The following is a 72,089-nucleotide window of genomic DNA, read 5'->3' on the forward strand; positions in this document are numbered from 1 at the left end:
AACATTTCTCAACTAGGTGGCTAATTACCCGATGGTAATGACAATACTTCGTATGATCAAATTTCCCTTCTTCATCTGGGCGTTTACTATTAGGAAGCTCTATAAGCTTTTCGGTTAGAAGGGCATCCAACATTTCTGGGACATCTGAGTCAGGGAATGGATACACCTTCGCTTCCAATTCTTTAAGAGTGGGTTTTCGATTTTCTTTCTCTTGCTAAATATTTGATGTTATTTCTTTCTTGCTTTTTTTCTTCCCAATAACCTTGAGAGGGGCTATTGAGGTTGTTAGAACTTGCATCAGCCTAGACAATTTTGTCTCATTTTCACCATCTTTCTTTTCCCTTTGGAAATCATCCGGGCGATGTTCTCCGAAGGTAGTCAAGCTAAGTTCCATGTCATGGGTGCGGGTGGCCAATTCTTCAAATGTTCGGGGTTTTATTCCCTTGTTGATGTAATGCAAACCCCAAGCATGCCTTAAATACAAGTATCAATATCTAAAGCTTTTGAGAGCTTGTCACGACAATTAAGGTAGAGATTTCTCCACCTGTCGATTTAGTCAACAACTAGTTCATCCTTCTTTTGTCATGTGGTGGTGAGTTTATACATGCTTACAGTATGTCGAGTACTCTAGAAGTGATCCAAGAATTCTCTTTCTAATTGGTCCCATCCATCGATTGACCTAGAAGGGAGGTCGGTGTACCAATCGAATGCATTCCCTCGTAGGGATCACACAAACTGTTTTACCATTAGGTCATCGTAGGTCCCGACATTGTTGCATGTCTTCACAAAGTGTGTAACATGTTGCCTAGGTTACCTTTCTTGTCGAATTATTGAAACTTCGGGGGTTGGTACCCTAACAACATAGGCATATGATCAATGCACTCAATGTATGGCTTAGTATACACCGAGGATGACTGTGGAACACCCCCATACTGAGCATGTATTGTGTCAGCTATCATGTTTGGGAGTTGTTGTACTAAGAGGGAGGCAATCGAAGCATGTTGGGCATCTCGTATATCTGTATGTTCCGGCAACTCTCAGGGAGGGTCTACTTGCGGGGTGAACCCTGGTGGGTGTGAAGGTCCCTAGCTGGATGTTGTTGTTTGCATTTATTCCATTCAGTTCATCAGAGAAGCAATTTGAAGGTCCTTCTCTTCCACCGTCTTTGTTAACTTAGCAATGGTCACAACCATCTCAACAAGTTGTTCTTCAACTGTAGTAGCTCTAGCCATCATGACAGGTGCTACTGAAGTGTAAGAGCAAGTCTATATGTAATTAGATCCTCTGGTCTTGGGAGAGCTGGGATGGGAGCCAGACCTTGATCCAATACTTGATTTTGTGCCCGACATGGGTATTTGTCCACTTGGATGTTCAAGTGGAGTTGTTGAGATCAACTATTTTCTTGGAGCTACCCCTTCCTTAGTAGCTTCCTTCACCATTGGTAGCCTTAAAGGTTCCGTTTTGGTGTTTCAACTTTTTGAAGGGACCCCTAGAGTTGTATAGGGAGAAAGAGGTGCAACCAATTGTAAATTCTTGGACCTCGTCATGAGATGAATGGTTGGCCTCTCGTAGTTGGAGGCTAAAATTGCACTTGATCTGGATGAGCTTTAGCTATATGTGGCATTTTTCTTATTTCCAATGACACTTGAAACAGTTTTCTTTGGAGCTATGTGTCCAAACCGTTTGCAAAAACTAACTTGATGTGCTGACTTGAAAGATGAGAGGAAAGAGATATCCCACCGAGCGCGCCAGAAATTTGTCAACACAAATTTCGCGCTAAATTTGGAGCACCAAAAAAATGCGGACAAATTCAAAGAAATTTATTTTTTTGTTTTGCATAAATGTAAGTGGGATACAAACACTTTTTTTGTTATTTTGCAAAGAAAACCCTTTGATTCTCTTGTTACAAACACAACCCAAACTTGTACTTGTAGCTTGTCACGAACACGATCCGAAAAGTTTGTTGTAGAAAGAACTTGCAACGATCAATTATGCGCATGCAAGATATGAGAATTTTTTTCCTTTCTTTTTAGTTGTATTAATTTGATGAAGCTTTTGATCGCAACAACTCAAAGGCCAGAATCCTTCAACTGACGTTGCATGGAGTTGTAATGGTTTCAGAGCTTCAATGCATGGTTGAGGAACCAAAATTCCGATTCTTCTTCCATTGATTTTGAAGGGACCCCTAGAGTTGTACAAGGAGAAAGAGGTGCAACCAATTGTGAATTCTTGGACCTCGTCATGAGATGAATGCTTGGCCTCTCGTAGTTGGAGGCTAAAATTGCACTTGATCGGAATGGGCTTGAGCTATGTGGCGTTTTTCTTATTTCCAATGACACTTGAAACAGTTTTCTTTGGAGCTATGTGTCTAAACTGTTTGCAAAAACTAACTTGATGTGCTGACTTGAGAGATGAGAATAAAGAGATATCCCACCGAGTGTGGCAGAAATTTGTCGACACAAATTTCGCGCTAAATTTGGAGCACCAAAAAAATGCGGACAAATTCAAAGAAATTTATTTTTTATTTTTTTTTTGTTTTGCAGAAATGTAAGTGGGATACAAACTCTTTTTCTATTATTTTGCAAAGAAAACCCTCTGATTCTCTTGTCATGAACACAACCTAAACTTGTACTTATAGCTTGTCATGGACAAAATCCAAAAAGTTTGTTGTAAAAAGAACTTGCAACGATCAATTATATGCGCACAAGATATGAGAATTTTCTTCCTTTCTTTTTGGTTGTAGTAATTTGATGAAGCTTTTGATCACAGTAACTCAAAGGCCAGAATCCTTTAGCCGACGTTGCATAGAGTTGTAACGGTTTCAGAACTTCAATGCATGGTTGAGGAACCAAAATTTGGATTCTTCTTCCCTTGATTTTGGTGCAACCGTCCCTTCTTTTTCCTTCTTTATTTTCTTTGAAAGAAATAAGAGTAGGTAAAAGATTTGAGAAGCTGAAGTGTGTGCACCTGAGAAAGGACCGAAGGGGAGGTAAATGGGAGTTCCAAGGAGGAGAGCCAAAGGGAGGAGGCTTTTTGTCCTTTCCCCATCTATTTATAATAGATAGATCCGGCCAAGAATTTGAATTCAAATAGTTGGTGTAAATGATACCCGCCCACTAAGATTGCTGATCATTTGTGATCCCCATTTATTAGGGGAATGGATTGGATTTCCTTCCAATTATTTAGAGCCAAGTGACACTTGGCAAAGGAGGTGGGCCTATGAAGAATTCAGTCCATTAGCCATTAGTTCCTTCCATATTCGGTCAATCAAATTCTAGTTGCCTTTTAATTGGGATCTACCAAATCATAATTAAAATTTTGTCAATCTTTCATTTGACAAGTATTTGTGATTTTCTTTCCAATTTCATCTTTGTATAAGACCGGTGCACTTGGAAATCAAGTGATTAAATCACTTCCTTTAATTAGCCTTTTTATTAGACCCTATTAGTATCTCCATGGCCAACACACTGGATCCCACCTAAAAAAATTCCTCTTAGTGGGCCCTACTTAACTTCTTGGGCCAAAAAAAAAAATATTACATTCCACCACTTGTATTAAACTCTAGGTGTAAAGTTATCATATTCTCTTTCTAGAGGCCTAAGTCACACCAAAACTTCATCCACCTTCCCTTTGGCAAAAAAAAAGGGGGGGTTTTGTATTTACAATTAAACATACTAACCAGACCCAAGTATATAAACCCTTATTAAGGGTTGTTTACTTTACTTTTAGCAATAATAAATAATCTTAATTTATAAGATCTTTTAGAATCTAATAGATACATATAATATACAAATTCATGAAATTTAGTTACTAAAAGAATTATTTTATTATTAGAATTTTTATTTATACAAAATTCCTAAAATTAAAAAAAAAAAAAACCATTTTATATATAAATTTGGATTAGTGGAAATTAAAAATTAAGAGACATAGGGACATTCCACAACATGAATCATTTTTCTTGTTAGTTTTAAAAATAAATCAAAATCATCTGGTTTGAAAAACCATGTTCTTAGCTGTGTATATGTTTTTTTTCCAAAACTGGAACAAGAAACACGTTCTTGAATTATAGTTTATAAATACATATTTTTCATTTAGTTACTTAATATCATATTCCATGAGTCATATAATTCCTAAACTTCAAAATTTGTTTTTGTTTTAAAAACCACTGTTTTGATGGTTCTAAAAACATGTGTTGTTTTTTGAAACAAAACCAACTTGTTTTTGCCTTTTAAAACAAAAATATTGTCCAAGAACATGTTTTTGTTTTTGTTTTTTCCTTTTCTTTTTATGGTGTGGCAATATTAAAAACAAGTGAAAAGAAAAACATTCATGTTGAAGAATACCCCCTAGTGAAGGTCAGGGAAGAGGACCAGATCCAAGAAAGACAATTATAAACATGAGAGACTCAGGGGATGTTTGACAACATGGTTGGTTTTGTTACATTGACGTGGTAGTTTTTGTTTTCAAGAAAGAAACCAACCATGTTGTTGAACAACCCCTTAAGCAACCAAAAAAAATCTTGCGATATCACAATGATTTTAAACCCTAACCAACTAGATATGCTATTGGAGACGGGGGGAAGAACTAACCATGGTTTTATGTGACTTATGATCTCTCTCTCTCTCTCTCATAAAATCTAAGTTCCAAAGAGTAAAGCCTAAAATTGGAGCTTTGTTGTGCTCTTGGACTTTAAAAGCGCAAATTTTAAAACTTATCCAAATTTAACTTAACTATTTTTAAGCAAATAAGATCAAACATATTTTATGGGATTTTACTTTCTTACTTTTGTAATTCCAAGTCCCCCTATTTTCTCCATAATTGAAGTTAAACCAAACAAGGAAATATGTGAAGTCTTCTAGAATATTTTCAACATTCTATTTCCAAGCATACCCTATGGTCTAAAAAAATGTAGATGAGACATTTCGGAAAAGAGTGGCTCCAAATAAGGGAATGAAGAAAGAGCATTGGAAATAACTGTGTTTGATTAAAGTGGATCCAAAAATAAAAAGATTTCTTTAGAAATGCTGTTAGAATGTAATACCAATCAAATATAATTTAGCAAAAAAAAAAGGTATTTGTAGCTTTGCAAAGTGTTCCATGTGCAATGAGAAATTTGAATCAGCTATTCATGCAATAAGCATGTAAAAGACACTTGGTTTGGTAGTGTAGGCGATGGACTCCATAGAGGTGGTCGAGCTCCGAGGTCCAGGAATGGTAGTTGAGATTTCTCTAGAGAGATAGAGAGAGAATTTGGTCTCTCCCAAAAATTGTTCTTATGGGTAAAATTCAAAAATTCATTGGCTAGGGATTTTATTTTCTTGTGTTGTGATGTATTGGAGTCTATTAAAAATTTTTCTATCAACTTTAAGTTTGTACATTGATCCGGTAGGTGTTTGGGATCGATGCCATTTTCTTAGAAAACAGTGCCATATCAACACTACATAAAAAATGAGCCGGTTTTTTCTGAAAAATGTTTTCTCAAATCATGCCTTGGAAATCTGGAAAGGTGTGCTTTGAGAAAGTGCCATTTTTTGTGTTTTCCCGTTTTTTCTATTGTTGCTAGAAATAATGTGCTGATGTGGCGTTGAAAAATGCCTATGTGGTAGCAATAACAATGGTACCAAATAGAGCATGCTTATGCAATACCATTTTGTAGCCTATAAGTTGGCAAAAGAGGTCTTTTACTTTGAATTATGAGAAAATGTTTTTTACTTTGAATTCTGTAGCACAAACACCACCCTATCATGTAAGACGAGACTCAAATACATCTTTAATTCCTTTTAGTTGGAATGTTCTATTATTATACATTATTATCAGCTTTTACAAAAAAAGGTGTTGAAGGTTGAGAACATGTTCAAGGAGTTATCATTATTTTTTCTTTGTTATTGTCCAAAATTTTGAAATTTAAAGCTAGTTATGATTATAAAGATGGATGTGTGGCTTTAGAAAAATGAATTTAACCAATCTTAGAATTTGCAAACTTTACATAAGAGATCTCATCAATATTTCTGTAGGGATCAAAACTTGTAGTTGAAGAAGGGGTTTTTTCAAACCCTTGACTTAGGATTAAATCCTATCTTCATTATACCAACCATTGGTTAATCATCTTTAGTGGTGGCAACTAGGATACCAAGTAGGGCTGTCAATGTACTTCAAAAGTCCAAAACCTAAGTTTGAAACTAGTCAATTATTATATATATATATATTGTGTAAGTGGGGTGGTAAAGCTAAGTGTAGTGGTTTCCTTGAAGGATGAAGAAAGGCCAAGGGATATTTGGTAGCAAAGGTAGACAGAGGTAGCAGAGTTGATAGAATCGTGTGTCAATCACGGTTTATTCCCCTTTTTATGAGGGGAGACCCCGAGGCCCTGAAGGGAAGGAGCCAAAAGGGGTTTGATTCCTATTTGGAAAGGGGATCTTTAATTTGATGTCAACTGACAGGAGGACACTACTGGGGGTTCGCCACATGTCGCGTAAGATCTTCCTTGGACAAAGTTTCCTTTCATTCGAGGAATCTCACGACACACGTGTGCTACTTCCCCTTGCGGGTCTCCCGTGTTGACATGGCACGAATGATGTTAGAGCTAGTCTGACATGTTCGCTTGATTGCTCCGTTATCTACTGGATGTCTCATCGTGAGTATCTTTGGCTCATTGCGAATGTGCGGTGGTCCTTAAGTTCATTACAGGTCTGTGATGTCTTTGAGTTTTGTTTGATGCCTTCATCGCAATCTCAGACATGGGGAACCACATTTACTTACAATTAGCCCCCTTGCTTATTTGGTAAGAGTATTCTTATCAATAAGCATTCATGTGACTGGTGCACTTTCTTTTCTTCTTTTATCACATGTTTTGTCATTAGCTAGGACATTATGGTTGAGGTGAGGGGAGGTCATTTTGAGTTTTGTTTCGTTTGAGTGCCAGTTATCTCTTGAGGTTGGGCATCACGTGTAAGTTTTTGTGACTATAGCCATTGGGGCTCTAGTTAGGGTGTTTGGCTTGGTGCTTTCATTTGATAGTATGTTGATTAGGTATCTGAGGTGTAAGTGGATCTTTGTCTATCATTCATCTACTGGGTATTATAGGTGCTTTCTTTTGATAGTAGTCCTTTATTTTGAAGAGGGTGGACATGAAGGACGAATGCCCTGATTTTATAGGTGATAACCCTACATTTTGATGCCTTAAGGGCATCAATTCAGGGGTATTTTTGACCTTAGAATAGTCAAAGTATACAATTTTCCCAATTAAAATCAATTATGTGACCTCTGAGGGTCTTTATGCAAATTATGTAGAAAACTGGAAAGTTTTCTAGGCTGAAGTACAGTTTTTGGGAAGCTGGTGTGAAGACCAGCTGAGAGAGGGGGTGTTTTTGTAAAGAACTGGGAACAGGAGGGCGCCTCCTATCTGCTAAACCCAATTGGCGCCCATCCTATTGTATTACCATTGAGGCATAGGAGTAGAGGGTAGAATTAGAGTAAATCACCAAGATGCACGGCGAATGGTTTAGTCTAAGTAAATCGATGTTTTGTATCCAATAGTATGGTATTTACCATATTTTCCATTTAAGTGTACACTTGTTTATACAACATAATGAAAACACTCCTTTCCTATGTGGGCCATTTTTCCTTCCTGTTACTTTTTGTTGTACTTTTGTTATTCCCATTGGATGGGTAACTTGTTATTTTCTAGGAGTGTGATAAGATCATAGGGTGACTTATTTTTTCTAGGAGTGAGGTAAGATCCTAGGGTAATGACAACGTGTGTGAGTAACGTTTAATGAGTGAAAAATGATTGAGGCACATACATACCCTCATGTCGGTAGTGTATTAGGGTGATGCAGGGTATGTGTGCTTGCGATGAGCATAGATTATTGTTTAACTGCCACGATGGGTGTTTAGTGATACCTCGAGTCCATGTCAAAAATTGGCATGTTGCAGTGGTTTATTATCGGTTTTGAGTATTTGTTGTTCCTTGGTGTGGTAGAGTCATAATCTGGTGGTATGGGTTGATCCCCCCGCTAGTTGAGTCATGATCTATTGTCATTTTTTGTATGGGAAAAATCTTATGGCCTTCGTGCTTATATAAGTTTGTGATGATTGATTGAGCATAATAACATTTTTCTACATGTTGTATGATGTGTATGACCCTGCACTAACGTTCTAATGTCGTCAAAGGCAGATGGTTGCTTGTGGTCTTCGTATCTCGTATGAACTTTGTGATCAAGGTTGCTAGAACCTTCTTGGTCTTTGTTGGGAGATGTGGACTTACGCCTGGGGTTACTAAGGCCTTCCTAAGGTTTCCAGGGGATGTAAGATCACTCTTGAAGTTGCTAGGACCTTTCTAGGGTTGCTAGGGAATGTGAAATCATTCATAGGGTTGCTAGGGTATGTAAGATTGCTCTTGGGGTTATCAGGGTATGTAAGACCGCTCCTGGGGTTGCCAGGGAATGTAAGATCTCTCTTGGGGTTATCAAGGCCTTCTTGGGCTTTTCAGGGCCTGTAAGATCGCTCCTAGGGTTGCTAGGACCTTCTTGGGGTTTCCAAGGAATGTAAGATATTCGTCGATTCAAACATGCCAAATAGGTAGTAAGAAAAGGCAATCGTTATGAGTCATATAATGATTCAATTATTACAATTTTGCAGTAGATGAATGATGAAGTGACATATAACTAGCGGAAGTAAAGTCTAATAATGATTCAATACATACAGATTTAAGAAAGAGAAGATTTCGTTAACAGGTGCATAATAACTCAGTATACACAGGTCAAAAAGAATGGAATAACAATATTATTCATTATACAATTTGAGCTAGTGGCCATTCATTGTTTCATCTTGTTCGTTTGTGTGTTGATCCCATAGTACATAATATCTAGTTGGGTGTGCTTCTTTGATGATATAGGGTCTGACCCAATTAGGTGTGAACTTTTGAGCTGACTTGCCCTATCATACATGTAGGGTTGTCTTCAACACTTTATCCCCTTCCTTAAGCTTTTGGGGTTTGACTGGTTTGTTGAAATTTGATGCCATGATTAGTTTGTATTTAATTTTCCTTTGAAGAGACTTTTCTCTATTATCCTCTACAAATTCCAATCTATTGTAGAGTGTCTGGTTCATTTCTTCCATCCAGAAATGTTTCCCCATTGCATAGGCTACTCTGACCGAAACTACTTGTATTTCTGCCAACAAGACCACCTCTTGTCCAAAGACCAAGGAATAGGGCATCACTTGTGTGCTTTTCCTAAGAAATGTGTGATACGTCCATAATTTTTCAGATAGCTTTTCAATCCAATCTTTTTTATTTTCAACTACCATTTTGCTTTGTATCTTTAGTAGTGTTTTGTTAGTTGCTTTTGTTTGCCCATTTCCCTGTGGGTAGTATATTATTGAGGTTCCCAACCATGCCCCATATTGTCCTAGTAAGTCATGAACTTCTTGGTTTTTTATTGACAACCCATTATTAGTGAAGATTTTCATTGGGACTCCGAACCTGTGGATAACATGCTGCCTCAAAAAGTTGGTCACGTTCTCGGTGTAGATCCGCCTCAGTGGTATGGCTTCTACCCCTGTGAAGTAGTTTGTGGCGACTATATGAAGCAATATCCTATGGAAGGTTCACCTTGCATCTGAATAGTTATGCTGATTGGGCCTTCACTCAACTAAATTTTAGAACCTAGTGTAGCTAGGGCATCTATGTACCTGTTCTTGGCTCTGTTTTGGTGTTCGTAGTTCACCTCTAGGTCCTTAGTCAGATTCTGGATCAAGGTTCTATATGGTATAACTGCTAGCTCTTTCATCATGATGTCTACCCCCATTTGTCCTATTACTAGCTTTGAATCCCCAATCACTTTCACCTTCTTTGCTCCAAAGTCTCTTGTGACTATTAAGCCTAGCACTAGGGCTTCAAATTGCAATATTGTGTGAATAGTGTTGCAGCTTAAAGGAATAGGCTGAAGTTTTGCCAGTGGGGGAGGTTAAGGTGACCCCACGCTTGTGAAAGAATTGGTACTACTACCATTAAAGGTTAGGGTCCGTTCAACATCTTCTACTGTTGTGATGAAGGGGAGGTCACCTAGTATTTCTTCAAAGATAGGGAAGTCATTACTGGATGGGAAAGCTGCCAAGAGATCGACAACAACTTGACACTTGATTGCTTTGGGCTAGGTGTTCTCAATGTTTTAGTTGCTCAGTTGCATCATTCACTTGACTAGTCTCCTGAATAGTGGTATATCAATGGAATATTTGATTGGATCGCTTTTTACTATCAAGGCCACCTTCTAACCTAATATGTAATGCCTAAACTTCTAGGCAGCAAAGACCAACATTTGGCATTATTTTTCCATGTGTGAGTAGTTCTTCTCTGTTGGTTTCAATGTCCTACTGGCATAATAGATGGGGCACTCTACCTTCTCTTCATTTTCCTGTGCTAACAGGCACCCTATGGCTTCTAAGTTGGATGTGATGTATATTGGAACTCTTGACCATTCTTTGGTGGGGACATGGTTGATGCCTTAGCTAGGGCTTGTTTTATTTGGTCAAGTGTATTCTAATGCCACGATAACCATTTGTATTCTACAGATTTCTTGGTGAGCTTAACGAGGGGTGATGCAGCATGTGCTAGGCTAAGGATGAACCTCTTAAGATAAGATATTGTCCCTAGGAATATCTTCAGATGTGGTTTAGTTCTTGGGGGAGGGAGGTCGAGGACTGCTTTCACCTTGCCCTCGTCTAGGTGGATTCCAATATGGTCAACCAAGTAGCCTAAAAACTTTCCTGATTGTGCTCCAAATGCACACTTGAGGGGGGTTGAGTTTTAGGTTGAAGGCCCAACATAGTATGAATACTTTCCTTAGTACCTCGGTGTTGTCCTCTTTTCTCTTGGCTTTCAGGAAAATATCATCCATATAGCATTATATCTCTGTGTATCATATAATGTAAGACACTCATCATGGCTCTCTAGTAGGTGGCTCCAACACTCTTTAGACCGAAGGGTATCATGTTGTAATAGAAGTTTCCTATTGGTGTTTTGAACACTGTGTGGGGTGCATCTCTGGGATTCATTTAGATCTGATTGTAGCCGCTATATGCATCTAAGAAAGAGAACAGTTGGTTCCTGGTTGTGGCATCAATGATGATCTCCATGTTGGGCAGCGGGAATTCATCCTTGGGGTAGGCTTTGTTTAAACCTCCGAAGTCTACACAACACTTAGGGTGTTTAGGAGGGAGAAAGGCGTTACGTACTAACTATAGGAATATTAATGTGGTGAGGTTTGGGTGTGGGTACTAACCTTAGATGACCGTTCTTCTTTTTAACTAGGATGTGTGATGGGCATTATGAAGCCTACTTTCAGGAGTCGTTCGACTTCCTCTTTGATCTTTAGGGCAACTTCTGGTTTGAAGACTCGATGTGGTTGTTTCATTGGTTTGGACTTGGGGTTGGTGTTAAGCGAATGTTTGACTAATGTCGGATCTATCCCAAGCATCTGGTCATACGACCAGGAAAAAACATCCTGAAACTTTGTCAATCACAGAGGGAGAAAGGGGTTCAGTAAGACATCTAGTAGGATTTCTAGTTTTGCGATTGAGATATAAGTTTAGTACCTTTCAATAGACCTCTCAAGCTTGTCTTTTCTTCCTAGCTTAGTGTAGCTAATATGTATAATGACCTCTTCTCTCTTTCTCCAGTGGCCATGTCAACCTCTTCTAATGGTTTCTCCACTATGTTGTTTGAATCTTGCATGTGCTTAGGGGGCATGTGGATTTCATCGTAGTACTCTATTATTTCTTTGGGTTGATCCTATCATAGCTAGGAAATCAATTGCCTAATTATGGTTGTTTATTTTCAGTGAGGGTGAGTGTTGTATTATGTACCTTTTGTATTGTTATATTCTGTTGCAGTGAGTTATGTTCTATTTGTGATGTGAGCATCGTAGTATCATTGTATGGCAATTCCAGTAATGTGTTTCTGACAAAATGGCTCTGGGCATAGGAATATGATGTATTCATTAATGGGAAAATGAGATTACAAGGGTTATTTAACATAATACATAAGCAAACTAATAATAAATCATACCTTTGGAATGGCGTTCTTTGCGATAGGAGGACCAGCTTCTTCAAACTCTTCGATGATCGTGCAGTAACTTTTCCCATTTTTGTCGATCACTTTTACACATCTGAATCACTTCTTTTGTTCTGCTGCCATCGGAGGTCCACTCAGATGTTCTGGTAGTTTCAGTGCTTCAACTTTGGCCACCCGGGTCTCTCCATCTTTAGCAAACTCAGTGTAGTATATTGCGTCCTATAGGTGGGCTTTTGATTTCTTGAACGAGGCGCGAGTAACTGGTATATTTGGCTTTGATAAACTGGTGGTAAGTGGATGGGACCAATGCTAAGCCATGCATCAGTGGGCGTCCGAGTAACGCATGGTAGGAAGTTTTTCCAAACAATACTTGAAACTCCTATTCTATGGAGAATGGATCGATGGATACTAGTAACATGAAGCAACCCTCTATGACAGACACGTTCCATTGAAATTGATGACTTCTATGGGCAAGCCTTTGACGGCGTCATGGGGTATACTCATCAATCGCAAGGTGTAAATAGAAATTATGTTCATAGAGCTTCCTTGGTCAATTAAGGACCATTGCATCTCATAGCCCCCTATTTTGGCCCTTATTTATAAGGGGCGGTTATGACATGGATCCGTCACTAGCATGTCTTCAGTGTGAACTCTACCTTCAGTTTGTCCATGTGATGTCGTTCTAGGGGCTTTCTGAATGCTTCCGCGAATGCTCTGATGGTGAGTCTCCGAATCGTGTTGCTTGCTCCTTGTTTGCTAAAAAACTATTGAAGCTCAATAGATTGTTTGAATCGCTGGATTAACATGTCACCATCCCCACAGGCTGGCACCCCAACATTTATGCTACCCCCTTGTGAATGTGTTGGGAGGGGATTGGTTTCTACCGACGTGGGCTACCTCTTGACGTAGTTATCTAGCCTGACCTTTTGTAAGAAGATCCATCACAGGGTAAAGTAGTCCATGAAGTCATGGTTCGACGATTAATGAAAGTTACACCAGCAGGATTCGAGTCTTTCCTTCTCGAGGTCGATTTTGGTCAATGGTTGTGGCAAGTTGATGACGTGGTCTTCCACCAGCTTGTTCATGATCATGATCACTTAACTTTTAGTGTAGGGGAATATTGGTGGGGGCAATGGGAGTGAGTTGTTTTGCCAATTATTGTTGCAATAATTCGACACTTGATTAGGCCCTTTTGTGTCGTGAGGCTTGCGGTCTACCGTGTATGCTTCTGGCCTAGTATAGGGTGGTCTTTGTGTGGCAGTAGTCATTCCAGGGGCAGTTACTGTACGCTTTGTCCTCTCAGCGTACTTCCAGAGTTGACTGAAGATCTTGACTACCACATTTTCAATGCCTATTCTGTAAGCAAGATGCATCCCGTGTATGCATTGCTCTACAAAACCCTTCTCGGTCATGTGTTCCTCAAAGATCGAATGGGTCAGTTTCTGGAATTGCATAACGTAAGCTAGGAGGTCCTCCTTAGTGTATTGCTCTATGTTGTGAAGGTCGGCCATGGTCAACCTCTATTCCAAGGTGAACCATTTGGACAAAAATTTCTTTGTGAGCTCCGCCCACGAGTCAATGTTTCTTGCCGTCAGGTTGACAAACCAGGAGTAAGTGGGTCTGGTCAAAGATTTGGATAATTCCTAGACCTTCAAACTTGTTGATGTGCTCCTACAGGCTTCCTTTATGTCCGTAATACTAGGGCCATTGCTGTGGAGGGATGTAGTTAGCCGGTATGGTCTATATAGGATGCGGTTGGAATAAGGCTTTTGTAGGGTAAGGGCCACCTATGTTTTGTTTTGGCTTTCCTCTATTAGGCCCTGGACATATTCCTTGATCTCCAACCGGTTGACGGGTGTATTGGTCACTACTAGGTTGCGCACTGTTGTTTGTGTTTGTTCGACGGTAGAATGTTGGGTTCTCTAGGCTACAGTAGGTATAGACGGGTGGTCGGTTTCAAGTGAGTACCGCTTAGCCAAAGCCATGGGTTGGTGTAGGTGGGTCGCGGGTTTGTAGGTGCGAAGGGAGCGTGTTTAGGGGTTCTCGACCTCTGCAACAACAGCTGTAGGGTGCTTCTAATCTCAGCTTGCAACTACTCCATCCAGTTGAAGCAGGACTCGATGTTGTAGACCTTGTGGGATAGGATGGCGATATTTGCCTACTCTATCATTTCTTGAGCATCATGATCTTCGAGCTCAATGTTGGAGTTATCAGGGTTCTCATGTTACTCCTCTTGGATGGGGGAAATATTGATTCTTCGGTTAGCCATTCTCCGTGATCAAGGACAAGAACTAGAGATTCTAATGTAAGTGGGGTGGTAAGGCTAAGTGTGGTGGCCTCTAATAGATTGACAAATTGCATGTGATTTTGCTTGTTTTCATTGGGTTTTTGGTTAATAATTGTGTAATCTGAGGTAGTTTTGATGATAATTGTGTTAATGTTGTTTATTTGAAGGCTTGAATCAAATTGGAGCTAAAAAGGGAGGATTTGAAGCATAATTTGGAGTTTAATATGATGGAAAGAATGAAGGACAAAAAGGGTTGCGTAGTTGCTGAAAAGAGTCTCACAATAGTTACAACGTGGACGCATTGTAATGGCTGAAGAGTGCTGAAGTTGCCTGCTGATCAGAATCGCGCATCAGTTACAATGCGGGCACGTCGTAAGGAAGCTACAAGTCTAAATTCCTGCGAGAGAAGAAACGATATGTTGATGATTTCTGAATCTTTTATTATCTTTTTGGATTAGGAAATAACTATTAAGTGTCCTAATCATGTGGGCAACTCTTTTAGAAGTGTTTTATTTGTTTTTCAACTTTAGAGATTGTTTTTTTTAGGGAAGCTCCTAAACTTTAGGAAACTTCTCCTTATGAGTAGGAATAGGTCTCTTTTGCTGAAGAAGATATACGTACGTTTCATATGCACAGCCACCCAACTACTTCTCTCTCTCTTTTCAATACAATTTCATCTTTTTCTTTATTTTCTCTTTATTCCCCTTTAATTTCCTAAAGAAAATTTAGCGACGGAGATGACAACCATGAGTGGCTGAGCTTCTCTTTTCTGATTCAAGGGGAATTTTTTGTTCAATTGTGTCACCATGAGGTTATGTGCTTAATTTAAATTTTTGCCTTTAATTCAACTATTCGTTTATTCTTGTGCATATTTTTATGGAAGTTGATGTTGATTAATCTGACAAATTAATTAATATTGATCTTTATATGGCTATCCATGATTCGGTGATCCGTAATTGTCACGAATAGTGGTACAAGTAGTAATTAGGTCAATATCTTTGTGGGTCAATTGTTCGTGACAACCTTTGACCAATGTGTTGGCATGTTTTAACCTAAAGGGAATCAACGGAACAAAATTTAATAATTGCAGCTATCTCAATTATTTTTATTTTGGTTTAACTGTTTTCATAGAATTTATTGCTATCATTAATTGATATGGAACACTATCGTGCCCAGTCGGTTAATGATAAGTGTTGATTGAATGTTGGGTTTGGTCAACTAAATTGGGAAGGTATAAGGTTTATTACGACTATCCTAAAAAATCTAAAAGTTAAATGCTTGAATTGCAAGATTGCTATTTTTAGCCTATGATCGGTGATCAATTGACTCAAATTGAACCCTTGGATCAGAGTTTGGTAAGACTGAAATTTTCCTTGTTAATTGTTATTTGCTATTTTGTGTTAATTTTTATTTTATATTAGAAATTTAATTATTTGAAATTCCCACTCTTTAAATTGTGCATTTGGCTGAGAATTAATTACTGGCTCCCTATGGGATTCAACCTGGTACCACTGTTACTACAATTTTATTCGTAGGGTGGGACTAGAATTAAATTTGAGGGCTTCGACAACCCGTCAGCCTCCTCGAAGGACAAAGAAAGGCCAAGGGATATTGGGTAGAAAAGGTAGAAAGCGGGAGCAGAGTAGATAGAATCATGTGTCAATCATAATTTATTCCCCTTTTTATAAGGGGAGACCTCGAGGCTCAGAAGGGAAGGAGCCAAAAGGGGTTTGATTCCTATTTGGAAAGGGTTCTTTGATTCGATGCAGGCTGTTAGGACACTGTTGGGGGTTTGCCACATGCCACGCGAGGTCTTCCTAGGACAAAATTTCCTTTCGCCTGAGGATTCTCACAACACACGTGCACTACTTTCCCTTGCGGGTCTCTCGTGTTGACGTGGCGTGAATGACATCAGAGCTAGTCTGGCGTGTTCGCTTGATTGTTGTCATCTGTTAGATGTCTCATTGTGAGTAACTTTGGCTCATTGTGAATGCACGGTGGTCCTTAAGTCCATCACTGGTCCGTGGTGGATTTGAGCTCATCACAAGTCTATGATGACTTATGACTTCATCGTAGGCCCTTGGTGGCTCCCCGTGTCACCATGATTGCTTATGTGATTTTGGTTTGATGCTTTCGTTGCAATCTCAGACATGGGGAACCACATGTACTTACAAGTTGAAAAGTAATTAAGTTTTTTTAAATATTTTTTCTTTATCTGGATGACGATAAATTGGATTCTGATTAAATCTGAGTTTGACTAGATTAAAGACCTAATTTCAAGTAAACCATTGCATGAGCCTACACTCCCTTAGGCTTTGTTAGAGGTGTAAATCTGGTCGTGCCGCTCGTGGTCCGACACGGTCTGACATGACAGACTATAGGTCATGTTGGGCCTAAGGTTTCAAGTCTATGGGCCGGCACGACCGAGTAGGCTGTGTCACTTGTGGTGTGCCGATACGGCCCAGCCCACTATAGCACGACCCATATATATTTATACTATATGTATAATATAATATGTGTATATTATATATGATAATTACATGATAATTTTATTTTCAATTTTATTATATTATTTCATTTTATCATTGCATATATATACAATTGTATACATCAAAATTCGTATAAAATAAAAATTTAAGATATTTTTTTAATTTGTGTTAAATTTTTCATTTTTTTCAAATTTTTTAAAAAACATGGCTTGGCCTAATTGGCCATGGGGATTACATCATCTTGCTTCCTACCTCATTAACCCTCCTACCTCAATTTTCTTTCATATAAGAGGAGAAGCACATCAGTTTACTTCTTATTTTCCCTTCTCATGAACAAATAAGGCCAAGACAATTAAAAGTAAACAAGAAAATGCACTTAACATAGGTGCCATTTGGCAAGTCTTTTTTGAAAGATCTTCTAGCAGACTTGACAACCAAAAGACGATGTGAGCTTTTGCATTAAGATCTTAACAGCCTAAATCGCTTGGTTAAGGCGTGTCTTTCCGCATGTATTTCTGCATGAAGATGCGATGAAAAATGTTTGAAAATCTCTGTTTGGAGCTTCCCAAAAATAGCCCAAAACAGGCTTCACGCTTCTTTTCAAGGTGGCATCTTTTGGTGACTAGATCTTTTCCCAACCAAATGATAAAAAACCCAAATGTGGATTGTCGGGCTTTTAAACAGTTGGCAGCCTGCACGTTAAGACACACACAATAGGGTTGTATTTTCATTCCCATGCATTTACACTAGTATAAATGAAAACTATGAGGCTTTATTTTTTTGATAAAAATACATGGAATTTGCAAAATAAGAATATAACAATAAGCTAATATAGAGCCCACGTACGACTGTGAATGGGCAAGATTAGCCTACTATCAACAAATATGGTTTAAGCATTAAAAAGACTAAAACCAATCCCATTATTTTGGTTTTAGGTTGTGTTTGGAAGTTCTTTTTCTTTTTTTAGTAGTTAGCTAGCCATTATCTATTTTTGTTGAAAAAAGCTTCCTTCAAACCTAAAAAAGCTAAATAAAGTTTTTTTCATCTGATTTTTCAAATGGGATGTTTTAATGCAAAAGCTCATTGGAGCTGGATCTCCTAGCCACAAAATTCTACAGTTGTACAATGGGAACATCTTTTGCATTTACATGTTACCATGAGATCGGATTCGGTGCTTACACTTCTCTCATAGCCTTTTATAATTGTACATTGGGAATATCTCCATACTTTTATGCTTTTTTTCATGGGGAAAGATTCCCATTGCAAGGATACAATGGATTGTGCAAATAGTGTGAACATGGTCTTGTGATGACCAAAGCTGATTTCTATTCCATTCCTGAGGAGACGTTCCCAATGTACATCTGTAGTGTCCTATTGGTAGGAGATCGAGATTCGGTTTGTTATGCCTTACACAATAATATTGAATTGTAAGTAACTTACTAAACACCTTTTTCTTTTGTAAAAACATGCTAAATATCATCTCTCTCTCTTTGTGTATATATATAAAAGAGTGAATGCCTATTTTTTCTGGAATTTTCATTAGATATTTTCTACCCCTTATCTAAGCAGCATACAATGGGCATAAAGAGGACATATATGTCCTTTACTCTCACTCCAAAAACTCTCATTTAGAACAGTTAAGAAACTACCCACTTATAGTTGTTCAAAAACTACCCATCAATTGTAAATAGTTTTGTCTTGGAGATATTATCACATGCAAATGCACGTGCATATTTACTATATATATATAAACTCTCTCTTTCTCCCACACAAAAACGTTCCCAGTAGCCAAAATAATCTCTTCTCCCAAACTACCTCCCCCCTATCCCCCACTTTCTCATAAACTATTTCTAATTCCTATTTATCTTCTAAATTATCTCAAACTCATATTTATCTCCTAATTTAGTAGAGAGTTTCTCTCTTAACTTATCTCTAATTCGTCTTTATCCTCTCCCCCACTTTTTATTTATACCTATCTAAAGAAAGCTTGAATTAAAAATTTTATGAATTATTTCAATATTCTAACAAAATTATATAATAACTTTAGAATATTTACTAAAAACCAAAAAAATAAATAAATCTAATAGATTTAATAATATTCATATTATTAATAATTTTATATTTTCATAAAATTCATGATGAAATTATGTACTAACAATATAAATTATGATCTTTTGGATTATTCAATTTAAATGTTATGTAAATAATAAAAATTTAACATTAAAAACTAAAATACTATTTAAATATTTTAATAACAAAATAGTAAAAATAAATAAATAATTAAATAAAATTCAAATAAAAAAATTTAAACATTTTACATATTATTTAAATATTTAAATAACTAAATATTTTAAACAACGAAATATTTAATATAACTAGAAAAGTATATATTTTAGATTTTCAATAGTTAAAATAACAAAATTATGTAATAAATTAAAAAATTCTTAAAACAAGAAAATAATTATAACACAATATTTAAATAAATAATAATTTAATATTTTACAAAATTAATAATGAAATTATGTAATAATAGTAAAAATTATAATTTTATAGATTATTAAATTCAATAAATAATTAACATTTTAAAATTTAAATAATTGTATTATTTAAATAATTAAATAATATTATAAATAAAAATTTCACTTATATCAATTGATAACTTGATAGAATAGCTTTCAAAAAATTAATATTTATTAATAATAATTTTAAACTCTTAGTCTATATTTGTTATATATCTTAAAATTAATATTTATTGTATTTTAGTAATTATTTATTGTTTTTGTCATAAATATATTTTCAATAATTATGTATAAATTTAGTTTTTGTTTTATTATTTAACAAAACAAAAATAAATTTATTGTACTTATTGTATTTATTGTATATTTTTATAATTTATTGATTAATATTTGTTTGAGATTAGACTATTAATTTAGCTAAAATTAGGAGTGTTCACAGGTTGGTTTGGTTTGGTTATAGGTTGTTTGAACAACCAAATCAACCTGGTTAAGTTGGGGAGTTGGTCACCCAAAATTGACTAACCATTTGTGAAAACTAGCCCACTCAGGTTGATCGGTTTGAGTTAATTTTTATTTTGGTTAATCGGTTCAAAAGATTTGAACTTAAAAAATTAAATTTAAATTAAATAAATACAATAGAATTATTAAAAAATAAATTCAAAAATAGAATTTATTGTATAAAACATTTTAGACTAAGAAATATGGGAATTTTCCCACTTTTCCATATTAAAAAAATTATATTTAAAATATAAAAATATTAATATATATCTATGGTCATGTCATTCGATTTTGGTCAATGGCCAAAGCGAAACTGGTGCAACCTTGGGAATTATTGAACCAAAGCTAGATGGAAATACTAGAAACCGACCATCGTGGGTTGAATTGATCGGGTTGGTCAATTTCATCAGTTTTATGAACAATCCTAGCTGAAATTAATTATTGTTATTTTTGTATTGTAAAAAAATTCTTAAAAGTAGTATATAAAATATAAATAATTATTAATTATTTAAAAAATAAAAATATAAAACAATTATATACTCTCATGTGTTTCTATTATTTAGCTTTTCCTTAATAATATAAAACAATTATATACCATCAAGGGTCAAATTGATTAGGCCCTCTTGTGCCGCGAGGCTTGGAATCTACCATGTACGCTTTTGGCCTAGTATAGGGTGGCCTTTGTATGGCAGTAGTCACTCCGGGGACGGCCATTGTGCGCTTTGTCCTCTCAGCGCACTTCCAGAGTTGACTAAAGATCTCGACATCCACATTTTCAATGCCAATTCTATAGGCGGGGTGCATCCCTTGTATGCATTGATCTACAAAACCCTTCTCGGTTGTGTGTTCCTCAAAGATCGAATGGGTCAATTTCTAGAATTGCATAACATAAGCTAGGAGGTCCTCCCCAATGCGTTGCTCTATTTTGCGAAGGTCGGCCATGGTCAGCCTCCGTTCCAAGGTGAACTATTTGGACAAAATTTCTTTGTGAGCTCCACCCACAAGTTAATGTTTCATGCTGTCAGGTTGACGAACCAGGAGTAAGTCGGTCTAATAAGAGATTTGGAGAATTCCTAGACCTTTAAGTCTCCATCCAAAGTGAACGCACCTAGCGCATCTTCAAACTTATTGACGTGCTCCTACAGGCTTCCTTTATGTCCGTCATATTGGGGCCATTGCTGTGGAGAGGATGTAGTTAGCCAGGTAAGGTTTATATAGGATGTCGTTGGAATAAGGCTTTTATAGGGTAAGGGCCACCTGTGTTTTGTTCTGGCTTTCCTCTTTTAGGCCCTAGACATATTCCCTGATCTCTAGCTAGCTGATAGGTGTATTGATCATTATTGGGTTGTGCACTACTGTCTGTGATTGTTCGGCAACAGAACGCTGGGTTCTTTGGGCTATAGTAGGTATAGATGGGCGGTTGGTTTCATGTGAGTGCCGCTCAACTGAAGCCATGGGACAACTAGGAGCGGTTGGTGCAGGTGGGTCTGTAGGGGAAAAGGGAGGGTGTTCGGGGGTTCCCAACCCCTGTAACAGCAATTGCAGGGTGCTTCTCATCTCAGCTTGCAACTGCTCCATCGGGTTGAAGCGAGACTCGACGATGTAGACCTTGTGGGATAGGATGGTGATATCTGCCTACTCCACTATTTCTTGAGCATCCTAATCTTTGAGTTCTATGTTGGAGTTATCAGGGTTCTCATGTTGCTCCTCTGGGATGGGGGAAAGATTGATTCTTTGGGCAGCCATTCTCCATGATCAATGTCAAGAACTAGAGATTATAATGTAAGTGGGGCGATAAGGCTAAGTGTGGTGGTCTCCTCGAAGGACAAAGAAAGGCCGAGGGATATTGGGTAGCAAAGGTAGATAGAAGTAGCATAGTTGATATAATTGTGTGTCAATCACGGTTTATTCCCCTTTTTATAAGGGGAGACCTCGAGGCTGAGGGATATTTGATGTCGGCTGTCAAGAGGACACTGTTGGGGGTTCGCCATGCATCGCGTGAGATCTTCCTAGGACAAAGTTTCCTTTCGTCCAAGGATTCTCATAGCATATGTGCGCTACTTCCCCTTACGGGTCTCCCGTGTTGACTTGGCATGAATGATATCAGAGCCAGTTTGACGTGTTCGCTTGATTGCTCCATCATCTGTTGGATGTCTCATCACAAGTAATTTTGGCTCGTTGCAAACACGCAGTGGTCCTTAAGTCCATCGTAGGTCCACGATGGCTTTGAGATCATCGCAAGTCTGTGATGACTTATGAGTTCATCGCAGACCCTTGGTGGCTCCCGTATCACATGGGTGCTTCTATGGTTTTGGTTTGATGCTTTCATCGCAATCTCAGACGTGGGAAACCACATGTACTTACAAGTTGAAAAGTATTTCAGTTTTTTTAAAATATTTTTTCTTTATCTGGGTGACAATAAATTGGATTTCGAGTAAACCATTGCATGAGCCAGCACTCCCTTAGGCTTTGTTAGAGGTGCAAATCTGGTCATGTCGCTCGTGGCCTGACATGGTACAACACAACGGACTACAGGTCTTGCCGAGCCTAAGGTTTCAGGTCTATGGGTTGGCACTTAGACCTGTTCATGGCTTGGGTCGTGCCGAGTTCGTGCTGGACTTTGTCTATGTATCAATAGAATACATTCAGTTCTAGTCCTGAGCCCGGCTCGACCATTGGGCCTAGGTCTTGAGCCCAAGCCCGACCCTCATATAAAGCCCGAAGCTTGGGCCCGAGCCAGAGCCCGACCAGAAATTTGAAAACATACATTTTTCTTTTTTTTATTCAATAAAAAGTATTTTATTTATATTAAAAACCTTAAAAACTCAAAAGTCAGGCATGGTGCTTTAGGCCAAAGCCCAAGCCCAAGCCCACGGGCCTAAAATTATGACCCAACCCGACTTATAACGGGTCGGGCTGTCGGGCTTCCAACCCATGAATAGGTCTACCAGCACAGCATGGCATGACCGAGCAGGCTGTCGCCTACAGCCTGCGTGTCGACATGGCCCAACCCGCTATATGGCCTAGCACGACCCATATATATTTATATTATATATATATATTATATATGATAATTATATAATATATTAATATATAATATTATTTGCAATCTTATTATATTATTTCATTTTATCATTGCATGTATATACAATTGTATACATCAAAATTGATATAAAATAAAAATTTAAGATTTCTTTTTATTTTTGTCTATTTTTTTTAATTTGTGTTAATTTTTTCATTATTTTTTTTCAAAATTTTTAGAAAACATGGCTTGGCCCGATTCATGGCCCTATCTATCCCAAGGTTCAGCCCATGGATTAGCCCGACCTATAACATGGCACAGCCTCGCACAGGCTTGGGACGTTGGCCATGTCGAGACAACCCCCAAAGTAGCCCAAGGGAGGTAAGCACGACCCACAGGCCGATACAACATGAGCTGCATGCGGTTGTGCTATGCCAGCCCCGTACGACCCGATTTACACGTCTAGGCTCTGTTTGTTTGCATTGCAAATCTGAACCAAATACAATATTTGCACCTAGTTTTGTTTTGTATCCATTTGTTTGTTAATATGATTTGTACTCCCACCCGATGCAGAAATCATACTTTTTTTACTTATTTGCACTCTCTAGCAATGTAAATTTTGCATCTCAAAAACTGAGGTAAAATTTGCATTACGTTCCTCCTACCTCAATTATCTATCGTATAAAAGTGGGAACTACATCATCTTGCTCCCTACCTCATTAACCCTCCTAACTCAATTTTTATTTCATATAAGATGAAAAGCACATCATTTTACTTCTTATTTTCCCTTCTTATGAACAAATAAGGTCAAGACAATTAAAAGTAAACAAGAAAATGCACTTAACGTAGGTGCCATTTGGCAAATCTTTTTTGAAAGATCTTCTAGCAAACTTGACAACCAAAAGATGGTGTGAGCTTTTGCATTAAGATTTTAGCAGTCTAAAGATCGTTTGGTTAAGGCGTGTCTTGCCTCATATATTTCCACGCAAAGATGCGATGAAAAATGTTGAAAAGCTCGATTAGAGCTTTTCGAAAAATAGCCTAAAACGGCTTCATGCATCTTTTTAGGGTGGCATCTCTTGGTGACTAGTTTCCCAATCAAATGGTAAAAGACCAAAATGTGGGCTGTCGGGTTGCTAAACAGCCGACAGCTTGCACGTTAAGATGCACAAAATAGGGCCGTAGTTTCATTCCCATGCATTTACACCAGTGCAAATGAAAACTATGAGGCATTATTTTTCTGATAAAAATACATGGAATTTGCAAAAAATATGACAATAAGCTAATAAAAAACCCATGTATGACTGTGAATGGGCAACATTAGTCTACTATCAACAAATATGGTTTAAGCATTAACAATACTAAAGCCAATCCCATTATTTTAGTTTTAGGCTATACTTGGAAGTTCTTTTTCTTTTTTAGTAGTTGGCTAGCCATTATCTATTTTTGTTGAAAACAACTTCCTTCAAGCCTAAAAAAGCTAAATAAAGTTCTTTTTTCCTTCGATTAATCAAATGGGTTGTTTTAATGCAAAAGCTCATTGGAGCTCATATCTCCTACCACAGAACACTACAGCTATACAGTGGGAACAACTTTTGTATTTACATGTTACCATGTGATCGGATTCAGTGCTAACATTGCTCTCACAACCTTTTACAGACATACATTGGGCATATCTCCATACTTTTACGCTTTTTTCATGGGGAGAGATTCCCATTGCAAGGCTACAAAGGGATTGTGCAAACAGTGTGAACACGATCTTGTGAGGACCAAAGCCGATTTCTATTACCATTCATGAGGAGATGTTTCCGATATACATTTGTAGTGTCCTATAGGTAGGAGATCGAGATTCACTTCGTTATGCCTTACACAATAATATTGAATTGTAAGTAACTTGCTAAACACCTTTTACTTTCGTAAAAACATGATAAATATCATTTATCTTTATATATACAAATATTGAAACGGTCAAGAAATTTTCTCTTTTTTTTGAATTTTTTATTTTTTTATTCCATGTCATTTTTGAAACAACCAATGAGATGCACTTTCCCAATAAGCTAAATAATCCCTTCTCCTAAAATTTCTCCTAAACTTCCTCCCCCACTATCACCCACTTTCTCCAAAATTATCTCTAATTTCTATTTATCTTTTAAATTATCTCTAATTCCTATTTATCTCCAAAATTATCTCTAATTTAGTAGAGAGTTTCTCTCCTAAATTATCTCTAATTCCTATTTATCCTCTCCCCTACTTTTTTTATCTATATCTATCTAAAGAAAGTATGGATTGAAAAATTTAATAATTATTTAAATATTCTAACAAAATTATATAATAACTTGGAAATATTAATTAAAAACACAAAAAAATAATTTTATATTTTTACAAAATATATCACGAAACTATGTACTAACAATTTAAATTATGTTTTTCTGGATTACCAATTTAAATGTTTTTCAAATATTTAATCATATGTAATAGCTTTAAATAAATAAAATTCAAATAACAAAAATTTTTAAATATTTTATAGATTACTTAAATATTTAAATAACTAAATATTTATCATAACTAGATTTTAAATAGTTAAAATAATGAAATTATGTAATAAATTTAAGAAATTTCTTCAAAATAGAAAAGTAATTATAACATAATATTGAAATTAAGAATAAATCTATTTTTGTTTTGTTTTTAATAGAAAATTTTCATTAATTATTGGAGTTTAAACTACTATTATTTAGCTTTTTAAATTTAATTATTGTGTATTTTTGCTATAAAGTTTTAATAATTATTGGAGATTAAACTTATTGTTCATGGGCTATTTCGATTCAGTTGTAGATTGTTTGGCCAACCAAATCGACCTGGTTAGATTGGGGGGTTAGTCACTCAAGTTATATCGGTTTGGATCAATTTTTGGTTTGGTCGATCGGTTCAACAGATTTAAACTTAAAAATTTAATTTTAAAAATTAAAGTTTAAATTTTAAAAAAGTTACAATGGCGTTATTAAAAAATAAATTTTAAATTAAATTTATGATATAAACTATTTTAGCCTAAGAAATATTGGTACTTACCCACTTTCCTATATTAAAAAATATATTTAAAATATATATATGGTTGGGTCATTCAATTTTAGTCAGTTTATAAATAGCCAAAGTGAAACTGATCCAACTTAGTTGGGTTGGGAAATTGTTGAACCAAAGCTTACAAGAAATACTAGAAATCAGGTTGGTCAGTTTCATTAGTTTGATTCGGAATGGCAATGGGGTGGGGCGGGGACAAGGAGCCTCTCCCCATCCATGTGCTCGTCCCCATCCCTGCTACTGGGGGCAAAGTTATCCCCATCCTAGTCCCCACGGTGATCCCCACTCCCCGTGATTCTTTATAATGCCAACCGTTATGTTTTTGTTTTTTATTTTATTAAAAAAATAGAAATAAAATAATTAAAATTTACAATCCTATTAGAAAAGTTTCAAACATATTCAACCATATTTTTAAAAATATGAACATATAGACATATATAAACATATGTGTATATATTAGTGGGGATCCCATAGGGTAGGGATCAAGGTCCACGTGGGGGAGAGACTGCTCTCCCTGTCTTTGCATTGTCCCCACCAATGGGGATGAAAATTTCCCCATCTCTATCTCTGCGAGGGGAAAATCATTCTCATCCTCTCCCCATTCAGGGCAGATTCCCACGGGGATTGGAGAAATGGGAAAAATTTCCATCCATAAGTTTGATAAAAAACCCTATCTAAAATTAATTATTGTTATTCTTGTATTATAAAAAATATTAAAAGTAGTATATAAAAAATAAATGATTATTAATTATTATATAAAACAATTGTATACTCTTACATGTTTCTATTGTTCATCTTTAACTTAACAAATTTCGTGCATCCCATGGGTCCCCGCTAGTAGATATATTAAAAGAAGGAAGTTTAGGAATTTTCACATTTTTTTGAATTTTTTTATTTTTTAATTTCATGTCATTTTTTAAACAACCAATGAGATTACCTAATCTTTCTCTCTCTCTCTCTCTCTCTCTCTCTCTCTCTCTCTCACACACACACACGTTCCCAATAACCTAAATAATTTCCTCTCCTAAAATTTCTCGTAAACTAGGGCTGTTCATAACAAGACCCAAACCGACCAAACCAGTCCGATCCAACCCGAGTTGGTCGGTTTTTCTTTAGTATCGATCGGTTTCAGGTTACAAAAAAACAAACCGATAATTCGGTTCGGTTTCGGTTTTCATGTATGAAAACCGAAACCGAACCGACTTAGATATATATTATATATATATATAATATATTTCAGATATTATATATATATATATCTGATATATTTCAGTTTTACTATATATATTTTAGTTTTAATATATATTTCAGATATATATTTGTGGAAACATATATATTTCAGCTTTATTTCAGAAATATACATATTATATATAAAATTTCTGATATATAAAATATTAGTTTTAATCCATCAAATTATTTTTAATTTTCAGGCATTCAGCCTTTGCTTTGTTAGACTTGAATCCTTTACCGTTCACACTGAGAGAATCATTCACAAAACCGACCCAAACTGATTCAAACCGACCAAGTCGGTTTTACTTAGTACTGGGTCGGTTTCGGTTTCATTTCTAGGTAAACTGACCAGGTCGGGTCGGTTGGAAAAATGCCAATAAACCGATCCAACCCGATCCGTGAACAACCCTATCGTAAACTACCTCCCTCTATCCCCCACTTTCTCCTAAATTATCTCTAACTTTTATTTATCTTCTAAATTATCTCCAACTCATATTTATCTCCTAATTTAGTAGAGAGTTTTTGTCCTAACTTATCTTTGATTCCTATTTATCCTCTCCCCCACTTTTTATTTATACCTATCTAAAGAAAGTTTGAATTAAAAATAATTCTGATTGATTTTATAATATTCATATTATTAATAATTTTATAGTTTTACAAAATTCTTGATGAAATTATGTACTAACAATATAAATTATGATCTTATGGATTATTCAATTTAAATGTTATTCGAATAATAAAAATTTAACATTAAAAAAATAAAATATTATTTAAATATTTTAATAACTAAATATATTAAATAACAAAGTATTAAATATTTTACATATTACTTAAATATTTAAGTAACTAAATATTTTAAATAGAAAAATATTTAACATAACTAGAAAAATATATATTTTAGATTTTCAATAATTAAAATAACGAAATTATGTAATAAATTAAAAAAAAATTCTTAAAACTAGAAAAATAATTATAACATAATATAAATTAATAATGATTTAATATTTTACAAAATGAATAATTAAATTATGTAATAATAGTAAAATAATAATTTTATAGATTATTAAATTTAATAAATAATTAATATTTTAAAATTTAAATAATGATATTATTTAAATAACTAAATAATATTATAAATAACTAATTTCACATATATCAATTGATAACTCGAGAGAATAACTTTCAAAAAATTAATATTTATTAATAATAATTTTAAACTCTTAATCTATATTTATTATATAATTTTATATCTTAAAATTAATATTTATTGTATTTTAGTAATGATTTATTGTTTATTGTGATAAATATATTTTCAATAATTATGTATAAATTTATTTTTGTTTTTTTATTTTACAAAACAAAAATAAATTTATTGTACTTTTTGTATTTATTGTATTTTTGTTATAGGTTATTGACTAATATTTTTTAGAGATTAAACTATTAATTTAGCTAAAATTAGGAGTGTTCACGTGTTGATTCGGTTTGGTCGAAGCTGTTTGGCCAACCAAATTGATCTGGTTAGGTTGGGGATTTGGTCACCCAAAACCAACTAACCATTTGTGAAAACTGGCGCACTCGGGTTGTATCAGTTTGGGTCGATTTTTTGTTTCGTAATTTAGTTAATCGGTTCAAAATATTTGAACTTAAAAATTAAATTTAAATTAAAAAATTAAAAAATTATATTAAAGAAATGTGAGGATTTTCCCACTTTTCCATATTAAAAAATTATATTTAAAATATAAAATATATATATATATATATATATATATATATTTATGGTTATGTCTTTTGATTTTAGTTGGTTTAGAAACGGCCTAAGCGAAACTGGTCCAACCTTGGGAATTATTGAATCAAAGCCAATTGATAATAGTAGAAATTGACCATCTTGGGTCAAGTTTGTTGGGCAGCCCTAGTATATAAAATATAAATAATTATTAATTATTTAAAAAATAAAAATATAAAACAATTATATACTCTTATGTGTTTCTATTATTTAACTTTCAGTTAACAAATTATTCCCTATTTTGGGCTAAGGAGTGATTCCTAAACATTTCATTCTACTTATGCCACATCTAAGGATGACGTGGTGTTAATTTGAGCCATACATCATTTAGGGGATTCTTGGCCATGCGTTTAATCTTTGCCTCATGTTAATGTACCTGTCTACCACACTAAACGCTTCTTGTGATATATTTATTAAATTTTCGACTACGCATTGAGCAACAACCATCAGAGTGGCGCAGCGGAAGCGTGGTGGGCCCATAACCCACAGGTCCCAGGATCGAAACCTGGCTCTGATAATTGTTCCAACTTGTTTTCCAATTTTTTGGTTTGATTCCGCGCCTTCTCTAATTCAGTCGGGAATGTAAATGGCCCGGCCGCCCGGTTGGATCTCTCACCCGCTCCAAAGGCTCAACCGCTCAACAAACTTACAAACTTATACACGTCTCACGTGGCCACGTGTACAGTTGAAAAAAGAGATGGGTTTTTCAACATTTCCAATTTCTTATGTTGTGCCAATAATGAAATAACACGTCATCTAGGAACACATCCGTCCCACATTTAGGTTGACATGTTGCCGTCCGATTCGCATATAGAGTTCGATCTTGATACATAAGGAAAGTTGTAGCTTCCGTTTAAGTCCAACGGAAAAGTACCTTACAAAAACCCCCGGGATCCCAATCTTATCTATCCAGCGTGGCTTTCTTTATTTATTTATAACTTTTTTTGGCATGTTTGCCGTGGGCGAAGGGCATTTGCGTCATTTAAAAAATACTAGTTGAATAAATACACCTGACAATACCTGTCGTCTCCTCTCTTTTGCAGCAGCGGAGGCCAGCGGGAGTAAAGTAGGAGAGAAAAAGGTTTCCTTCTTCTCTTCTCTCTCTCTTTCTCTGCTGCTTTAAGGGATTTCAGAGGAATCGAAACTAGCGTTTCGATCCTCTGATCTCAGTGCTTGGTTGGGTTAGAAATCCGGGAATTTGTTCCTGGAGATCTAGATTTAAATTAAAGAAATTGTTCTGGTTTCTATGCCGAGGTTGTGATTACTGATTAGGACACGAAGGAAAAGAGGATTCAGATCTATCTCTTCGCAGAAGTTTCTGTGGTTTTATCTGGTGTCTTCCGTTTTCATTTTCTGAATAATTGGTTGTCGCATATTAAAGGACATCGACATATTCAGGTAACCATATATATATTTTTTATTTTTATGGGTTAGGTACGTTGATTATGCGGGAAGGAGATGGTTTGTTTTCTGTTTTTTTTTTTTTTTTTTTAGGGCCGTCGTTTTTTTTTTTTTTAATGTCTAAAGTGCCAGAGATTTGAAGTCTAGCGAAAGTGTCAAAAAAGTACAACAATTTTTAAATAGTTTAGTTTAATTTTTTTTTTCTTCAAATCAGGTGGGTTTTCATCAAAATTCACCCTGGGGGGAGGGTGATTGGTCAAAGCCTCTCTGTTATCATGTCTTTCCGACATCATCGATTTTTCCCAATAATAATTCTGTAGTATATTAGTTTCCTAGGGATGTCTCAAGGGTATCTTAGATTTTCCACTTTGCTACATGCTTTCAAGAACTTGCAAAATTTGTATGAAACCGGTGTCAATTAAAATCCAACTTCTGCAGTTTGGAGCCAAAGGAACATTTTTATGCTAGAAAAATAATAAAACAAACATTTTGTTTCGAGGGTGGTAACTCTCAATCTTCATATTGAATTCAATGAATTGCATAGAAATTCTGAATTGAAACAGTTGGTAGAAATACATTTTTTTTAATTATAAATAGGAGTTACCCTTATCTTCTGGTTTAATTCCTTTTTCCTATAGATCGCCTGGAAGTTTTGTTTAGTCATCTTTAGCTTCCACCTGTTACATACTTACATTCTAGCGGGGAATACATTTATATAATAGTTTTCTTGACTCTTCGGTTTTACTTTCTCTGATCTGTAGAAAAATAGAATAATTGTTGCTGTTGATTTCCCTCTCGAAATCCATCTAGAAACCATACAAATGAAGAAATTTTTGTTTGTTTATTTGTTGTATTGTGACTTTCCATTTGGTTACTGATTGAATTATTTCATTCTATGCAGAAGACTGCATCAGGAGGCAGCATCGCAGTCTTGAATATTCTAGATTACTTCTGCATATGGCTTCAAGAAGTTTGATGGAGAATTCACAAGGTTTATGTTACTTGGATTGGGTTCATTATGCTGTAATCTTGCTGAAAGTGTTGATATAAATCATGATTTCCTTGTTACAATCTATTGTTCTGATAGTTATCTGTTCTGTCTAATCTTATTCAGTGAGCTCAAAGTTGCATGAGGAGAAATTGATGAAAGAGATATCTGAATTGAGGGAACTAAGGACAGCTATAATGGTGGAAAAATGCTTGAGCAAGAATGAAGTGATTACCTGCCCCAAACCAATGAGACGACAAATGTGGTTTGCCTCTTCTACCCTATTAGTTTGTTTTGATAACCTATCCTTACCCTATTAAATTACTGCTTTTGCCTATTTAATGGTGACATTTGTTAATAACATGGAATTTATATTCTAGTTGCTCTAGTGATTTAGTTGTTAAAGAAAATTTTAGTGGCTTAAGTAGGGTTATCAAGGAATGGAGCTTTTCCTAGTTCATCTCTGAAATTGTGCATGGGGATGAGGCTCAGCTTTGTGATGAGATTGAGGTTCCATGATAAATAGCAACTTATTTAGATTTGATTGGTTTGACATGCACTGGTTATGATATTTAAAAAAAATAATATTTCATAGAGAGTAAGAATTTTGTACAAATGGTACAATCATTCATGCTCCAAATAATTATAGAAAAATGATAAAAAGTAAAAAAAACATTTTTTTTGCTGAAAAATCTGCATAAGGATTCATCTGTATGATAACGGTTTAAACACACACTCATTGGAGAGCTTCAGAAGATTTCTTGGAGCTGGATTTGGCAAGTAAGTTTCCTTCTAGGATTATTTTCTTTGTTTGGGGGATATCAGATTCAGACTGGATTTTCTGTTGAAAAACGGATGAATATTAATAACTTGTGCTGCCTATGCGATGAGTAAGCTGATTGGCAGGTCATCTGCTTATTGATTTCCTTTTCACTTAAATGATTTGGGGCCATTTATGTAAGCTCTTTCATAGATAGTGGGTGGTACATCAGACTGTGGCTGACCTGTTATCCTCTTGGAGAGTGGGTGGGCTTTCTTTTGAAGAGGAATAGTAGGGTATTTCAGGGTGGAAGTCTTTCACTGGAGGAACTGTTAACAAAATTGAATGGGCACTAATTTCGTGGGCTAGAGTCTTGTACCGGTTTTGATTTATGGAGTTAAGTTGAATCTTTTATGTAGTGAAAAAAATTGAATCTTTTAAAGATATTACTATTTTTGATAGTTTTTGTTTTCAATGTACAGGCTATAGTATAACTTTTTTTTGTAAATATTTTTGAGGGTGTCTCACACTCATAGTAATAATACTTTTTTTCACTTATCAAAAGGAAAAAAGAAAAAAATCATAGCTGAGAAATCATTATATAATCCAGATTATTCTGAAGTATTTGTACCAGATGTGGTTCATATGGTTAACTGTAAGATCTTTAAACCAACAAATAAAAAGAAAAACTTGTGCACATCATATCTTCTTAGATCTCTTCCTCTTGGTGCCAAAACTTCCTTTAAGTTTTGATGCATGTTGTGTCCTAAACATGGATAGAATTAAAGAAGATCAAGCTCCTCATTTCCTCCTCCACAGCCAATGTTATTGGATGAAATCAGGAGGAAACATTCATTTGATTTGGGTACTGAAAGAGATGAAGGATTTGATGGTTGTGGAAACGGTGCCTCATGATGTGAAAATGGAAATCCAAGTTTTGAAGGAGATCCTTGTGGCAATAGTTCAATTTTCTAGAATTTATGGAAAACCTTGGATATTGATATATAAAGGGTCCTAGGCATGGAATGTGGGAAAGAACTGTCATTTGTAGTTTCCTTTTTTCTATTTTCTTTGTGGAAGACCTTGGATATTGATATCTCAGCTCTAGCTTTCCTACTATGTTGAAACACATTTGAAATTTCAAAATGGAAATAAATGCAATATAATAATGATATTTCTTAACTCTGCTCTGCCTACCATATTTAACTTCTCAAGTCCAATATATTTATTATGATGCCATTTTGTCAAGTAATTTCATTTGGATAAGATGTTAAACTACTCAAAAGCCAAATCAGCTAGTAGAACTCCGATTGGAGAAGGTGAAATTGGGTCCATTATTTGGGGGTACATGGCATCTTTGTATATATTGATTCTTTTTTCTAATCTGAGAAAAATTTATTTTACTCATAAAAAAGTTTCCACATGGTAATATAAGGGTCTTGAGCATTAGACTTTTCACCCTATATTAATGGGAAAAGCTCAAACCATGGGCATGAAAATAAGAAAATTTGGAAAACTTAGGCTGTTGATCTTTCTTAGAGAAATTTGTAATTTAAGGATGGCCATAGGGCTAAGGTATCCTAGGGGGATCTTCAATTGAAACATTAGCCAATCTAAAGTTTCTCCAATTTAGAGGGTTCAAATCATCCATTTTTCCGAAGGGATGCAAGCCGTGTAGGGAAGAACCATTGTTGACCCAATTGAGATGCTTATTTCTATTTATGATATCTAACTAATTGAATGAGCTTGGCAAGTCCAAGTAAATTCATGAATGAGCCAAGATAGAGAGGTCATTAATTGTCCCCTGCTAATCACTTTTAAGATTGTTGTGTTTATATAAAAGTGGTTAATTGTTGGTTAATTTAGAAATATGATATGCACTTTTATATGATTATGGGCAAAATGGTAGGGTGCATGTATAGTCTTGTGTGATATTGATAGGCGAATACCACTTAAGATTAAAACGGAAATTCTATAAAATAGTAGTAAGGCTAGCAATGCTGTATGGAGGAGAGAATCCCAAGGAAATCAGTTTTTGGAACCCAATTTTGGAAAAGTGCACTACGAGATTGGTTGTGTGGAGGAGTTACATCTTGTTGGGTGGTATAAAGTCCACACTTGTTAATTTGCCAATTTGTTATCTCTTAGTGTTTAGAATTCCAGAAAGGGAGGCAAAGAAGTTTGAGAAAGTGACAAAGGGATTTCTTATGGGAACTGAGAGGGGGGTACTTTAATATGTGCTCAAGGGACCTTGTTTACTTTTGGGAAGATGTTTGGGTTGGTAACCTTTCTCTTTAGGAGTAGTTCCCTGCCTTGTTCTCCATACCCTTATACAAAAAAGTGTTGGGCTCCAATTGGGACTTCGGTTTTTGCCGAGGGTTAAGGGATGAAGAGCTCATGTCAATAGATAGTCCGTTGCTTCTCCTTCCTAAAGTTTGCTTGGATCTTGACAAACAAGATAGACGAATTTGGGTCCCCCATGCTAATGGTCTTTTCTTTTGTGCCTCCTTTAAGTCCCTTTGTCAATCTCCCATTTCAGAGGTGTTTAATATGGTGTAGGCCTATTCCTCGTAAAATCAGCACTTTTTGTTGGGAAATTTATTATAGGAAGATTAACACTATGAATAAGTTACAAAAGAGAAAGACCTTTGTGCATCTCCCCAAACTAGTACCTTCTATGCAAATCTAATAGTGAGAAGCGTTGCCATTACTAATCTCTTGTCCTTTTGTTGTAGACATTTGGAATTGGTATTTCTCTTTGCTTTGATGTTAGGGGAATTTGTTTATGGAGTTTAATGCTTTTCAACTCTTATGATTTTGTTTGGCCTAAAAAGAGGAAGGACTAGTGTTTTAAAAGCGCAAGGCGTAGAGGTCAATTTGTGCTTGAGGCGCAAGGCGAGGCACGCGCCTTTTTGATGCAAGGCACAAAAATACAAAAAAAATGCTAAAAATAAAAAAAAGCCAAAAAATAAAAAAAATAAAAAATAAAAAAATAATAAAAAAATATTAAACATGATATTAATAAAAAATATAAACTTAAATTTTAAAATAAATGTTTTAAAAAACCTATTATCTAAAATTAAAATACATAAACATAAGATGTAAAGCATATCCAAATGAGAATTTAAAAATAAAATCAAACATATAAAACATTTTCAAGCATGTAAAACCTCTAATCTCCTTTTTCACTCAATTGCATTACTTCAAGTAGCTAATGTAATGTAAAACATATTACATTCCTGATTTTACCCCCAATTTGGTAATGTTGTTCATTCATTCATTCTAATAAAATATCTTGTTAAAAAGCAGTTAAACATATAAAATCATCATTTTTTGTGTGAGAACTAAATTGAAGACCTAATGTGGACTTGTTTGGGCTTGCCTCGAGGGGTGTGGCACGGGGGTCAGTTTGGGAGGTGTATGAAGGCAACATCAATTTGGACAGTTTGGGAGGTAAGGAATGCTAGAGTTTTTCAAGAGGAAAGTGCACGATGATTAGAATAGTTCACTAGATAAGAATTGGGATTTTGGGTTTCGAAGGGAATTGAGGGATGATGAAGTCACTTGTTTCTCAGAGCTTTTACTTCTTCTTGATAGAGTCTACTTATAACCTTCTAAACTGGATGGAAGAGTTTTGTGCCCAAGTTCTAAGGTTTCTTTTCCTTTACCTCTTTTTTTTTATTCTCTTTACTAGCCCCCTATCCCTCAATCCTTTCCTTTTGAGGAAGTCTGGTGTCAGCTAATTCCCCCTAAAATTGAGGCTTTTTTGTTGAGAAGTGGTTTATGGGAAAATTAACACTTCGGGTTACTTGCAAAACAAGAGGTCTTTTTTGTGTATTTCCCCGAATTGGTGCACTCTTTGTAAATCCGATGGTGAATCTTGTTACCACTTACTAATTTCCCGTTCCTTTGTTGCAAATATTTGGGATTGGTTTTTCTCTTTGTTTGGGTGAAGGAGGAATGTGCCAATGGAGATTAAGATATTGTTTGATCCATCTACTTTTTCTTGGCCAAAGAGAGGGGGAAGAATAATGTGGAGGTGCACTAGAGCTGGAGCAGCACTAATTTGGACTTTATCGGAATAAAGAAATGCTAGGATCTTCCAAGAGGAGAGAAGCAAACAACAAATTATGGACTGTGTAATGGCTAGGGTAATACATTGACTACTAACTTTGGATTTGTTTAAACAGTTCTCCTTAGATGATATTTGGAGGAACTAATTTTCAGTGGCTTCTAGTTCAGTGAAGAAGGCTAAAACAAGGAGGTTGGTTTGGACACTTCCCAATGAAGGTTTTCTGAAATTAAATTTTGATGGGAGTAGTCAATGCAACCCAAGTCCTTCTGGAATTGGAGGAGCAATAAGAGATAAGGAAGGGAATATGGTAGCACTTTATTTAGGACTAGTGGGGAGTGGAGACTTTTTAAAGGCTGAACTGTACACAGTCCTGTAAGGTGTTCAGATTGCAAAAGAGATGAGCTTGGAGAACTTGGCGATGGAAGGGGACTCCAAGGTGGTCATGGACTGGATAAAAGATCTGGGTTCAGTGATATGGTGTTATAGAGATGAAATAAAGAAAGCTCAAATGGTAACACAACAGATGCATTTGGTTATACAATGGGTGGTGGGGGGGGGGAGGGTAATGCATTGGCTGATTCTTTAGCTAAGCAAGGGGTAATTAGGGATCGGTTGTATTGGGCTCAATTGTAAATCTTGTGCTGTTTTTTTCTTTAAGAGTGAGGCTGCACCTCACGCTTCCCTATAGGAAGCTTGTAATAGTTGCTTATCCTTATCGATTTCAATGAAATTTTAATGACCTTTTACTTATCAAAAAAAATCACTAGATAAGAGCAGCCTAGGAAATCCAGGTCCATCTGGAGCAAGGTTCAAAGTATCAATACGATATGTATCGGGCGTATCATATCATATCTTTGGGTTTCCGATACACCTATTTAAAGGTGTTTTCAGGAAATCAATATTTTTATTGATTAAATAATATAAAAACATGTGTAAGAATGGAGTTTGAAAAAAAACTAAAAAATAAAAAGCATGGGGTAAAAAAGTATTGATACACCCCTGCTGATAAATTTGGGTGTAGCCATACTTTAAACCATGATCTGGAGTAGGAGGGGTTTTGAGGGATAGAGGAAGAAATGCCAATGCTTTATTATCAGGAGCAGTGGAGTAGGGGATTCTGTTAGAGCCGAAATGCTTGCTGTTTTGCAGAGAGTTCAAGTTGCTAAGGAGCTCAACTTAGAAAACTTGTTGATTGAGGGAGATTCTAAGATGGTAATGGGGTGGCTGAAGAATAGTCTGTTATGTGGTGCTACAGAAATGAATTCAAGAAATTCAAATCGTTAACAAGGAATATGAATTTGATGGCACATTGGGTGAGGAGGTCAGCAAATGCAATGGCCAATTGTCTAGATAAACAAGGGGTGAACAGGGATTCATTGTACTGGGCCCAGCTATAAGTTGTGAACTTTTACCGTTGTTGGGAGAGGTCGCATCCCATGCCTCTCTGAGGGATGTTTGTAATGCCTCAAGTTTATTTATTGCTAAAGTTTTTAACTTATCAAAAAAAATGCTGTATGGAGTAGAGTGTTGTGCAGTCAAGAAACAACATGTCTAAAAAATGAGTTGGCGGAAATGCATATGTTAAGATGGATGAGTGGAAAAACTAGAAAGGGTAAGGTGATAAATGAAGTCATTTGAAGGAACCTAGGAGTATAACTAGATTAAAATGATGGGTGCAGAATTAAAGGCTGCTGTTTTTTGGGTCCAAAAGGCATGAGAAATAGGGATCAGGAAGTTGTTGATTGAAGGAGATGCAAAGGTGATTATCAGATGGCTGAAAGATAACAATAAAACTCCATGGTATTTCAGAAAGGTGATTATCAGATGGCTGAAGAATAGTCTGTTATGTGGTGCTACAGAAATGAATTCAAGAAATTCAAATTGTTAACAAGGAATATGAATTTGATGGCACATTGGGTGAGGAGGTCAGCAAATGCAATGGCCAATTGTCTAGATAAACAAGGGGTGAACAGGGATTCATTGTACTGGGCCCAGCTATAAGTTGTGAACTTTCCCCGTTGTTGGGAGAGGTCGCATCTCATGCCTCTCTGAGGGATGTTTGTAATGCCTCAAGTTTATTTATTGCTAAAATTTTTAACTTGTCAAAAAAAATGCTGTATGGAGTAGAGTGTTGTGCAGTCAAGAAACAACATGTCTAAAAAATGAGTTGGCGGAAATGCATATGTTAAGATGGATGATTGGAAAAACTAGAAAGGGTAAGGTGATAAATGAAGTCATTTGAAGGACCTAGGAGTATAACTAGATTAAAATGATGGGTGCAGAATTAAAGGCTGCTGTTTTTTGGGTCCAAAAGGCATGAAAAATAGGGATCAGGAAGTTGTTGATTGAAGGAGATGCAAAGGTGATTATCAGATGGCTGAAAGATAACAATAAAACTCCATGGTATTTCAGAAAGGTGATTATCAGATGGCTGAAGAATAGTCTGTTATGTGGTGCTACAGAAATGAATTCAAGAAATTCAAATTGTTAACAAGGAATATGAATTTGATGGCACATTGGGTGAGGAGGTCAGCAAATGCAATGGCCAATTGTCTAGATAAACAAGGGGTGAACAGGGATTCATTGTACTGGGCTCAGCTATAATTTGTGAACTTTTACCGTTGTTGGGAGGTCGCATCTCATGCCTCTCTGAGGGATGTTTGTAATGCCTCAAGTTTATTTATTGCTAAAATTTTTAACTTGTCAAAAAAAATGCTGTATGGAGTAGAGTGTTGTGCAGTCAAGAAACAACATGTCTAAAAAATGAGTTGGCGGAAATGCATATGTTAAGATGGATGAGTGGAAAAACTAGAAAGGGTAAGGTGATAAATGAAGTCATTTGAAGGACCTAGGAGTATAACAGTATTCCAGTCATTGTTCATGTTGATCTTTGTATTAAGAAATGTAAGAGTTGAGATTTATCTCTTTTGTGGTCCTCACAAATATGTCCTGTACCAAGGTCCAATATTATGTTTTAGGTCTATGGTGTAATCATCCATGGAGTGTCGAAATTTGATGTTTCTTTTCTTTTTTTTTTTTTAAAGGTTAATCATCTTCTGAATTTGTGGGTGTTGATTTATGTTGGATTTTTTTTTTCTTTTTTACAAATGAGAATTGTCCTTTCTCAAGGTATTAGAGGTTCATATTTAAGGCAGATTCTCAGTGTGGTTCATCAGTTATATTTTGGGGTATTTTAGTATTACTCAACACTTAAATGGAACTTGTTACTAACCATGGAAAATGAAATAAATAGATAAGACAAATAAACAACATACCTAGCCTAACTACTTCAAGAGCCCTACCTTTTCTAATCGGTTGATGATATGCAATGCTATTCTTTTTCTCTTATTGATGTACAAATTTATCCATCATTGATTAACAGAGAAAAGAAAGGTTCTCCTTTTATTGCTACCAATAAAGAACTCTTACATTATAAATTGCCTTTTTTTATTTTACCATCTCATCAAAAGAAGAAAAGTTCTACTATAATAACATTTTTCTCTATTGTTACAAGCTTTTGTTTGCAACTTTGCATTATCCATCCATTTCTTATTTCCTTAAAGATTAGTTATTGATTTTAATATTATAAATACAGGTTATGTGTAGAGGAGGTTGACATGAAAGCAAGTGCAGAGCTCTCAGATATCATCTTCAGCAAGGTCTGTTGATACAACCTACTCCAAATATGCTTCTTTAATTTATGACTAGTTGCTTTTGTGGTAATAGTGGGGGAATAAAGTGTCAATTCTGGCATATATCTGTGATTGTACATGTTCCATGTTGGAGAATTGGTCCATTCTTGCAAGTTGCATCAACAGTAAAGCAGTACCTAGTGGAGGATAACCGGCCCCAATTGAGGGCTTTTTATCAATACACCTGGGTAAGGAAAAAATAGCAGGAACTTTATTGACCAAGATAACCCTGCTGTTCTGTCCTTTACCAAAGCATATTGACAAAAAATGCCCTTAAATGGTTCTAGTTTCTGCTAAGTGCTAACATCCTCTTCCAACTCCACCCCCCCCCAACACACACACACACACAGAATTCCTTTCTTTAGCATGCTTCTCTTACCTGTTGTAGCGGCCACACAATTTGCTTGACAGAATGTGAACATTCTTGCCTATGGAACTAATGGTAATTCATATCATCTGACTTTTACTTATTAGGCATCACCACCTGTCTACTCTGTTTCCCCTCCTGTCCGTGCAAGCAACCCTCTTATTCAAGATGCCCGGTTCCGCGAACAGAGAATCTCTCCGAGCCCTATTCGAATTGAAGGCTTCTGTACAGCTGTTGATAGGGCCCAAAGGAGGCAAAGCATCCTGACAGTGGCTTGAAACAATTTTTCTATCCACCTACTAATCCATGTATGAGAGACAGCAGGTTTTTGCAAATCCAAGTTGTGCAGGTTTTATGATCATGTACAGAGTTCATTTTAAGTTAAAGTGTCCTTTATTGCACCATGGAGTTGGTTTCGGTCTTGGGCGTCTTGTACATAAGGCTGTCTCTGGCTGGTAGGTTCTCCGTATACATAAAACAAAGAAATGCATCTGGTTGAGATGCAAAGGCTTGCCAAATAAAATTTTTGGATTTTGGGCTCAGATTGGTGCATCTTATTGTTAGGTTTCGTTCTGTTTCCTACTGTGGAATTCATTCTTCGTTTCTCTTTCTATGTTGGTCTCTCTCTCTCTCTCTCTCACGCACACACACTGACACACACGCACAGGAATCCAACTTCTTGGCTCATCAACTGTTTGGTTCCTCTGGCCTGGGGTTAGGTGAAAGAAATTGTTATGTTACAAGCTTGCAATATTGATACAAAATACTTGGTAAAAATTAAATTATCCTATAAAGATCAATGAAAACTAATACAATATTATCCCATGAAGAAAAAAAAAAAGGAAAGACAAGGATGGACTTAAATTCAACTTGAAGTTACAATGGGATACATCATCTCCTGTACTCTTTATTCTGTCTTACTGATTTAAAACGAGGATGACCGGATTTGAAATTGGTGCTACCAAATTTCAGAGGTACAATTTGTTGCAGGTATGCTTTGCCAGGAAAGTTTCTCTTGTCGTTCCGGAGTGCTTGTAGCTCTGGTAACCAAAAGGCAACGTATTCACCTTCAGGGTCATAAGTTTGTGCCTGAAAGAGGAAAAACTAGTGTCAGATCAGAGTCTGGTGGTTGGAGATTTCCTGTAAAGGATGAGTGACTGAATATCTAAAACATGATTTGAGCAAAATGTGTCTAGGAGGCTGAGCAAATCGAGAAAACATGGCCTTGTGGACGTCTGTGGAAAAGTTTATTATACCATTAGGATAGTTCAATTTTTGCTTTTTTTTTTTTAAATTCTGACATTATATACCTGCAAAAACTGTTGCTTCTTGTGAAATGAAAAATGGCATTCATCCTTATTAATGGCTGTTCAGTTATGTAAAATCCATAGTGTAGGACTCTGACATGGGCAATCATCAATGTTGGAGAGTCTATACAATATTGGTGGCAACAAGAATTGGAATTAGATTTTCAAAAACTGAAGGCCATTTTTTATTTAAGTTTCACCCAATCAAGCAATCATGTGTCCTGTACGAATTTGGAAAATCATGTTCAAAGTATATTCCCACTTGAAAGTATGCCTCTCCCCTACAAAAACTGGTCTGCTTGGTTTGCGGTGAGAATTGGAATAAAAAATTGGAATTGGAATTGCCTTATTCCCCATTCCCCCCGCCCTCATTTGGTTCAGATAGGGTCCAAAGTATCAACACGTACCGACCCATATCGTCCGATAAGTATTGTGCCGGTGGCTTCCCGATATGCCCCTACAGGGGTTGTATCAGGTCAGCCACTGGTTCAGAGGGTAGCTGGGCCTTAAACCGGCCCCTCTGAACCGATTTCAAAAAAAAAAGTAAAACATAAAAAAAAAAGCTTCGATATTTAGAAACTTGGGTTCAGATGGGAATTGGAATCAAATGAGGGAACGCCATTCCACCCAACCAAACAGCTGGGCAGACCTCTTTTCCCACAAACCAAATGGACACTAGAGATTTTAATATCAAGATTTTACAAGCCAAGTTTGTAATTTTATAAAAGCTGAGATTTGGTGTGAGAAACAGAAAATTTTGTAACTTTTTGGTTCATGGCCTGATTTTGTAACTCATTAATAATATTTTCAGAGTTTACTAGTTACGCTAAATATCTTCAGTAGTAGATATCAATGTTCTTCAACAAAGATGTTAATGCACTTCAGTTCCCAAAACGTTCTATTGATCTAAAAGAAAATATGAATATCTGGTTTACTTACTTGCTTTGGAATACTGAAGTAGCGGTCCTCTCTTGGGTCATTTCCTACACCTATTAAGAAGGAAGAAGAATGATTTTGGCACAGAGAATTTGAAATGCAATAATTAAGAGAAAATACACAAAATATCTTACTTTTTAATCACCATTGCACAGAATCAAAAAGCGAGTTATTGATGAAACTTATGGCCTTTATATTAAGGACAAAGCACAAAAAATTTCAAACAATGACCAGGAGAATTGCAGGGAAGGGATTCAGAGTCAGTTTCCCATCACTGGAAAATCAAGTGAGCAAAATCCAAGAATAAGAGGATCCCAGGTACTCATCGAACGGGAAATTAACTAACCATAAATCGGATGGATAACCTCCAGGCAAATAGGGTTATACACATGAACTGATGATAAAATGGTGGCATATGCAAGCAGACGTGAGTGCAAAACTTCCATACAATGATAAAGATTCCTTCAGTGTAAAAGGTGGCAGAAGGAAGTCATTTAGTATTAACTATTAAGTTACCATCACTCAGAAATCAAGTTTAAAATCCAAATACAAGTAGCATATAGATATTAATCTTTATTCCTTCAGTGTAAAAGGTGGCAGAAGGAAGTCATTTAGTATTAACTACTAAGTTACCATCACTCAGAAATCAAGTTTAAAATCCAAATACAAGTAGTATATAGATATTAATAAAAGTATAAAACTCATTTATAAATATACAAGTTAATAGTTATTTCTAATCACATGATATGTATATACATGAGCAATTATGCTCATGCATTAGTGGGTATAAAAAGCATTTATCAATATATAAGTGCTTCTGTAACAATAATATTTGTCAATGTATAAACAATCAAGTATACATATAAATGGTGAATGACATCAAGATATAGATGAAGCATGAATGACTCACCTGCACCATAGGTCCAATTTCCATAATTTGAACATGGATCATAATCTAAGAGGTAAGTCTCAAACCATTCAGCTCCCATACGCCAGTCAATGCCCATGTCCCGGACAAGGAAAGAACAAACAATCTGTATAATTTTCAGGAGTTTTGTTTATGTTAAATTATTTTTGAGCCATTCTTGTTGGTATGGCTGAGTTTGGAAGGAGTACAAATGCAAATATGTACAGTGCAAATACATACAAAATAATACAAAATACAAGGTTTTGCACTCTACATATTTGTATTTGTACTCCTTCCAAACTCAGCCCATGAAACAAAACCTCTCCCCATAGGTTGATAGATGAAAATTACAAGTTTCATGTAAAAACCTTTGATTTTCTAGTAATTAGAATTAATTCAGCTTTGAAAAATGTTGGGCATCTTGAATAATTTTCAGATAAAATTTTAAAGTAAAGTTTTTGTCAATTTGTTCCATAATGCAGAAAATTTTCCTTTGAAAACAAAAATATTTCAACATTCAATTTAGGATTACCTGTCTTCCTCGATTTGACATGAAACCAGTGGTCGTTAGTTCTTTCATATTTGCATCTATCAGAGGGTAACTACAATTCACAAAGTCCATCCATTAGTGTGATGGATCAAATATAAGACTTCCAAACTTTACAAACAAAATTAAGATGAAGAGAACTATTAGTAAAAGAGTGGCATACCCTGTGCGGCCTTCTTTCCAGGCTTCAAACAAGTTCTGATCTTGGCTCCACTTAGATGCCACATTTCTTGGGCCACCTGAAAACATATCAACATACACTGTAAGTGCTTTTCTCCATTATATATGTTGGTTACGTTGTAAAATTTTAAACTTGAATATTGCTTTCAGTTACCTAAATGAAAAATAGAATTTCCATATTTGATAGATAGGAACCTGAAATAATCTCTCCAGATCAATTCAAATAGAACCCTGAAACAATGACTACTGAATCAGCAGAGTTGAATAAAGGTCAATTCAACATAAACATGGAAGAGTAGAAGACAACATCTTTACACAAATGTACGTCAGACACCTCAAAGTATTCATTTAACTAAAATTTGACAATAACATTGATGGTGAAATCAATACCAGTATGTTGAGTTATTTGCTTCCCTCTCCTTTTCAAATCTCTTTACCTAAATAAATGAAATGGAACCCTCTAATAATAAGCTTACATCTGCTTATATACGATAGGGGTTACATGATAAACTAGTGCAAAGGATCGATAGACCTTACCAACCTCTTCATGTACAAAACGTGGAGATAAACATCCAAAAGCAAGCCATGGGGAGAACTTTGTTGAGTAATCAGGTCCTAACATTCCATTTCTTATCTCTTTGTAAACCCTTAACAAATCCTAATGCCATACAGAATATTAATACCATATTATTGAAGTGATAACTGATAAGGCAAAACCAAGATACTAGATGTTACATTGTAAGAGAACACCCAAGCTGAAAATTTCAGAAAGCACTGTCGTCACCCTTTAACACATTAATGGCCTTGTTAAATTTTACTAGCCTTGTTTATTTTGGAGGAGACCAAATATAGCTAATTTAGCATTTTATAATATCCTTGCCATATTTATCATCTTTTTTATCTTTCAAAAGTTCATGCATCATAAAAAGCAGATATATTATTCCCATAATATTTACACAAAAAATATATATCTAAATATGCAGTTTATACAAATAAGCATGAGAAAACAACTCAAAAAAGTATCCTTGCCTTTTTCCAGAAGTATTCAATCACTCTTCCCATTGCTGCACTTTCACCACCAATGAAATACATTCCTTTTTCTCTCTGCATCAAAGACATAACAAGAAGTCAAATTCTTGTCTCCTAATTCTCATTGTTAATTAAGTCAATTTGATTAGACAATTAGAAGCAAGCTACTGAATAAATAATGCATCATGCAACTATTAACCAGATAAAGATATAGGAAAGAAAGAAAAAGCACATTAACTTGCCTTTCCCTGATGGAGTCCAAGCTCATGAATTGAGGGGATAGATCCCCATCCACCAAATTCATCCAAGCTGCCACTTGGAAGTGGTCCAAGCATTGTTGGAAGCTTGTAGCAACCTCGAATTGTACTCTTGGATTCAACAGACTGTAAGTTGGGTGCATCAACAGAGATTTCATTTAACTCTCTTTTCATCAGAGCATGGATTACTGTGCATGTTTTCAAGACAACTTTCAACAAAGCAGACATGATTCTGAGCTTTACCTTACGAAATTGGGTATATACATCTGGTAAACTGTCTGGGTTAAATGGGAGATCACTAATATGGTACATAGTACTCCCCCATATGAGTTGCAACTTTGGGTTTTTGGCATTTTGATTGCCAGATACTCCTGGTAACTCCATACGTTGTAGACCTTTGCTCACAAGTCTCTCAACATTTAACTCTTCACTGCAAGTTTCTTTATGGGCATAAACCTGATATACCATAATATTTGATCAGAAAGCCTCAAGATTTGCTTTCGTAACAACTGATTTGATCATAGCACAAGTTCTAAAAGAGAGTTGAATATAGAATAATGTCCATGTCTAGCTTAAATCGAAGTGAAAAATGAAAAAAAAAAAGTCCTTAACTGTGTGGGCTCCAAAAGCTTTTGCAACTGAAGGAAGAATATCCTCAGGTTTTCCATGCTGTATGAGCAAGTTCAAACCGTGTTTCATCAGATTCTTTTTCAAGTCAGCCAAGCACTCTATCAAAAACTGTGCTCTGAAAGCTGCCAAGAAAATCAAACAGTGCAACATCTATGAATGAAAGGATTACCTTACATAAATATATGGAATATATGTACAAAAGCCATTATTCATGCAGCAAAAACAATTTTATAAACTTCAAAAAGTTTGACTCAAATGTAACACATAATTGCCATAGCTTTAGTTAATATTATTGTATGGCATACAGGACATTGTAATGCAAAGAGAATCAAATGTAAGGCAGGGGAAACAACACCCATCTATTCAAATTTTCAACATTGGTTCATGCTAAAGTTGAAAGAAGTACAGTCATTGTGGTGGACCAGGTCAAAATCCTAAAACCTAGGTAGTTCTAATGTTGTGTAAGTCCTAAATATCATCATATATCCTCTGGCAAGATAAAGTGACTCAGATAGCTCGACATGGTTTTTGCCTGCAACCCATTTTTAGAATTTAGTTCTTTACAAACATAGCTACTCAGTGGAAATTGGACTAAGTTGGTTAACCTGAGATAGGTTTAAACAATCTTAAGGAGATCCTGTAAGGGGTTTATACTTCTGTTTATACATAGAACTATGGGTCAATTTTTCTTACTATGAATCTCATGGAGATATTATATGTAATTTCTTCACAGATTTGAAGGTTCATTTTCCACACCACTTGATTTTATTTTTCATTTTTCCTTTCCCTGTTTTCTGTACAAATGTTGGGGAGTTATTGTCTATTGAACATTTCATTGGTAAGATTACAAACGCTCATTATAATGATTTGCTGGAATTTGCAATTTGGTCAATCCTGCTCCTCTGGATACCAAGACACATTGCTAGCAATGGCCCTGTATTGCATCCCAAATGAGGATGATAAAGTATTGTTTTTCCAATGAAACACAATAAAAGCACATATTTGGGTCCTCAAAGTTTAACAACAATTTAAATTGCACTAATTAGCGAAAATAATCAATAATCTCACCTTACAAATTCTCCGAATTGCAAATCGTAAAAACTGCAAATAATTCAATACTGTGCAGCATTTCTAACAAATTCGAGAGCAGAAGTAACAACTTCCATAGAAGCTCAAAATCACTTGGCAAACTAAGGGATCCATTTACAGAATCAATAAACCAAACCAGAACTATCCAAGTAAAATTCAATCAGAAACCCTTTTCATCTAAATCACTATAACATAGTCTAGTGAGGCAGTGGGATTATCTTCTAGATAGAAATCATGAAAATTCTTAGCTTCTTGCACTACTTCAACATATGGAATACAACCAGATACCTCCAGTTTTAGGGAATCCAAAGTAATGGGTTGTTCCGAAGAGCCGAGGGTCGACGCAATATACCGGCAAGACAGCCTCTGAGGAAGCCCAAGCTCGATACAAGGCCTCATTGTCCAGTATCCTCAAATCATTCCTAAACCAGACAATGGAAACCCCAGAACCGTTTCTCTGCAACTTTGGAGAAGAGTACCTCTGAAATGTTGCATCGGCAATACGATCGATTTCACTGGAGTCTAACCCCGGCACCTGAAAGGTTACCTTGGAACCCAATTTGGGTTCAGATTGCGAAGCAGAACTCATGCTTTGGGACTGATAAGAGAGACGAAATTGAGTAGAAAAGAAGAGATTCGAGGTGGGTTTTTGTGGGAAAGTGAGACTTCTCAAGGGGAGAGAAAGTGAGAGGAAAACGGTCATAGTGTTGGATTTTTGTAGAAAGAAGACGAGACACAGAGTCGACTTGAAAAGGTGTTGTTTGATAGGTGACACGTAGGTTCGCAGCTGTGATGACGTGGCATTTTGTTAACCAACAAAACTATCTTACTGTTGTATAAATGCTGTCCACAAGATTTGGATTCCAGTCTCCACTGGAGATGACCACGAGAGACACAATAGCCTACCAGCGGTGTTATGGTACACATTAGGGGTGAGCAGGGGCCGGTTCGGTTTCGTTCCAGCACAAACTGGAACCTATTCTATAGGATTGGTTTTAGGTTTTTGGAATCAGAATCTATCTTGGTTTTAGGTTTTTGGAATCAGAATCTATCTTGTGAATGTTAGTTTTAGCCTTGATGGTTCCGGGGTTGGTTATAAAATTTATCTATGAAATCTATACTTTTTTACTCTCTCCCTTCACAAAAAAAAAAAAACTTATTTTTTAAAAGTTTGATTTTTAATAAATATAATAATATATAGTTTAAAACTTATATTATCTTTATTGATTAAATTGGATAACTTAATATGTAGATTATCATGGTTAAAAACATATAAATTAAATTTAAATTTTATAAATATTACCTTTCTAACACATTCAAATATTAAAATCTATACTATATATAAAAGTGTAGATGCAAAGTCAAAGTTTTCTTTGAATTAAAGTTACCTTCTATTCTTTTGTTTGAAATATAGTATAAAAGTCATTTTATTACACCTTTAATCACTACTAAAATGTCCATATTTGTCTATTTAGTCAATCTCTAATTGTAAAGGTTAAAAATGTAACTTCAATTATTACTTTCCACTTCATTTAATCTCCTCTCATTAACTCTTATACTTAAGGTATTAACTCCCATTTTATCTTATAAAATCTTATATTTAACTTATTTTTTCACCGATAAATGCTACTAACTAGATCTATGTCAATATTTTTAACAATATAAACACATATATTTTAAAATTGACTAAAAAACAAAAACATTCTTTATCAAAGTGGTGGCTAAGCAATTTAACCATCCAAATCAAATTGATCAACCTATTTAGTCATAGCTAGGTAATAAAATTTTTAAAATATAAATAAATATGAAAAATTACAAAAATGTAAAAAATGTAAACACATATATGATATGTTTGTTAATCAAATTAAAAAAATAAGTGTAATAAATAAGAATTATTTTTATTCATGATGAAAATGAAATAGATAATCTAAACACAAAAATAAAATTATTTTACTATTTGGCAAAGATCAATAGTTCAACTTTTAGGTATAAATAATAAAAATTAATAAAACAAAAAAATACATAAATTTTTCAAAAATACATTCAGGTACATGTATAATATTATATAATTTTCACATTAAACAAAATGTAAGTGTGACATATCAGAATTATTTTTATGCACAAAATTACAAAAATTGATGAACACATCTATAATTCTATATTTATACTACTATTAAAAATATTAATAAGATTGTGGAACTTTTGGCTAAGTACCCTTTCTTGAAATTTGTTCCTATTTAATTGCGAGATTTAAATTATAAATTTAGTTGCTACTTTTCACCTCATTTAATTCTTTTTATTTAAATCTTACATTTCTTTAATAAGTCAATAAAAAATAGATACATCAAAAAGATAAAATATTACAAAAAGAAGAATCTAATCAAGTAGGTAGGCCTGTCAATGATACTTGAAACTTCACAACTCGATCCGACTATCACATATTTGAATGAGGTATTTATGTAATTAGATTTATATTTTGCAATTTGCGTTAATAATAAAAAACAAAAAACAAAATATATATATTTATAAAAATTTTTATATACATTATTACAATCATAATTATCATTTAGAATTGTCATGTGCACGCTTGCTAGTGAAAACAAATGATCAAATCACTTAAGTAATTCAATGGTCAAGTGATACCATGGCCTTTATAACCATGAATGCTTGGATTCAAATCTTCACATCCCCAGAAGTATTTAGGGGTTTATTTCAAGGCAAGTTCCAGCAAGGTTTGTTCCACTAATGCCGATTCATCTGGTCAATTCGGATAGGATAAGCCCCTAGACCCTGGAATTGGCTTGGGTGGGGGTCGGTTCCAAGAATTTGGAACCAGGCTCTACCTTGTAATAGATTGGGTAGGGTTGGTTCAAGACCGGCTCAAGATCGGTTCCATTCGATTTTGGGTAGAACCTACTCATTTGCTCACCCCTAATTAGGGGTGCAACTTGGGCGGGCCCGGCCCGAGCCTGAATTGACCCAACCCAAAATTTTACATGGGCTGGGCTTGGATTTTCCATCCTTGGGCTGGGCTCAGGCCCAAGAAGTCGGGCTTTTTTATTTTTCAGGCCGGGCTCGAGCCTAGCCCTTAGGTAGCCCAAACCCGACTAATTATATACAATTATACATATATATGTGTATATATGTAAATGTTGCATACATATTTACATATATATACATACATATTTGTATAGATATTTTGCATACATATTTACATACATATATCTATATATGTATAATTTTAGACTAGTTTCATTAATCAACCCGAGCCCGAACAGGACCCGAGTCCAACCCAAATGCATCAAATTACAAGGCGGGCTGGATTCGAATTGGAAAAATTAGGCTTGACCTCGGACTCGAACCTTAAGCCCAAATTTTAGGGTCAGGCCTGGGTTGACTATAAACCCGACCCAATCCGCCACACTTGCACCCTTACCCCTAATACATAGGGTGCGTGAAATACCAACTTTTTTTTTATCGGGCAACCCACATTTGCGATAGCGTTGCGCTGAAATGATTAAATCAAAACCTTAACATTTTGGTGGGGTCATGACAATAAATCAAAGCCCTTCATATATATATATATATATATATTTATGTTTTAGCCCTGCGCCACGACGCTGTCCAATAAAAATGAACTGGGCACTCCGTGAAAGTCAACACCGCTACAAACGAATCAAATTGATTAGGATATTGGTAGATCGGATTTGGATATGTATATTAACTTTATATTTGAATTCGAATTGAAATTTATCCATATAAGGGTGTATTGTGTTTAAAATGATAAAAAATTAAAAGTAAAAAACTTATTTATTTTTAATTTATAATATATATAAATATTAAATATTAAATTTATCAATTATAAGTATATAATTGTATTATATATACACATAAAATAATAATTTTTTAAAGTAAAAGACTAAAACACACCTTAAATTTTCATAAATTAATTTAAACATACCCTAAAATTTTTAAATAGAATTAAATACTCCACTGGACTTAAACATACCTCCATCAATTAAACAATTCATCTAAAATTTTTAACATTCTATATTTAGAAGAAGAAGAAAGTTAAGTTGAGTGAAGTAGAAAAGGTTCAGATAAGAATTTATTTGTCAACCAGTTTCTTTGTTAATGAGAGTCTTCTAAATTCTCATCATTGATTTCACAGGTTGACGTTTAATTACTCTTTTCTTGCGACTTTTTATTTATTATTATAAAAGCTAATCCGTAATTCGATTCCAAAATCCTATAGTTCGATCTTGGATAGATCTGTTCATGGGCTGGGTGGCCCGACGGGCCGGCTCAGCCCGGCCTGACCCCCGGACGGGCTTGAACAGGTTTTTTGGACCACGCGGGCTTAACCTTGGGCCAAAAAGCCCGGCTCGTATAAAATTTGAACCAGGTTCGGGCTTTGCCAAAATAGCCTAGCCCGAGCCCGGCTTGGCCCGACCTATAGTTAAACCTAAGTAAAAACCCTATGTGATGTCTATTTGAATAAATTTTTTGATTTGAGAAGGTCATTGATTCACTTGTAGGCTCATTGTTCATTTAAATAGGGGAAAAAAACATCTAAATTAAAATAGAAAATGTCCATTTGAATAGGGAAAATTTTGAATTTCTTTTATTAGATCAGGCTTCGGGCTCGGGCTCGGGCTTCGGGCTTTTTATCAGGGCCGGGCTCGGGCCCAAGTTATAGGCCCATTGGTCGGGCTAGGCTCGGGTTCGGGCTCGGGCTCGAGCCTAACAGTTTTCTGTTAATAAATAATCAAAGCCCGGCCCGGCCCATGAACAGGTCTAATCCTGGACCATTGGTTGGTAATATCATAGATAAAAGGATGGTCATTGAAAAAGTGGCTATTAATGCTCACTCTAAAACTAGAGTTCATCCATGCCTCATGATACTGTTGAGGAGACGGATCGAGCAGCTGTCTAATCCATTTACCTGCATCATATCAGAGAAAGAAGCAATTTTTTCTTCTCATGATCCAATGGAAACAATGAATAAGAGTCATAAACAAGGTTTACTTCCAGCGTAGTGCCCATTTCAGTTCTGAAACCACCATTTGTAGAAAAGACATCCGGTTGTGAGTTGATTGGAGAGTTGGGGATGATATTGAGTTGTTCTAGACCGATTTGAAAATTTCAGGGTAGGTTTTAAAAATTTAAAAGAAAATAAGGATAAAAGTCACAAGATATTTAAAAAAAAAAACTCAAGGTACGTTTAACTCATTTTAAAAAAACTCAGGGTATATCTAATTCTTTTACCCAATTTTTTATCGGACTTAAATTTTAATCAAATTGGATGGGGTTGAATTTTCATCAAATCTGATTATTAATCTGATGCAAATTTTAACATCCAAATCTGCAGGCATAGTGGTTCCTGACTTGAATGGAAGCCACATGCGCTCAATGTTCATTAGTAGAGCCATTAATTGTATAATTTTCCGGAGAATCAGAATAATACATATAGTTACCCGGGTAAGTGTTTCTCAAGTAGTACTTGCCCAAGTAAGTGAACTTAGATAAATAGCTTTCTAAAAAAAGAATGAGGCTTTAAGTTATGGAAACCCTAAAAGGAATTCACACTCCCCAATTCACCTATCTCCCTATATATAAGATATAGAGATCTCTAAAATAATAGTAATTCCAAATTCTAGAGTAAAAAAGGGAAAATTCCCAATTAGTACCTTGTACTTTGGGCCTAGTGCCACTTTACCTAAACTTTAAAATGCGACAATTAAGTACTTGAATTTTCAAAGCATGATAAATCATTACCTACTGTTAATTTACCGCTAACCAGCCATTAAATGGCATTTGAAAAAGACACAAATGCCTTTTGAATGTCATCTAATTTTCTTTATCAACCATCCAAACATTGACAAAAAATTAACAGTCCCAAATCCTTGCCTCTTCTATTCAAGAAAGTTGGGGTCACCAAAATGCCCACTCAAATGTAACCCCAACTTTTTTGAATGGAAGAGGTAAGGATTTGTGACTGTTAATTTTTTGTCAATATTTGGCTGGTTGATGAGCAAAATTAAATAACATTTGAAAGACATGTGTGTCTTTTTTAAATACCACTTAGCATTTCAAAATTAAATAACACTTAAAGGACATCCCATTTCGAAAATCCGGATACTGAATTGTTGCATTTTAAAGTTCAAAGACTAAAATAGCACTAAAAAAAGTACAAAATACTAATTGGGAATTCTCCCTAAAATAATCGAACCCTAAAAATTTGAGGTCGAATTGTTATTTTTAGTATGCGACAAATCCAAACTAGAGAGCTATGAAAATTGTAGACTTGGGCTGTGGGAGCAGTCTGCTAGAGAACGATTTGGGTTGATTGGATTGTTACATTCGAGGGAGATTTTTCAAATTTCTCTTTAGCCTAAAACGTGTGGATTTGCGGTACACAAGTATAAATTAAAATAATTAGATCCCATGGAGATCTTGAGTAAACTATAAAATTGACTCACAGAGTTTGTTGTTATTTCACTTTCAATACAATTCTGACTCTGGACTGGATAGGATGGACCTTCATTTTTTTTGGCATGTGAAATCCTTTGACAATGAAATGCCCATCAAATAGGGTAAGGGTTGACATTGGATACTTTTGGATTTTAAATGATCGACCTTATCAGTATGATTTTTTTTCACAAAAGTGAATATCAATATGATATTTGTTATGATGGGACCCTAGACCCGTTATTAAAATCCAGGACACTAAAAACGCATAATACTAGAAGAGCATTAGCCAATTTAAACCCTCTTGAATTTTGATACAAACCACTTAATTGGTTATCATTTTATAATACTAGTTGATTGGTTTTAAGTAATTTTTGGGACCCACACATCCCTAACCCTAATAAGATTTGTTTATCAAATCCTAAGGATTTAACCTATGGGTATTCGATACCTCAAACCTATTGACAAATGATTTCTTATATGTTTTTGATGTAGGCCCTTTAGGCAGCATTTGGCGCATTGACACGTGGTTGAGTTTGGAGTCGGTCGGTGCGTTGTACAAGGCAGAGGTCAATGTCCAATGTGGGACCAATGGCGTAACTATACGCGGCTATGCTCGGATGGCCACCCGCCTAGGGCTAAGATCGCATCCGAACCGTCCACAACATCTGCCATCAGGCGACCTCAAGTATAAATAGGGCGGCATTCCTCCCAAGGTAAAGGATCCAAAACTTACATTCCAAGTTCTAGTTCTCCAGCTTCTAGGCGACCTCGTTCGAACTCCTCGAACCTTGTTCGTCCTCTTTGTTCCACCCGATTAACTTGATCGTTGGTGTCCCCGCCTCGGGTCCCCACCCAAGGCCTCTAATATCCCCTTTCTTCGCAGGTCCTCGGCCTCGGCCTCGGCACCCCTCAGATTCCACTAGACCTTGGCCTTGACATTTCACTAGTCCTTGGCCATGGCACACCTCGGACCCCACTAGTCCTCCGCCTCAGCACCCCTTGGACCCCACTAGTCCTCGGCCACAGCACACCTCGGACTTATCCAGTCCTCGCCCTCAACAACTCTCAAATCCTTCTAGCCAACTCATTCAAGAGGCAAAGCGAATTTATTGTGTTGTTCTCAGCCCATTCTGAGCATCAACAATTGGCGTCGTTTGTGGGAACGATGTTTAAGTCTTCCTCCCAACACTACGACTCAGCTTCCAACGAAATGAGTAGAATTTGGTGACTAGGGACCAAATCCAAACAATCCTTGACCGGCTCGACAACCTCACACAAAAGCTGGACGAGGTGTGGCAATCAGTAGGGTGGCTGCCTCGCTGAAAGCCGGGGGCATCACCACAGATGCCCTTCGAGGGCTCTACCGGCTAAATGCCTAGTTGGGCCTCCCCGGGCCGGCCCCTCAACGTCCGGAGGAAGCGGCCGGAGTGTGGGTCAGCCATCGAGGACCCTCCAACCTCCTGATCAAAGGGAGAATGAATCAGTACAACCTCGCAATTGAAGAGCCAAAAGGAACCAAGATGCAACCGGCCCATCCATCGGCCAGTAGATTGTCGACCTACAAGCACAGCTCGGCACAGTGAAGGATGAAGTTCGACAAGTCAAGGAGAGCCGAGCTAACACCTCAGCAAGCCAGCACCCTTCCACTAGGATGGACGCCTTCACTGCCACCATCACCTCAGAACCTCTTCCACATTATTTCAAAGCTCCCACACTGGAAACTTACGATGGCACCTCGGACCCAGATGAGCAACTGGAGGGCTTCCACACAATCATGCTCCTATACGGGTATTCTGAAGCATTGATGTGCCGAGCTTTCCAGGTGACCTTCAAAGGGGCAGCTTGGCGCTGGTTTTCCGGGCTTCCACCCTACTCCATCAGCTCGTGGGACTAGTTTGTCCATCTCTTCCTCACCCACTTCATCAGCAGCCGACGACACTAGAAAAGCATTGTCTCACTCATGGTTGTCTAGCAACGACGCGGTGAGAGCCTACAGTTCTACATCGATCGTTTCAAGAAATAAGAATTGGAGGTCCGCGACCTCGATCCCATGGTCTCCACGTATGCAGCAATCCATGGCCTCCTCCCCAGGTCCGCCCTCAAACACTTTGTCGCCGGAACGCCGCTCAAAATCAGGGTGGATTTTTTGAAGAAGGCACAAAAGTATATTGTTGTCGAAGAAGCCTTGACCAGCGAGCACCAAGGAGGAGAGGCCGACCTTGACCATGGAAACCACTAGTACGGAGACAACAACAGCAATGACTACAATGACGGGAAGCAATACGTTGACACTGATCTCATTGCCCCGTCCCAACAATAGTTGCCATAGTCAGCCATCATTAGCACCTCGGCCTCGGCTTTACCCGTAAGTCGAACCATGTAAAAACAAGAGCTTGGCTCCAACCGATCATGTAAACCCCTTTTTGTAATAAAGCAAGTCCCTCTTACCTCGCCTCAAATCCTCAGTGTATACGTTCTCGTCTCGATCGAGCGCCCTTCCGCAACATACGACCTTTGCCAAGGTTACACGCTCAGACTGGACCTCGGTCCAAGGCACATGACCCTTGGAGGTCATACGCCTAGTCGCTAGGTCCCACACCTCGGCTGACCGGTTGGCCGTGGCATACAACCTTCACCAAGGTTACACACCCAGACTGGATGTCAGCCCAAGGCATACAACCCTCCGGCGGCCACACGCCCTTGGACGACCTATTGGCCTCGGCATACAACCTTCACCAAGGTTACACGCCTGGACCAGACATCGGCCCCAAGGCATATGTCGCGTTGGAGGCCACACTCTAGCTTGCCCCTTGAGACAAGGGATCTAGTGGACCTTGACTGTAGCTGATGAGGCGGCCCTTGATTTTGGTCTCTGCTTTGGTGAGACCCTCCAAGCAAGCAAGTTCTCCTCCAAGCTCGAGCGCTGGTATCGGCACTTCGCTTGGCATATTTCATGGCAGAACAGAGATGTTGAAGGGAACAACTCCACCTCACTAAGACCAGGGCAGTCTGCGGTGCCGGCCAAGCTTGCTGCAACTTTGGCCATGCACGGGTTTAAGCGCCCTGCCCCCCATAGGAAGAGTAGCCAAGAGAGCTATGGCGTGCTTCTCCTTGAACTTCTTGCCAAGGGAGAGGGCCCCGTATTTACAACGGTGAAGCCCAACCTCGGCCTTACCCACCTGGGGGCATGAGCATATGGGTTATTGAGCGATGGAATCGTTAGAACTTGTGACCTCTCAGAAGGGGGTATCAATGTCCACACAGAAGAAGCGCACACTTCAACTGGTGTTGACGAAAGCAACTAAGACTTCGGGCTTATCTTTCTCGACCACCCATCAGTGACCCTCTAGGCTCACCTCACTTCGTCACATTGGATGCCGACCACACCTCGCCTCCTCGGCTCGGGGTAAATTCACGCCGGCAGCCCCTCGTCGTCGGTGACCTTGCCCCAGCTCAGAGCATCCTCACCCTGACGGTCACACCCTAACGGTCATACCTCGGCGGTTATCCCAACGGTCACACCCCGACGGTCTCACCCCGGCAGTTACCTCGGCGGTTACACCCCGACAGTCACACCTCGACGACCTCGATGGTTGCACCTCGACGGTCACACCCTGACGGTCGCACCTCGGCGGTTGTACCTCGACGGTTACACCTCGGCGGTCACACCTTGACAGTCACACCTCGGCAGTTACATCTTGACAGTCACACCTCGGCAGTTACACCTCGGCCCCTCAGCAACCACACCTTGGTGGTCTTTCAGCTCAGAACACCACCACCGTCTCGCGTATAGCTGTGACCCGATGCCCACCTCGGCATGGTCCAAATCTTCAACGCCGAGACCTATCTCGTGCGCATCCATGACACACCCGTTCATCGCCTACATCTCACACAGTGGTGTCCAACGCCTGGCCCGCTCACGGCCTCCTCAATTCATCTAAAGCTCACGACTGGGGGGCACACACATCTTGTACCTGCGAAAAACATGGTACCGAGCTCTTCGAAGCTGAGGCCAACGCCTCCGTGCTTCTCGGCCCTCCATAAACTCTTGAAGAAGTGGACGCGGCACAATAGCTCGTAGAAGCCCATCGAAGCTGAGGACGACGTCTACGGAGGCTCAACCGCCTCTAACGAGGACTCGGCCGTAGTAAACGACTCCACGCTCTAAAGCTGGGCTATCCTCAGCAACTGCGAAATCGGGACCAACACTTCCTCGCCCAAAGATTGCTCTCTCTAGCTCGGCTTCAGCCAAGGTCCTCGCCATGGAAGGCCACTCATCACCTCCTAGCAAGAATGACACTCTCTTCGGCCAAAGCCGAGGTCCTCAACTAAGACCTCCACCACGGCCTCGAGAGTGGGGGGCAAATGATGTAGGCACTTTAGGCAGGCCTTTGGCACATTGACATGTGGCCGAGCTCGGAGCCGGGGAACGCATCGTACAGGGCATAGGTCAGTGTCTAGTGTAGGACCACTGGCACGACCACATGCGGTGATGCTCGGATGGTCGCTCGCCTAGGGCTAAGATCGCATCCTGACTGTCCATAGCGTCCACCATTAGGCAACCTCAAGTATAAATAGGGCGGCATTCCCCCCAAGGTAAAGGGTCCAAAACTTGCATTCCCAGTTCTAGTTCTCCAACTTTTGGGCGACCTCGTCCGAACTCCTCGGATCTCGTCTGCCCTCTTTGTTCCACCCTACTAACTCGATCGTCGGAGTCCCCGCCTCGAGTTCCCACCCGAGGCCTCTAATGTCCCCTTTCTTCGCAGGCCCTTGACCTCGGCCTCGACACCCCTCGGATTCCACTAGACCTCGGCCTTGACATTCCACTGGTCCTTGGCCACGACACACCTCGGACCCCACTGGTCCTCGACCTCGGCACCCCTCAGACCCCACTGGTCCTCGGCCACAACGCACCTCGGACTTAGCCAATCCTTGCCCTCAACAGCTCTCAGATCCTTCTAGCCAGCTCATCCAGGAGGCAAAGCGAATTTACTATGTTGTCCTCAACCCATTCTGAGCATCAACAGTTTTATATAATGTTTTTGTAAGAAATAACATGATTAAAAGAGTTGAGAGAAGATTTAAACCCTTCCCTATTGTGCAAAACTGACTATGAGCACGATTCCCAGCTATGAATCCCACTTTAAGTGCGAGTTCCAATTGTGATACTGAGATGTAATAGTGGAATTGCATGCACATTGTGACTCTAGATCACAACCCTATATTACAAAGATACATCCATAGGAATGCAATGCCCAAAAGTAAGAGGATTCAAGCAAAATAACTAGAAACATAAGTTCATTAAGTGCAATCCAAATTCAAAAGAAAGATATGGAAAATGGAAAAAAAAACTAGAAGAAAATAAGAAGAAAACAAAGAATTTAAAGAACACAAAGAGATTTACGTGGTTTGGCTTGTATCTTACATCCACAAGTGTTAGAGGAGAAGAAATCTACCATATAACAGTGGTACATGTTACAATTCACAAACCTTTTCTAACAATATACCCATAATTCCCTCTATGGAGATTTTTTGGATTTTGAGAGGGGGAAAGTTGGTTAATGGGATTTTGATTCCCATTGACCAAGAATCCCATGTTCTTTTTCTAGAATTATGTGGGGATTAGGAAAAGCTTATTTTCGTGTGTATGGGTAAGTGATACCCATCTTCTAGGTGGATAAATAACTTTCCCACCTAGGGGGAAAGTTGCCAACACTTGAATGAGCCAAAAATGTCCCTTTTAATAATGGATTTTTATAGCTAAAATGGTCATTGCCTTATTTGAATGGGAAATAAAAGGACATGGATAAATGCACTTATCCGGGTAAGTCTTTTCTGGGAAACACTTACCCGGGTAAATGCAAATACTTAGAAAAGTAACTTACCAAAAAGCGAACAGGGCTTTTTAATTTTCTCTTCAAAGCAAATTGAAATTGGAATTCAAGGCACCAATGACACAACTCATATGTTCCGTTATAGGCATTTTCACCATTCGCCTACCACAGCATTTTTTCTTAAGAGGGACATCACATAATTGGGTGATGAGATGTATCATGACAGATTTGGGATGGGAAGATTTGAAAATTGGGAGAAAAAGTTAAATGCATTTGAGATCAAGGATGTTTAATTGAGTTTGATAATGGGAATGACATTTTCTCCATTTGACTACTTGTTGCTATCTGTGATTTCTTTTCAAGGGGATATATATATATATCGTAGCATGGTTTTCAAAACCGGACTGGACCGGACAGTTGGACTAGAAAAACCGGGAATCGGTCAAGTGACCAGTTTCGGTTTTCCCCAAAACTAGAAATTTGTCCAAAATCGTTGATTTTGGCCAGCAAACCGTTGACCCAGGTGGTTAACTGTTTGAACGGTTTTGACCATTTTTTGTTTTTAACAAAACGCTGACCAGGGCATTTAACTGTTTGAACGGTTTTAACTATTTTTTATTTAAATTTTTTTTTGTCAAAACCATTCGGATCGGTAACCAGACCCCTGACCGGTTCGGTCTCCGGGTCGTTTTTAAAAACCATGTATAGTAAGATCGTACATGGATAAATGTTATATTTAACACCACACCAACAATCTAGCAAATGCTCATCTCTTTCTCTCTAGCACGCGCTTTCGTATAAAGTGATCTCCCTCCAAATTATTAAGACTCATTCATTGAAGACTCCAAATTCTTCATATAAAAGATGATAAAACTAGCAACAAGACATCATGCAGTAAGAAGCCTTACCTTCTTGTTTAATGCTAGAGGTTAAACAGTTTGACTTGATATATATATATCTTATCAACTGAGTATTATTTTTTTTTTTATGTTTGTTTGGTAAAAAATCAATCAAGTATTGATTAGTTACATAACATTTTTTTTTTGATAAATTAACCAAAGAAAAATAAACACTAAACAAACTAACTAAATACATGAGATTTCAGCCACTCTAGAGTAGAAGATCCCCACCAACAACAATCATCATTAATAGCTTTTTGCGCTAATATATGAGCGACTATAGTGAAGTTTCTAGAAATATAATTACATTTTGTTAGAGATACCGAACATGAAGACAAGCCACGTGGTGCACCCATGCATCCATCTAAGCCTAAAGAAGAAAGGCTCCACCTTCTTCCCATGGTCTTTTCTTCCACTCAAGTAAACTAGATTCAATCAAATACAAAAATTTCCTCAAAATTTAACTATCAATTCTGGTTTAGAGGAGCCGGTCCATTCATCCCCTGAACCGGTCGAAATCTCGATACATTCTTTGTAGAGGTGTATTGGGAAGCTCCTGATACGATACGTATCAGTCTATACGGCGGAGAGTATCACACATTCACATCCTTTCTGTTCTCTTGTCTTCATAATCATGAGAAAAATGGTTATATAGAACATAGTCATAGACAAATTATAGAAACTGGTCTCACTTTATTAGCTACTTCTTCAACGCTTGATTCCTATACTAGTATAGTTTGGTGGGAGGCTTTTCATACTACTGTACATGCTTCTTGCTAACAGATTGCCTTCCACCTCTCTTGATATGAAGTTTCCATGGGAAATTTTTTACAAGACAAAGCTATAATATTGTTTGGTGAAGGTTTTTTGCTATGCCTACTACCCACTACTCACATTTTCAGCCACCTCTCATCTTCTTCATCAGTTGTTACTCTAGAGTAGCAAAAGACCTCAATTGGAGATCTGCCATGGCTACTAAAATGAATGCACTTCTCAATAACAATACATGGGAACTCCGTCCATTTGATCAGTCTATGAATCTTGTAAGATGTAATAAATGGGTGTTTAACATTAAGTGTAAACTAGATGGTTCAATTGATTGTTACAAGGCTAGGCTATACTTGTAGCCAAGGGATTTCATCGACGACTTGACTTGGACTATAATGATACTTATAGTCTAGTTATCAAACCTGAAGCTAGGGGTGTCAATGGACCGGTCATGGGTTGGACTCCGTCCAAATCAAAATCTATTTGGACGGATTGGATGGACCAATAAGACATATTGAATTTGGACGGACTAGACGGACTAATATGACATATTGGATTGGACCTGGTCCATGCATAATAAATTTATATTGGATTGAACCAATATCTGATCCATTGATAGAAGATAAGAACATAAGTGTCAATGGACCAGGTTTGAGTTGAAACCAATCTAAATTAACAGGAGTTTGAACAGATTTGACAGTCTATGGACCGTACAGTCTTTTCTGATGCCAAGTGGGCAAGGTGTCCACATGACAGATAATCTCAAGGGGGTTTCTTCATCTTTCTTGGACCAAATTTGGTCTCATGGTCTTCCAAAAGTAGACCACTGTTTCATGATCCACTACAAAAAAGTGAATGAATGCCGAACATAGCCCTTGCCTTTGTTGAAGTTCTGTGGTTACACTCTCTTTTGATTGAGATCGACTTCTTTTCCTCTTCTTCTATTGTTTTATAATGTGACAATCTAGGCATTACTTATCTAACAACAAATTAATCTTGTTTGTCATGCCCGCAACAAACATATAGAATTTGATTTCCATTTTGTTTGTGACTTAGTTGCTAAGAAGGTTCTTCATGTTCACTCATCACATGTTCCTCAAAATATCACTACCAACTAGTAGGGACCCGTGCGATGCACAGGAAAATCTGAAAGATTTAATAATTTCATTTTTTATTTAATGTTGATTTATAAAAATAATTATTGTTAATTGAATATTGATAAATATTTTTTAATAAATTTAGTTTTATTAATAATTTGTTATAATTTTAATCATTTTATTCTTTTCATTATTTTTAAATAAAATTTTGATTAATTTTAAATAAATAAAAATAATTACAAAAGCTAACATTTTATTAATTCCACTAATAATTAACAACTATATAGAAAAGACAATGGAGTGGGTTCAGGGTAAGGCACCCCATCCCTTTCCCTGCCCCATAGTCAAGACACTCTATCCCATCCCCACCCTGTCCCCAGTGTCACCCGGGTTCAGGGCAAGGTAACCACTCCTCAATGTCGGGCAAGTTCAGGGGCAAGGCACCCCACTCCTCATCAAGGATAGAGAATCCTCAAATTTCCCTACCCCGTCTCCAGTATTGGGTGGATTCAAGTAGAGGTGTAAATTGGGTCATGTTGGGTCGGCACGACACGACCTGCATGTGGCCCGCACAAAGTGCGATCGTGTCGTACTGGCCCATGGGGTGTCCCAAGCCCGTGCCTCCCTCCTCTAGGATAATTTGGGGGTTGGTTCAGCACGACCCACGGCTCGAGCCTGCACGGGCCTGTGTTGTGTCGTGGGTCGGGCTGGTCCATGGGCCAGGCCATGCCGCACACCAAGCCAATCTCAAGGCAAGGCACTCACTCCCTATCCAAGGCTTTTAAAATTGGACTGGATAGGGAACCGTTTTGGGGTCAAACGGTCTGACTGTTCAGTCTGAACAGATGACCCACTCTAACAAAAAAAAATAAAAAATTAGAAAAACAAAGAAAGGACAAAAATTGTTGTCCAGTTAACGGTTTGACCACCCAGCTCAGCGGTTTACTAACCAAATAAACGGTTTTTGGACAAAAAGCAGTTTTGAGGTGAAACGGTGTCCGGTTCCCAATTTTTCCGGTCTAACCATCTAGTTTGATTTAGTTTTGAAAACACTGCCCCTGTCAACACAATATTCAATTTGATGATAGAAATGATCAAAAGGATATATTGAGTATTAACCACATGGTAAATTTCTAAAAGTACACTAAATTGTCTTTAATATTCAAAAATGTAATTTTATGAAAATTTTGGAAATTATATTGTACTTGTGTATTTTGAAAATTTATTTAAATTTAATTAAATAATTTATTTTCTTTTTAAACGGTTTACTTACAAAATTATACTAATTTATCTTATAATTTCTAATATAAACTAACCAATAATTTCCTTTTTCCAATATTATATTAATTTATCTTAATAATTTGTGTAATTATTTGTTCAAATTATAGTTTTCCATTTCCCGTAGTCATTTAACTTTAATAATTTTCAATAATTTGCAATGAAAACTACATAATTTTTCAATGGTTTCCCAAAATCTATCAAAAGTAATACATTTTCCTAAAATTTCCAAAATATTCTAATAATTTTCAATAATTATTTAATGCATTTTAAATAAACTTGCAAATACTTTATATCTTTTAATTTCAAAAATGTTATATTACGAAATTGTAGTTTTATGAAAATTTTTGAAAAATTTATTACATTTGTATAACTATGGGGATTTATTGAATTTTTTTTAAATTGTTATTAAATATATTTTTTATTTAGTAGTTTAATAACAAAATTACACTAATTTATCTTTTATTTTTCAATACAAATTAATTAATAATTTCATTTTCTAACATTGTAATTGATGGTGCGCAATCCGGTCACTCCTAGCTGGCACTTGCATGGCTCCCGAAAAGGTACCTGAGATGGAGAGGAAGAAGAATCCCTGGGGGCTTGCCCGGCGAGAACACTCCAATGCTTAAGTTAGTGTTCTGTAGGAGAAGCAAGGAGAGGATGAAGGCTAAGAGTGCAGATAGCGCGAGTGATAGAAGATGATACCTCCGTTCCTTGCGAATAGGCTCCTTATAACAGAAACTCATTGCATCAGGCCCACTGGCCTCTGAGAGGGCAGGTATAACCGCCACTGTCAGCCTGCCGCAGCCGTTACAGGCAGGGCTGAGGTGGCACACGCGGGGCCGTCATTGCAAGGTACGTGCCTGTCAGGTGTAAGGCACCCTCAAAAGGTGGCAAGCAAGACGCTGTCTGGTGAGGGATATGGCTGTTGTCCCCAGATTTGTCGGGTACGGTGGTCGGGCAGGAGATCTTCCTGCGGTAGGCCAGACTACCCTTCCGCGAGTTACCCTGTGCCGAGCTATCTCGTAAACGGCAAGCTGCCTGTGGCAAGCTAAGCTGAGCTGTCTGGCCCGAGGTGTCTTCACCTCGGGGTATCTATAGGCGAATCGCTGTGTTCCTGTCTGGGAGTGGCTCGAGATCCACTGGGAGGAGCTCAGGTATTAGGAAAGGTCAGGGGACCCCGAGCTCGGGGGCAGCTCGGGGTACCTTAGCCCCGGGGAGGAGGTGTAGGCTAGGCGGCTCCCAGCGAGTTGCCGGGCTAAACTCGGTGGGACCTTCCCTCCGAGTTGCAGTTGTGCCTGCTATGCTATCGCGCAGAGTCATCGTTTGAGCAAGGTCACGCCCACGTGTACCCGAGCTACGAGGTCAGGCCAAATCACCCTCCATCAATTTCCCCCCACTCCCTGTGTTGGCAGTGTTGACCCAGCGCGGGGAGTTCATATCGCGTCGGGTGGATTTGGCTTCGATACTCATGCTGCTTCGTCACGCGTTTCGCCCAGCTGGACCGGTCTTGATCCCGACTCAGTCAAAAGGAACTCGGGTCGCGTTCAGCTTACGCCGTTGGATCGTCTCGATCTTGGCCATTTCTTCACCACAAAGTCTCCAGCGTCAGAGTTGAGCTCGCGCCTGAGGTTCCTAGCTCGGGTCTTCTAGCTCGGTTCGTTCCTCTAGTCAGTTCGTGTATCCTGTGGTGAGTCCCCGAGCTCCTCTTTCTTTTCTGAGCATTCTTTCCTTTCTATCTCATAATGTCGTCTAGCGTAGATAGTCTTATCGACGAGCCCGAGGTGTGTATCGGGCCATCTGGCATCCACCTCTCACCAAGGTCGGGTGCCAGATCAGTTCGGCCCTTCCACAATGACGACAGAGAGGCTCCAAGACTGCATACAAAGGTTCAACCTCCTCGGGAAATACTCATATAGTCTTCCTACCGGCAACTTCCCATGGAAGCACGGTCCTGATGAGATCGTAGTTTTAGAGAGCAATTGGTAGCTGGACTCCGACTTCCTCTTCACCCCCTAATTGTTGAGGTGCTAGTGCACTTTAACATCACTTTGGACCAACTTCACCCGAACTCCATATGGAATATGGTTGGGTCCATTTCTCTTTGCTTTGACCGTTCTCTCTCCATTGACCTAGACATTCTTAGTACAATATTGGCCATAAAGAAGAGTGCTTCGGGCACTCTCCCTGGGCACAGACGGTCTTATTACCTGTCTTCCTGCCTGGGTTTCAAACTTATGCACTAGCTCCCAAGTAAAGTCTCGGCCTGGAAGCGGGACTACTTCGTAGTTCGGAGCAGCAAGGGGTGGCCCTTCCCTAGTGACTGGAGGGTGGCCGTTCAAGACCCCGGTGTCATCCTTGATGGGAAGACCAAGAAGGCACTCCAGTCGCTGGCTCAGCTCGGGTTAAACTACAAAGACTTCACATCCGAGGAGAAGCTCATCCAAGTCGGCTTGAGCCCGGGTAGGTTTTCCTTCACTTCGGCTTTTTGTCCACATATTTACTTTGGGGTTACTAACGTCGAGCATCACCGCAGGTCCCATGTAGGTGGAGAAGATTGACGGCCTGAGGCTATTTCGCCAAATGAAGAGAAAGAAGCGCGTAGCCAAGAAGGCACGCATTGAGTCTCCGCCGGCCTCTACCGAGGCTCAGCCTTCACAGGCTCCGGTTCCGGAGCCCGAGTTCCCTGCCGTCTAGCCCGTCATCGATCTGGAGGAGGACATGGTGCCTCAGGGACCTAAGACAGCGACGGAGCCCACCACTGAGCTTGTCAAAACAGCCGGGGTCTATCCTGTGGATGCCGCCGCCGAGGCTTCCGAGGAGTCTGCCCAGCCGATAGAGATGACGACGTCTAGCTCGGAGAGTCAGGGGGATGAAAGTATTCTGAACCCCTGGTGTAGTCTCCAGAAGAGCAAGGAGGCCACGTACCCAGAGGAGGTCACAGAATGGGCTGATCTCACTCCTGGTCAGCTCAGTGCCCGGGTTTCTTTTCATACCATGGTGGTGAGTTCCCTGTGAAAGATTCTCCCCCTCTCTTTCTTTCTTCTTCTTCTTCTTCTTTTTTTTTTATTGACTAGTCTCGCCTTCTTGTAGCTGAACTCCGTCGTGCATCGTGCGTGCCTAGACCTTCTAGTCCAACTGGCACCTGCGGCGGGCTCTGGAAGCCGATAAGCCATCCCGTGAAGCTCATACTGAACTGAGGGCAGCTCGGGGTCAGATCCACCGCCTTCAGAATGATGCCTCAGCTCAGAAGAGCTTTATTGAGGTGTTGTTGGCGGAGAAGAACGAGCTGGCCCGAGACAAGGATAGACTGAGGGCCAAAGTGAGCAGGTTCAAGGTCGGCCAGGAAGCTTTGAGGCTTGAGGTAGACAGTCTCAAGGTGGACCGGGACAGCCTCAGGGTAGATTGGGATAGGCTCGGGGCAGACTGGGACGCCTTGAAGCTTGAGGTGCAGGGCCTTAAGGAGGCCAAAGGAAAGCTAGAGCACGAAGTGGAGTTCCTCCGAGCTGACATCAAGGAGAAGACAAAAATCTTTGAGGACTCCCTCCAGGAGACCAAGGTGCAGGCTGTTATTGATTATGTCCAGTCGTCGAAGTTTGACGACGTGATGACCGAGGCCTACCGCAAGGGCTTCAAGCTCAGTCGGTGGCTGATCAGGCACCTCTACCCCGATCTGGACACAAGCGCTATCACCACTTCCCGGATCACCGATGACATAGTGCGTTAGTCGGCGGATGATCCGGACTCTGAGGACGAAGGCGCCGACAATGAAGCAGAGGCTGCTGGCCTGGTTACTGCCCCCGAAGAGGTCCCTGGCAGAGACAACGAGCCTCCAAAATAGCTCGGTCCTTGTATTTGCAAGCTTAGTTTTCTCTTTTTTCTTTTTCTTGTAACAAAACTTTTGTAATGAAATTTTCATAATGAGAAATTCACTTTGCCAAACACTTGTGCAATTTTCTTTTACTTGCTGAAGTGGTTGTTTTGTTCTTAACTGTTAGGCTATCAGGCTAATTACCCAAAGTGAGGGTTCCTCAACTGTCGTAATCCCGAACTATATTCCAATACTTAGTAGGGGTAGCCTTATGTACACCGAGGTGAGTGACATAGTAGGGTACATGCCCGACCTGTCTGCACCCAAGTTAAGTTGACATCAGTTATCCTTAACGGGTTCAACTTGTTGCATGCCGAGGCGGGCTACACGTCACAAGGTTCGTGCCCGAACTACCTGCGCCTTAGGCATTGCAAGTACTTAGCCTATGCCGATGAGGCGACTAGGTTTTATATGGTGCCGAGGTCCTTTATTAGCTCGGCGTTTTAGCCCTTAGGCTGGAGGAGAGGCTTATAATCCATTCTCTTAGAGTCCTTCTGTGCCGAAGAGGCAACAGGGTCTTATAGTGCCGAGACCATGTTAGCTCGACACTTTGGTCCTTAGGCTTGGGGAGTGGCTCGTAGCCTACTCAGTTGTTATAGATAGTATTGTCTTAAGTTGACAATATTCCATGCCCGAGGTACTTGTTTCCCTTCGAGGGTTTCGAGCTCGTATGTTCCTTCCCCGAGCACTCGTTTCACTCGGTAAGGTTCTTCCCAGTTGGACCCGGTCTTGCCAGCGTTGGGCTCAGGTACCATAACTTTACGCAGGACCAGGTCGCCGACGTGGAGGTTCCGCTTCTTGACCCTGGCGTTATAGTACCGAGCTATTCTCTGCTAGTATGTTGCAGTCCTGATGTACGCGAGGTCCCTTACTTCGTCAAGGAGATCGAGGTTGGTACGTAGCTCGTCCTCATTCATCTTATCATTGTATGCTTCCAGTCGCAACGCAGGTACTTCGATTTCTGCCGGGATAATTGCTTCGATGTCGTAGGTGAGGTTGAAGGGGGTCTCTCCTATGGCGGTTTTCTCCGTGGTTGGGTAAGCCCATAGAACACTAGGCAGCTCGTCTGCCCACAGTCCTTTAGCTCCGTCCAAACGTGCCTTCAGTCCGTGGAGGATGGATCTGTTTGTGACTTCTGCTTGACCGTTTTCTTTAGGGTGTGCGACTAAAGTAAAATTCTATCGGATTCCCATGTCTTGACACCAGTTATGGAATTTGATGTCCTTGAACTGTTTGCCGTTGTCAGAAATCAGTACCCAAGGTAACCCGAAGCGGCACACAATGTTCTTCCAAAAGAAGTTTTGGACGTTCCGGGCTGTGATTTTTATAAGAGGTTCGGCTTCTACCCACTTGGTGAAGTAATCCACTACTACTACTAAGAATTTCCTCTGGCCTGTTGCTGGCGGGAACGGTTTGAGTATGTCAATGCCCCATTGTGCGAAAGGCCACGGGCTGGTGAGATACTTGAGGTCAGCAGCAGGTTGGTGGTGAATATTGGCGTGCTTCTGGCATTTGTCACATTTTCTAACAAGCTCAATGGCATCTGCCTTCATTGTTGGCCAATAATACCCCGGTCGAAGTGCCTTTTGGGCAAGGGCCCTGCTCCCCAAGTGTCCGCCGCACAGACTCTCATGAGTATCGCGGAGTAGGAGCTCGGCTTCGGTAGGTTGCAAGCAACGCAGGTAGGGGAGCGTGTAGGATCTCCGGTATAGTCGTTCGTCTATCATGACGTATTTGGCTACCTGGCGCTGCACCCTTCTGGCTACATTGCGATCTGCAGGGAGGGTCCCGTGTAGCAAGAAGCTCACAAGCGGGTCAATCCAGCTCGGCTCTACTTGAACGATGGGAGCGACCCCCCCGAGAATGCTAGGCCGAGGCAGGTCCTCTATGTACACGGTTCTCATGGTGATGTCGCTGGTGTTGGCTAACCTGGATAGGGCGTCGGCCTCAACGTTCTCCGACCTAGGGATTTGCCTGATGAAGTGTGACTGGAAGTTGAGTAGGGCCTCTCTGACTTTGGCTAAGTAGGCGACCATGGTTGGCTCACGAGCTTCATACTCACCGGTGACCTGGTTGACCACGAGCTGGGAGTCGTTGCAGATAACAATGTGCTTGGCTTTTACTTCTCTGGCTAAAGCTAGTCTAGCTGTCAGCGCCTCGTATTCCGCTTCATTGTTAGATGTCGCGAACTTGTAAGGTAGCGTATACTCCAATTTCGTGCCATTTGGGCCGTGCAGAACTATTCTGGCTCCGCTGCCTTCTTGGTTTGAGGAGTCATCTACGTGAAGGATCCAGGGCTCATCATCCCAGCTCGCGCTTGGCCTAACTAGGAGAGATGCCACACTGGATGCTACCTCACGGGGCTCGGACTGAACCGGCCTGGGAGGTTCGGGCTCACCCGAACTGGGGACCTCGTGCTCAACCGGCTTGGGAATTTCGGAGCTGAATGTGCATTCGGCGATGAAATCTGCTAAGGCTTGGGCCTTAATAGCAGTTCGCGGCTTGGGTTGGAGGTCGTACTCGCTGAGCTCAAAGGCTCACTTCGTCAACCAACCAGAGACCTTGGGCTTAAGTAAGATTTGCCTCGGAGGTTTGTTGGTGAGGACGATAACAGTATGAGCTTGGAAGTACGGGCGGAGCTTCTGAGCTGCAATTACCAGTGCGTATGCTAGCTTTTCTATTTTCGGGCTTCTCGTCTATGCTCCCTGCAGTACTTTACTAACATAATAGATGGGTCATTGGACCCGATCTAGTTCCTTTATTAGTACCGAACTGACCACTTCGTCGCTCGCCGAGAGGTACAGTTCTAAAATATCGCCCTCCTCGGGCTGGGTTAAGATTGACACACTAGCGAGGTATTTCTTGAGCTCGTCAAACGCGAGCTGGCAGTCTTGGGTTCATTTGAACCCTTTGCTCTTAATTGCCTTAAAGAACGACAGACAGCGGTCCGCCGACTTGGACATGAAGCGGCTCAGGGCGGCTATGCGGCCATTCAACCTCTGAACCTCCTTCAACTTCTGGGGTGGTCTCATATCTAAGATGACCTTAATCTTATCTGGGTTGGCATCAATGTCGTGCCGGTTAACGATGTACCCTAGGAATTTACCCAAGGTAACACCGAAGACACACTTGTTTGGATTCAACTTCATATTAAACTTACGCAAAATTTCAAAAACAGGATGCAAATCTTGAATTAATTCATGCGAAAATTGGGTTTTGACGACCATATCGTCTACATAACACTCTACTTTTCTGCCAATTAATGGATCAAACAATTTATTTACAAGCCTTTGAAAGGTTGCCCCTGCGTTTTTCAACCCGAAGGGCATAACCTTGTAACAGTATAGACCGAACTCTGTGATGAAGGCAGTCTTTTTTTCGTCTGCCGGCTCCATCTTGATTTGGTTATAGCCCGAATAGACGTCTAAGAAACTCAGTAACTCGTGCCCTGAGGTCGCGTCCACCAAGCGGTCGATTATGGGGAGCGAGAAGAAGTCTTTCGGGTAGGCTCGGTTTAGGTCGGTGTAGTCGACGCACTTGTGCCACTTGCCATTAGCCTTCTTTACCAGAACGGGGTTGGCTACCCAGCTCGTGTAATGGACTTCTCTTATGAAGTCAGCTGCAAGGATCTTCGCGAGCTCCTCGTCGACCGCTTTCCACTGCTCCGGGCTAGGTTGTGTTTCTTCTGTCTAACGGGTCTAACTACAGGATCAGTATTGAGCTTGTGAGTTATAAGGTCAGGGTCTATACCGGGCATCTCTGCCACGGACCATGCAAAAATATCTAAATTTTGAAGTAAGAAACTTACCAGTTCGGATCGTAGAGGTTCCTGGACGGAGGCACCGATCTGAAGCGTCCGAGTTGGGTCTGCTGCCGAAGTTGGAACAACGACTGTTTCTTCCGTGGGTGTAGCTCGTTCTTCGCCTTACCCCGTAGGCCGCTCCAGTTCGAGGTCATCGGCCACCATGGTCTTTCCCTTTATGGTGGCAATATAGCACCTGCGGGACTCAAGCTGGTCGCCCCGCGCTACCCCCACACCAAAGTCTGTAGGGAACTTCAATGCCAAGTGATAAGTGGAGACCACCGCCCATAGGACGTGGGCAATCGGCCGACCTATTATGGCATTGTATGGGGAGGGGGTCGCAACCACTAGGAAGTCGTGGTTGAGTCTGATTACGCAGGGCCATGTGCCGACTTCCACAGGTACTGTCACTTTCCGAAGGGGTCTAACTTCTTCTCCATTGAAGCCCACCAAAGGAGTGTTCGCAGGCCTCAAGTCACTTCCCTGCAATTGAAGCTGGTCAAACGTGGCTTTGAAGAGAATATCTACCGAGCTACCTGAATCAACGAGGACGCGTCTGACCTCGAAGTTGTTGATCCTTAGCTTTATCACAAGCGCATCGTCGTGGGGGTAGTGGACCCCTCACGCATCGTCCTCCATAAAAAAAATTGGTTCTTCTGTCTTCGGCCGCTTCGGAGGATTTTGCTCTTCCCAGGCAGCTTCACGAATTGACGTCCGAGCTGCTGCTGAAGTACAACCTACGACGATCGAACCTCGCACTATCACGTGGATGGTGCCCCGAACCGGCCTTTCTTCCAGCGGCTGCCTCTGTGACTGTTCGGCCGACCTGCTGCTGGACTCGGGAGCATCCTTACTGTGCTCCCCTTGCCAACCTGTTTTATTATTATTATTTTGTACAAAATTCTTTAAATATCCACGACGGATG

General features: G+C 38.5%; 2 protein-coding genes and 1 non-coding gene across 9 annotated transcripts; 2 read left to right on the forward strand and 1 right to left on the reverse strand.

The window, feature by feature from the left end:
* The first annotated feature begins 29,418 nt into the window (after positions 1 to 29,418).
* TRNAM-CAU (transfer RNA methionine (anticodon CAU)) lies at positions 29,419 to 29,490 on the forward strand. The gene has a single exon. It is a non-coding gene; the product is annotated as a tRNA-Met (tRNA).
* A 510-nt stretch (positions 29,491 to 30,000) lies between these two features.
* Positions 30,001 to 41,385, forward strand: LOC104611729 (uncharacterized). Of its 6 annotated transcripts, none has more exons than XM_019200155.2 (5): positions 30,001 to 30,371; positions 31,276 to 31,365; positions 31,489 to 31,624; positions 39,793 to 39,856; positions 40,364 to 40,798. In XM_019200155.2, exons 2-5 carry the CDS (start codon positions 31,332 to 31,334, stop codon positions 40,532 to 40,534), a joined length of 405 nt encoding a protein of 134 aa, XP_019055700.1. In that variant the 5' UTR covers positions 30,001 to 30,371; positions 31,276 to 31,331; the 3' UTR covers positions 40,535 to 40,798. The 6 variants fall into 6 exon arrangements, with proteins under 6 accessions (XP_019055700.1, XP_088748912.1, XP_019055701.1 ...); XM_088892786.1 differs by having other exon boundaries at positions 30,003 to 30,371; positions 31,279 to 31,365; XM_019200156.2 differs by lacking the exon at positions 40,364 to 40,798 and adding an exon at positions 41,247 to 41,385 and having other exon boundaries at positions 30,004 to 30,371; positions 31,489 to 31,627.
* CRY3 (cryptochrome 3) lies at positions 41,024 to 47,857 on the reverse strand. Of its 2 annotated transcripts, none has more exons than XM_088892785.1 (13): positions 47,427 to 47,857; positions 46,032 to 46,171; positions 45,663 to 45,875; positions 45,401 to 45,545; positions 45,163 to 45,233; positions 44,675 to 44,791; positions 44,524 to 44,570; positions 44,288 to 44,364; positions 44,117 to 44,192; positions 43,939 to 44,008; positions 43,410 to 43,533; positions 42,503 to 42,552; positions 41,024 to 41,345 (listed from the first exon to the last, which is right to left on the reverse strand). In XM_088892785.1, exons 1-13 carry the CDS (start codon positions 47,839 to 47,841, stop codon positions 41,148 to 41,150), a joined length of 1,743 nt encoding a protein of 580 aa, XP_088748911.1. In that variant the 5' UTR covers positions 47,842 to 47,857; the 3' UTR covers positions 41,024 to 41,147. The 2 variants fall into 2 exon arrangements, with proteins under 2 accessions (XP_088748911.1, XP_010277229.1); XM_010278927.3 differs by having other exon boundaries at positions 45,163 to 45,237; positions 45,405 to 45,545; positions 47,427 to 47,856.
* Positions 47,858 to 72,089: the final 24,232 nt, after the last annotated feature.

This window comes from Nelumbo nucifera, chromosome 8 (assembly GCF_055504915.1).
Source record: "Nelumbo nucifera cultivar China Antique chromosome 8, China Antique-T2T, whole genome shotgun sequence".
In the NCBI taxonomy this organism is placed as follows: Eukaryota; Viridiplantae; Streptophyta; class Magnoliopsida; order Proteales; family Nelumbonaceae; genus Nelumbo; species Nelumbo nucifera.

Excerpts from the sequence above, each read along its gene's own strand:
- CRY3 (XM_088892785.1), bottom strand. The coding sequence starts at position 47,841 with ATGACCGTTTTCCTCTCACTTTCTCTCCCCTTGAGAAGTCTCACTTTC. Across the intron at positions 45,234-45,400 it reads ACTCCATCAGGGAAAGGCAA|AAAAAGGAATGTATTTCATT; the intron begins GTTAATGTGCTT and ends TGATGCAGAGAG. Across the intron at positions 44,792-45,162 it reads TTGAATACTTCTGGAAAAAG|GATTTGTTAAGGGTTTACAA; the intron begins GCAAGGATACTT and ends GTATGGCATTAG.
- LOC104611729 (XM_010278923.3), top strand. The coding sequence starts at position 31,332 with ATGGCTTCAAGAAGTTTGATGGAGAATTCACAAG. Across the intron at positions 31,628-39,792 it reads CCAATGAGACGACAAATGTG|GTTATGTGTAGAGGAGGTTG; the intron begins GTTTGCCTCTTC and ends TTATAAATACAG. Across the intron at positions 39,857-40,363 it reads CAGATATCATCTTCAGCAAG|GCATCACCACCTGTCTACTC; the intron begins GTCTGTTGATAC and ends TTTACTTATTAG.